Here is a 72,089-nt window from a genome sequence, read left to right on the forward strand (position 1 = left end):
GGCTGCGTTGAGGGCAGTCAGCACACGTGCAATCGTTTGGGGGAAAACAGGCATGGAGATGTAGGGAAAAGGAGTCGCTCGGAGGAGCGGACATCTGAGATTGACATTCAAAGGAATGGCCAACCCTTCGCGCAAGAGACACCACGAGAACAAACAAGCTTGGAAGAATGCGGAGCGCACAAAGGTTGGGATGGTTGAGTTTGAGCTACGGCTCAACGTTGACAACTATACTTAATGGTGCTCAAGGCAAGCGAGACGCTTGGTAAGAATGAGACTATGCAAGGTGGAATGAGTTGCTCAACGACCAAAAGAGTTATGCAAAGCTCAAAGAGGTGAGGGGAATTGCTAACTCGAAGAATTTGGTACTCATGCATGGGCTTGTATGCGGATGATGGAATGTTCGTGGCCATCCCAAGGCGATCGAAACTCGGCGCCATGGAGCATTGAAACTTTCTCTTCGGCATATGAAGGATACGTTCGTACGAGGCTGAAGTGTGCAACGAGTTCAGCATGTTGCTAGGCCTTGAGTGGTGCAGCAAGGGCTGTATTGACGTGGAGTCACAATTTAGCAAGTGCGTTTGCAGGAGGCAGAACAATGCACAGTTTGTTCAGCAAATCAGAGTAGTCCAAGGGGATGGTGGTCTCCGAAACGAAGAGAGATGTTGCTCCAACGGGACAGTTATCCAGGAGGGATAAGTCTCGACTCTCCAGAGGGAGAATCATGTGGGACGGATAGCATATGTTGAGGAGGAGTACCTCAACAAACAACAACTCCACGAAACTCAATGGACTGAGCAAGCGGCCAGGAGTCGTCGCATGATCTCGCTCAAGAGAATGCATTGGTGGATGCATTGCGAGATCAAGTGGGGGAGCGACCCAAAACAACTCAAATGAAGGCATACTTAGAGTTGATTTGGAGATCGGACTCAAGGGAAGGCTGACCCATGGAATGGTGGGCGCGAGGGCCACCATCGACTCAATGCAAAAATGAGGAGCGGAGCAACTTGGGTGTAACTTGGCGAAGTACCCAATCCGCATGAAGGGAGCCAGCATAGAAGTTGGAACATGGAGCAGAGGCTTTCCTTAAACAGAGGTCAAGGACATGAACTCTTGTAGAGGCAAGAGTAGGATCATGTTGTTCCATGGGTCCTTCATTCTAACGGAGCGGACTCATCTTGCATGGTGCCGAAGACGAAGGGAGCTTCTGGGCACATGTACCTTATCTTGGAGAAGCATTTGATGGAGGAACTAAGGCGACTCAATTTGCGGAGGCAAAATTGGGTTCAGAAGGCCTTAGCACGGGGCAAGAGGACTCAGAGGTGGGTACTATTGAAGAATATGCCACAGTGTTGCCATTCAAGTTGTCATGAAGGAAGCGGTGCACAGCGAAGATTGTGCTGGTAGGGGCAGAGGCCACACATGGAGGATTCACAATTCGAGTTCATTCCACAAGGATCAGAATGCAATAGAGATGTCACCAGGAGGCGACATGGTGTAGCGGATCGTGGTGGAACAGTTCGTGACAATGTGATACACACAATCTAGTCCCGTGAGGGACTAGATCATATGGAGGTATGATCGGGAGCTACTGGAAGCTCCACTTCGGTGAACAATATAACGATAAGAAGGGCTATGGATTCAAGGAGTGAAGGCCATGGTACTGCAGAGGCAGGTCTTCCATGCGTGCATCAAATTTTGCATCGGATGAAAACCTTGGTCATCAGCATATGGGGGTTGTGTTCCACCAAGGGAAAAGTTTGAATGCAAGTACCAGTGAGTTCCATGGGAGGGACTTGATCATGCAGAGGTATGATCAAAGCAGCTAGAGAGTTGGACTGCTCCAGAGCTCATATTCGCTTAAGGGAGCCCGGCAAGTCAGAGGACAAGGCTGAGTAAGCGAACGTTGCTACCAAGGAAGCTAAGGAGAACAGAATCGGTACAAATCCTATAACATGATGGCAGAGGCCATGCATGGGAGTTGCAGTCTGTCTTTCCATCGACCAAACAGACTTCTTGGAGAACATAGAGGTGTTGAAGCAGGGGGTCGAAAAGGGGCAAGGAAGCGACGACGAGTCCAGAGGGACTTAGCTACCCAAAATCAAGCATCAGTTAGAATGGAGGTGGACTCGGAGGAGTGCCACAGAGGCATATCTACTGATTGTGAAGAAAAGGGGTGCAGATGCGAGGCGACGGATAGTAGTACCATGGGCATGGCAGTGCCATGGTACCGTAGAGGCAAGACTTCCGTGAAAGTCATTGATCCCTTGCTCTCATGGAGGGAGAGCGCTTGGTCATGAAAGGGGCCGAGGAGGTGGAGCATGTAAAGGCAATCTCCAAGTACCGAGACAAGGCTGAAGGGCAGAGGCCAAGGAACTTCGTAAGACCGGTGTAAATGAGTTTCTCATCAAGATAGCCGAAAGTGAAGGACTTCGGGTCATGCAAGAGTGCATAACCAAGGAACGAAGCAGGCAGTACGCGGTGCTGTACCTTCACTACTCAGGGGAGTAGGCGGCAGGGTTGATGGAGAAGACGGTACAATCCTAGAAGCGACCAAACCTATGAGAGAACTACTCCAAGTTGGGGTGAAAACTTCCTACATTCCAGAAGTTCGATGGCATTGAGAAGGTGAATCACAGTAGCTAACTCAACGCAAGGAGTGCAAACACTTCAAGTGCTTCAGAAGTGTGAGCAAAGAGTAGGCGAAGGCCAGTAACTAGCTCGATGCATGGAGTACAACCTCGAGGAGGCGGGCGAAGTCAAGTAACCTTTGTCTTCTCAACTCTTAAGAGAATGGGCGAAATCGAGTACCCCAATTCTCTTATCTATCCTGCAGAGGAGCTCTGCATATGTTCAAAGACCCTTCGAAGATTATAGAAGATAATAGTTGTCAAATCCTCACCAACGGTGATCAGTGTTACTGAGAGTAGATTGTCCGCTTCATTTCCCAACGAAATGCCAATCGAAAGCGAAAGCGATGCGAACCTACTTGGATGTGACAACTAAGTGAAGAAGAGTCAATGAGCAAATTTTGTGGAGGAAGGACCCAAAACTTCAGAAGTTTGCGATACGATGCTCGTTAAAGCTCCAACAAGCATCCACCCAATTCAAGCAGCATGAGGAATTTGAGAGACTAGCACAGTAAGGATGGTCTTTTTCTTCATTTGGAGGATCCGTAGGAATCAACAAGGATCAACACAACTCAGCCAACCCCACACCAGAGTCAGAATCATTGGTGAGTTGAAGCAGCATGGCGGATCAAAAGTTCGACTACTCAAAAACAGCAGCGAAGAGCAGCTGGGAGCCAAGAGACGCATTGCAGCTGGAGCAGAAGATTGAAGACTCAGCAAAGGCAAGGAGTTGCAGTGTCGACAAAGGCTTCGACGAGGGCATCGAAGGAATAAGTGGGGGAGAATGTCACGGACAAACTTCTAAATAGGATGTTTGATGTAATGCTTATGTATGTCCATGTCTTTTGGTTATGTTCATGCCTTGTACAACATGTAGAGGGACGGCCGAAGACTTAATAGTTCCATTTTAGTTGGGTTGGTGGCCTCTTTAGGCTTGTAAATAAAGGTTGTGTCATGTGGACACGTGCGAGAGATTTTTGATCTATAATGGATCATTTTACCCTTTGTTGTGCAACTGTTCAGAGCTAGTAAAGTTTGTTTGTAATTTGCATTGTCTATGAAGTGTTTTTCGGAGATGTTTGCTTGTGGATCCCGAGTGAGGCGTTTTCTCTATCCCGTTCTCTCTTTTGTGGGTCCTAAGGGACAATGGGAGGCTTCGGGGAGGCTGACCTTTGCGGACAGACATGCAAGGGTGCCGCACAACTTAGGCAAAACCAGCTAAGTTCGTGACAATAAGGTGACTACACATAAGCAATTGTGCATGCGGTTACTATCGACCGTTGCAATCTATAGCGCTTTCATCGCATACGTAGTCACTGTCCATGACTGTGTTGGCGATCATTGTAGGCCACCACTCTCAACAATACTATCATCGACATCAAGCTGTCAACAATGGTGTATTAAATCAAACACGAGAAATATCACATCACATACAAGCAAACGATAGAACATACTAGATGGAAAAGTAAATCGATAACACAAACATATCGTTTAAGCATCGTAAAACAAAACTGGATAACACTTATTCATAAGCAAAAGGTTCTAATAATTAAATCTAGAAACAAAATAGATTTGAAATATTTTTACAATCTAAAATATTTGATTTCAAAACTTGACTCTAATATCAATTGTAAGTATAAAAACTATAATTATGCTAGAGAAAAATTTTAATATCAAAAATTAAAATTAAATAATAATATATCAAATTTATAATGCGTATCTTTGTTTAATGTTACGAAGAAAACTTTTATTTGATTTGCAAACGCATTATTATCAGATCCCAAAACTACAATGATATCAATATACAAGAACCAAACTCGCATTTTCCCCTCTATAAGATTGTTATTAGCGATGAATTAGGGATAAAAGAAAGATAAAAAAATCTATAATCTCTAAATAACTAATTTTTTTTATCCCTAGGAGATCTTTACTTGTATTTGATTTTATTTTTATCCCTAGGAGATCTATAATCTCTAAATCTCTCACATCAATATATTTTACCTAACTATATAAAATCCAATCATATTTATAATATATTTTACCTAATTAGATAAAATATAATCATATTTATAATGTATTTTACTTAATTAGATAAAATCAGATAATCTGACACCCACACCCTACTAATTTTATAACTTTATAACAGAGATATGCCTTGAGATAAAAAATAATAATAATAAAGAGTCCCACTTAATTAACTTACAGGAGGTGGCCAAAAAAAGCCATTACTGTTTAGCGTCATATTACTGTAGCCACGTACTCTACATATTTCCATCTTCACACTTCAGAAATATACAGAACAAAAATTGGACTGTGTTTTCTACTTCTGTTTTCTTTTCTTTTTTCCCCCTTCCTTTTCTGTTTTTTTTTTCTTTTTTTCTTTCCTGAGGTATAGCATAAAAGCCATCAACTTATAGCGACGCAGAGTAGGCCAGGCTGAGGCTGGGTGAAGTGAAGGCCTTCACCGAGCAGGTACTGTTCGACTGCGACAGTGAGCCTGGCGGGGATGCGGGAGCCCTTGGTGTGGTGTCCAGTTGCAACACATATCATAGCATGCAGTCGCTGCCCGGTAGCCGTAGCCGTAGCTGTGCTCCTCAGGGTGCTCAATTCACGATCTACAACTTGTATAGCTTCACGCACATGAAGACCATGCAGATCTATCAACGGATCTTGTACCCCGCTGCGTCCCTGTATCTTAGGAGACACTGGGTTCCTGTAAAATACATGGAAGATAAACAACTCATGTCATGTTGTGTATAAAACTACCTGCAATCCTGAACATTTAAATGGCCATAATTATAAAAATACAGAGAAGGAATTTTAGTTAAATCGACCAATACTGACTAGTTCTTCATTCTTTTCATCCAAGTCCAGCAGAAGGCCAAAAGGGAAACAAAACTAACAATCATGTTAGTCATGGTTGGAAGGTTTAACCACAAACAGCTTCCCAAATATGATATTGCAACTTCTACCACTTCATTTGGATGACTTATTAAGCACAGATTTACTCAGTGACATGGTAACTGAGGGTCAAAGCAACTAAGAAAATATAATTCGAACCAACTCCAACTGTTTCTTTGGTACAAGTTCTCCCATTGGTGCCTTTCGTTAGCTACACGAGGGCTGTAAACTATCAGCAAGATATCAAGATTCTCTAGTAGTGTCTGTTCAATATAAAAAGGAACAGGTTTGTGTGCCTGTGACAGTCTCGGCATGATTTTGATTATTCCAGATTTGACAGCATAAAGATCAAAAAGTTCAGGATGCCAACCTAGTGCTCAGGATTAAATAAAGTCAAATGATCAAAGAAGAAATTAGTTTGGCAGACAGTGTGAATGTACAAACTGGAATTAATTATCAAAGTAATCAAACAAACCAAGTAGTATTTCTCTACCCTAATGAATATACAGGCCAACCATTGTATGATTCTGATTTACATTGGCTATAATCGTATGCGTGCGTGCGTGCGTGCGTGTGTGTGTGTCTCGGAAGGGAAGGTGAAGTGGTAACAGTAGTGAATGGAACTACTGATTAAGATACAGAACAAAGTTAAATACTAAAATTACTATAGAATCTTTACAACACCTAACACGAACATCTGCCGGCTCAGTAAAGGCAACATGCTCAGATAATTCTAGGGAAACACTTTAAAAATTCAAAAAGTCAGTACAGAACTTGAAGGGGAAAGTAGGAATGAATACACAAGATGAAACATGAACTTCAAAAATGACGAGTGTCCAACCGTTTCTGGAAAATTGTTTCTCTGGCTTTTTGATGAGCTGCTTTCATATGCATGTTGTACAACTGACCCTTGAAACTCGATTCCTTTTCTAGAGCCTTGTTTCCAATTAGATAGGCTTGTCTTGCCTGTCAATATTCATAAAAATAGCTCATTACTACAAACTACATAGCTCAAATTCCCAGCTAAGCACATGTAAGAAAGCATACATCAGTTCATAGTATTTCAAACGTTGTAGCAACATTACATAAGCAAACCACCCAAAAATGCCAGTTGATCTTCCACATCTTCACTAACTCTGACAAATCATGTGACATGCCTCCACATTATGATAATCTTATTCCTGATATGGACATGTTTCAAGCATCTAGACTTATTTTTATACTGTTACTTGAATTTTGATGTGTATATGATTATCTCTTCAATATATTATCATATCTCCAAAATGAACATGTTTGATCTTGCACTTTGTAAAACTGAGACATATCAAGGTGACCCTCATGTACAGAAGTTCATATTTATTTTTCTGGCACAACATTTAATTTCATCTGCTTTGTTTTAACATATGTATTTCCTTGGACCTTGAGGTGTGTTAGCTAAGTCCAGTATGCTTTAGGTGTAAAGTTTTCTGGATTCAAGAGGTCAGTCACAAGATTGTATTCTATTGAAAATTGATATGCATTTCAAGCTAGAGATATAAGTGAAATACAATCCATTAACCAAAATAGCAACAAAATAAACATACAACAGGCTAATTCCAATAACTTATGGAACCCACATGTGACTGCAGAGGAAATTGGAGAATTTGACTACATGCGTACATATCTTGATCTGTTGGTGAAGAAAACTACTATAAGGCTAGACAATCCTCTCTCAACGGGTTAATTGACAATCACATATCATGAAGTTATTTCCTCTGATCTTTCAGAAACACAACATAATGTAATTTGCATCCATGGGATATTAAGTGTGATTATTCTTTTAAAACATTAAAAAGAATCAGTCCACCTACCCTAATTTAGATACAAATTTTGAATGGACAACAAAAAAGAAACATCCAGGTAACTTTAAAATGTAACCCAGATTTTCTTGCTGTCCTCAGGGCACTGATGATCTGCATTATCTGATTACTATAGATCGCTGTTTATATTACTTGTACTATTTTAACAGGTATCCAACATATAAGAACACTGAAATCTAAACCAGTCCGTTAAACATTCAGCCAACAACATAGAGTCAATCAACAGACATATCTCTGTCACTTGTGAATAAATACATTGTCCTCCTACACTAAATGCAAAAGAAACGAGCACGCCTACCTGTTCAAAGCATGCATTTCGAAGACGTGTAAAATCACGAGCTTCTTCCCCCCATTCTGTATAAATATTTGCTACCATAGACAAAAAATGGATAAACAATTAGAAGAAAACCACCTCAATAAGTGGGGATTGATGAAACAATTTTGTTAAATCACAGAGAAGCTACTGTAAGAGTATTTTTACCCATTGCTTCCCCAGTCTCAAGCCAAACAGGAGATGCCCGAGCTGCACTTGAACCACTCCATTCGTCTCCATAACGAACTCTGCCACTACCATTATACGAGCTACCTGACAATCTGGAACTTCTACTTGAACCAGTGCTACCATCAAAGGTACCATTTCCATTATACTTCCAATGACCAGGATCCTGCAATGCTAGTTTTCTAACAGTTGGAGCAAAATCAATGTCACCTCTTAATATACCAGGAGATCTATATGTAATGGAGCCATGTTGGAGATCTTCTCCATCAGGCTTTGGCAAACCATTCTGAGTGTTTCCTACTGGAAGGGTAGGAAAGTCCAGTGGGCTAAAGTTTGGGGTAGCCGAGGACTTTGAGTCAAGGTTTGGGCCAAAACCACTGTCAACTTGAAGCTGCAATATGGAAATTTTACTGTCAGACCTCCTTTTAACCCATTAAATTACACCTGGTGATTAACATACAACTTATGAACCATTGTGCTATCCTTTAACGCTATCAATAGAACTCTAGCATTTTGTGGCAAAACTTTACAAATGCTTCAGAAAAAACAGCACCAAAAGCTATAAACTAAAACTCACCTCCTTATCTAATTAATGATAAGAAAAACAAAAACTCATTACAAAGATGAAAGCTATTAGAAATGAGTCACCTAGAAATATTATTAGATAAACGTTCATGCATCATCAGTTTGTGATAAGCAGAGCATGTGTTACACCAGAAATAACAGATATATAAATGTGACAAAAGGCAACCAAAGAGTGAATGTACAAACTTCAAACATCACCTTTATAATACTAATTCTGTTTTGATATCTCAGATTTGTGCCAATAAGTGGCAGAGCAAAGTATGTCCTTGCAGTCAAGCTCTCTTTAACAACAGCAACACATTTATCAAATCCTGAATCATCAGAGACTTTCTTTTTTTGCTCTTCATCCTAAAATGATCTCAAATATGCTCAAAATTCTAATAAGATAAAGCCATTATGGTTTGCTAAATGGAAAAGAGAAAGAAACCAATATATCTCATTTGATCAGAAACAAAGAGACCCACTAGATGAATGAATGGTCGCAAGATATTCTCTGTGCTTCTAAAGATCTAACAAATTTCCTTTTCCATTCCATCACTGTTTTCTAAACCCTAGCAACATATATCATGATAATACATTTTCAAAAAGCTCATTCAGTAGTTTAAGATGATAAAATTAAGCATTTAAATATATTTCAAAAAAATAAATAAGAAAATTTTGGTTTCCAGTAATTCTTCCAGGACGTCAAACAGTCAAAATTCATATTTTTCCACACTTGTAAATCTAAATCCAGATGACATGTTGGTATTGTCAACCAGCAAATTGCACTTGCTGATTTAGGCAGATGTTAAAGCACACTCTTTTAAGCATGGAATAAACAGCAAATTATGGTCCATCCACAGTTCCAAAACCTTCATGAAGACATCAGACACCAATATTTTGCCAAATTTGCTTTTCTTACACATTTACGAGGGAACCAAATCTGTGGCTTCTTAAAGTCTCAACATTCAACACATGGTCAGACATGAAGTGTACTAATTTATACAAAAAATATATAAAATTGAACAGATGCAAACATACCTCAACCTGAGCTAGAATCCCAATGGTTAAGTTCAAATCACATCCATTCCCATAATAAACATCTGCAAGACTCTGAGAACCAAAACCAGGGAACTGTGATGACAAGAACTCTATGGGATCAGTGGCATAATTCGCCAAAAACACATTATCACCTATCAAATCACCCATTGAACTGGTATTATGATTCCCATTATAACGATGCTCCTCCTGCTGTTCACCATTTATGAGAGGATTACTCCATAAATTATCAGCTGAAGTCATTGAAGCAACTGATGGTTGTTCTTTAGCATAGATGGATCCAGGATATCTCATCTTTCCACTCAAGTTAATATTATCAAGAGTCGGAGAAGATAGATCCCACATATCCAATACACCACTAGTGGTCATTGACCCTGAAAATTTTGATTGTCCAACACTATCATGAATTGACAAACCTGCTAGTGTAAGGTGTCCAGGTTTATGCAGCTCATCTTCTCCCATGACTTCAAAGTCAGGTGTGATGTCATCTGGAAGCCGATGAGGCCAATACTGGTGTACCTGATCATCTGAATTATTTGAAATGTTGGACTCTGATCGATCTAAGACTGATTTTCTAGAAGATCCTGGTAGATCAAGCTTTGGAGTAATTAAGGCTTCAGTGGTTCCATAAGTATATTTAACACATGAAGGAACAAATTCTGCTGCATTGGGATTTAATGCAGTAGCCTTATTCAGTGAACTGAACTTTACGTCTTTGCTGTCTGAAACTATGTTGGATATGTTCATCTTTGTCTTACAAAAAAGAAGTTCCAGGAAGAAGTTATCCCAATCCTGCAGAAAATGTTTATACTAACCAAACTTTAGTGGTTCATAAATACACATAACAACTACAGCAAGCATACCAAACAATTCAATAATAAAAAGCACCATATCCGTCATGTCAAACAAAAAAAAAAGGCATTTTTTGTCATAGTTAAATATCCAACATTCTTCAAGGAGTATGAATGTTTCATTTCAGTAAAGGTTATGGAAATTTTTTATCGGGCTGTTGCAACTTGCAATTGTTTTTGTGTGTATCCATAAACACACTAAGACTGATGAAAAGATACCCAAGTTTTTTTGGGGGGATACTTCATAGACAGAATTCCATCTTTCCACATATGTCAACAACTTCAATTTCATTTTTCCTACTGTAGTTCCATCTTTTTCTCAAATTAACTGGAACCTTATGATCATAATTACAACAAGGAAATTCATTATCGGGCAGTTGCAACTTGCAATTGGTTTTGTGTATCCATAAACACACTAAGACTGATGAAAAGATAACTAGGTTTTTTTTTTGTTGGGGTGGGGGTGGGTGGGGGGGGGGGGGGGGGGGGGGTGCGCAAAATTCCATCTTTTCACATATACCAACAACTTCAACTTCATTTATCCTACTACAGTTCCATCTTTTTCTCAATTTAACTGGAACCTTACAATCGTAATTCTGACAACTACTTTGGACCTGTATGCTGGAAACAAAGCAAAATATGAAGCTAAATACTGTTAAGATGCGGAGATCTAGACATATATATCAGCAGTGGCATGTAGAATCCAAGGTTTCAGGTAGGATTGCTCTTCGTATATTTCAATTTACTTGCACCCTTGTCATATTCCAACAGATAACCTCCTTAGCTGTCTATGATTGTTGTGATCTTCCAACATACGAAAGGAACGACTCAAAGTGTGAACATCACCTGCGAACGAAAATTACAGCCCAAAATCACATCAGATCTCAGTAAAGAAACAGATATAAGCTTCCAAAAGCCAATCAGCACACCCAAACACAAGCAGCAGGTACAAGAAGGAGAACTCTAAGTAAAAGGGTTCCTGAAGTCCTCAATCAAAAACCGTTCATCCGGCAACTTCAATAAAGAGATGAAAATGATCTCCCACGAAACCCTCACCATGAAACACACCAGAGAAGGCCAGATTCGCGGATTTCATCGAAAGAACAGACCAGTGAAAGAAACTTCAAGAACAACAGCCAGAGAAGATTAAAGATAGAAGTTCCCACCTTTTCTGAGATCGATGAGGGGGAATACGGCTGGGAACGAATCCATGGAGTGAAAGGGAAAAGGAGGAAGTGACAACGAGCGAGCTCCTACTCCTCCCTTCTCTGGATTTCACCTCAAAGATTCTTCCCGAGCTTCGGATTAGAAGGTAAAAAAGTGAATCTCCCCCCTGGATTCACCTGCTCGAGCTGGCGCCGCTTAGAATCCCGCCGGCGGTTGTCAGTCCCTGGTCGATTTCGCGTCTACTGCGGCCGCTGCGAGAGGAAGGAGCTCCATTTCTCGAATCAACGAAGGACGAGGGAACAGAGAAATCCACACTCCCTCCCTCTCTCGCCCGCTCGCTTGTGTTGACGACTAGCCTTATATTATTGTGAGAAGAGATAGCACATGAACGCTTCCCTTGAATCCCAGCCATTGGTTTATCAGAACTCGAGCACATCTGAACCGTTCCAGCATGCGTGACGATTCGGGCCTCCTCGCGTCGTCGTGCATCATCGTAAATGGACGGTCAAGATTAAGGAACCGGTAGGATAAAACGTCTGTTTGCTTCCGGATATGCCCATTAGGCCTCCAACGCAGGCCTCTTAACCCAATCATATTGGCTAATCACAGCATCACGATCCGAATCCGTAATGAGGTAGGATTCGTATCCGAATTTGAGAACGGATCAAGTTCACACCCGACCCGAAATCTGATCAACCAAAACCCAAGATCCACACAAACTCGGACCATCAAGCCCGTCACAACCGTAGAAATGCATTTGAATGGTGGATGGTAGCGGAGTTCATTGCCGCCTGCCTGTCTTATTTATCATACAAATTTAAGGGTTTGACCATAATCATCACGATGTTGACTTTTAATACCAGCACATAACAGCACAAGGAGCAAAATGCTCCATTATTCCGAAGCATCAACAGCGCCCACCTTGACGACACGTGTCATCCCGCTAAGCAGCGACCGGGTTCACGTTTGTATTGCTGGGAACTACGACGGCCCCGCAGCCGCCGCAACTACCGGAACAGCCGCTGCCACAACCGCCGCCGCCCTTGTCACCTGCCAACTTACTGCCACAGCGACTGCCGTACTCACCGCTACAACCACCACCACAGGAGCCGGAATCGCTGCCTCCAATTATATTTCCACAACCTCCGCCGCACCCACCACCACATCCGCCGCCACAACCGCCGCCGCAACCACCAGACTTAACGCCGCTTAAAATGTTGCCACAGCCACCTCCACAATCGACAATCTTCGCTTCAGTAACTGCTGGGGAGGAGATCTCTTCTGCCTCCTCTTTGTCGGGAAAGAGGGCATTGCATCCTTCTTTCTTGATTATGAATGCCAGTAGGATACCAAGCAAAGCAAACGTCTCTTCTTTGACCTACTTGCCAAGGAGGATAAGTAGTCTGATTACCGATGTCGAAAGTTCAATCTAGTTTGCAGGTATGAAGCTTGTTACCTCGACAGTGTTTGATTTCATGCTGAACAATGCGACTGCTTTTCCATAGGGGCTTTCAGCTGATAACTCCACAAGTGTGATGAACTCATTGTCATTTCTCGCCTTGCAACATTTGGATTCATATTCCAGCTTTTTGCCGAAGAAGAGCTTCAGCTGTTTGAGCATGAGATGCTAATTTAACTCCTTGCCTCGATAAGCTTGGATGTATCAAAAGGTATTAAGAAGTATATTGAGAAACAGGAGAGAGTTAATCAGAGCAAATGATCGACCTTTATGCTGAAAGATGTAAAGGTACATTATATCATTGGAGGAGCAGTTAATACTGTCTGTGAACATCTACTGAAGCAATCAGCTGGTCAATAGATTTAGTGGCTACATGTACTTCTTGATGTCAATAACTCATATGAAAGCTGGTGACTGGTTATATAAAGTGGCTTTGTTAGTTCTCATCAGTTATCTCATACTAAGAAACTGACATGAAATGGCTGTGACATTCTCTTGTTTGAAATGCATTGACTGTTTTGAAACAATTTCTGGTCATTTAAGCTCTTACGTATCTACTTTTAGCTCTATGAAGGGTCTCATACCATGCTATCTTGGTATCTATTATATTTGCTTCAATCCCAATCTTGTTCAATCTTCCCATCAAAGTTGCCTTAGATAGCTCGGTTCTTCTTTGACTGATCATGTTTGTAACAGATATGTGACATTTAGATAAGGATATTATCTATGAAGCAGTTGACTAGTTTAACATGTAGCAGATTTTATGACAGATGTCACTCTCAATGTGAAGAGAAACCATACAAAGCTAAGATGAAGCCTCCAAAACAATCTAAATTGTGATGCAATTCAAGATCTGGCAGCAAGCATGTAATCTGTTTATCTTAGTAGTCAAAATGGACCTTAAGTTAAGTCTTGCAAGTATATTTTGTACATTTGTTTTGCTCTTGAAAATGGCATTCAAGGATAGCAGTTGGAACAAAGTGCACATCAATCAAGAATATTTATATCCCATTCTTCATTATGAGTCTTCCGAGTTCCTATAGATCAGCTTCACAAATGCCTTACAGGTTAGTAGCCAAAAAGGAAACCTAATAGTTGTTGTTGCATGATTAATCATTTTTAGCCATTAAAGAGCACCAGAAGGCATCATATAAGAAGTAAAAAATATCAATAGAAACATCAACTTTCATCATGATTTAGTAGATCATAGAACTTAGACTTGATGAACTTACCTGGGGATCACCTTTAATCTCAAATGTATGTGCATCTTGATTTTTTTTCTTCTCAACAACTAGTGAGATATTATAGTCATTCAGTGACCACTTATTGTCTGCATACTCTGCTAGCAAGCATGGTTTTCTCGAAAGTCTTGATATGCCAACAACTTCCTTCTTTGAAGCAGTGGTGTTTGTCTCTTCTGGTTTCTCCAAATTCCTGTGGAGTTTAAATTAACAATCAATTAATTTTAGTATCTCATATATTTTGGCAAATCACGGATATTGAGGTGACAGAATATTTTAGATAGGAAGCATAAAATACTATTAATTTCCCTACCATTCTGATAATATTCTTTCATTATATTCTAAATACATGCCACACGTTACCACAGTAGATAGAGACCAGGTGGTCCGTCAAGTGACAATCATATGTACAATACCATGTGACTGCATAAAATCTACAACATGTTAAACTAGTCAACTGTCTGTGTCATCATGACATATGAAAATTAAGGATAAGATGAATGAATTTGCACCTTCATAAAACAACAATATCTGGCTCAAAATAGTTCAACTACATCCATATAGGGATCACTTTATAGAGCTAGATGTGCTATGAATACCTGAGTTGTAGACAGATGACTTCATCACCTTTATGATCAAGGAAACGGGTCCAACTTTTGATCCTTTCCTTCTCTTGGAGTGGTAAGAAGGATGCGTTGGTGGAGACAGGATGTGACTTGAGCATGCGAAGTTCAAGGGGAGCAGGAACTGGAACAGTAAAAGACACAGCAACAAATAGACAAACTGGTTCAGAGTCCACAGTTCCTGATTGAGGCTTCAATTCAAACCACTTCTCGATGGACAATTTAGAATCTGGATTCATCAAGTCTTGAAGGGCAATCGACGTTGTCCCAATAGTTCTTGCTGGCACGGATGAGTCAATCTTGGAATCCGATTTGGACATGAGGGCCAAAACAAGCTCCCCTGTAGGTTCACATTTGAAACTAGCTGAATCTCTCTTGCCAGTTTCAGATTGAATGCCTAGTGTACCACCATAGAAGAGCATATCTGGTTTTTTCTTACTAAAAGATACAAACAAGTCACCGTGTTGACCGTCTGGCAAGTTTTTTATTCCCACAATCTCCAAAAGCACCTGCAGAAAAAAGAATGATTGCAACAAAAAATTTGTGAAGCATAGATAGGACACTTTAATTGCATGTATAGCCCCACTTCATTGTTATGGATTTCAGAAGAGATGTGCTTAATGCTTATCTTGATAAAGGATGGCTCAATGCATGAGGATCTTCAGAGAATTGATGTATGTAATCAAATCTTTTACCCTACAAGTAAATAAACTGTTTTCTTGACTCAAACATGATCGTTGCAAATGAGCATTATTACTGTTGTACCAAGATTCATTTGGTGCTTGTCTTGACAAATCTTTATGTTTATATAGATTCCATTACTGCTAGTATTTATTATTCTAAAATAGCACAATCATATTACCAAAAACAAAATTAGTATAGGATCTCAGAATCAAATTCACTAAAAGCTTCTGCAGCCTGAAGCTGCAAAGCTTGATTGACATTTTCGATTAAATCTATAAAGACAATTGCATAATATCTGATAACCATTTTCTAAGAAAATAACCATTGTTTAACGATCTATCTTTTTCAGATAAAACTTTAAAGAACAGTCATGATCAGACTCAGTTAGAAAATAAAGGAACAACTTAAACAATTTCTGAATCCTACCTCGACAACCATCCGTTGAGGAAGCACAAGGTGATTCTGAGATCTGTAAGGGATAGTTTCATTTACTTCCAGATGGCTAGAGAAATCCAATATCACGGGAGAAGGGCAATTGCCTCTGTACATTGTGCCTGCCTTCCTGTATCTCAAACCGTATGTATCTTCCCATTGCTTGGTTGTTTCATTAAAACCAACATCAAGTTTCTTTCCTTTGGACCTGTCAGAGTCTGTGTCATCATGCTCCAGTACCTTCCCAAGCAGCTTAATCATGTCGTTGCAGTAAGAAAGAGGATGCAGCTGGTGAGAATGCCATATGAGATCTATGTCATAGGCTGGCACACAGAAGAGTTTCTTTGACCTATTCCGCTTTGTCTTGATCAAATGCAGAAACCCCTTATATCTGGCCACTGCTGCTTCAAGAAAACGGTTGTCATGCATGTATGGTCTTGAGATCTATCAGTAATATGATTGAGGTCAGAAACAAATAGCAATCCCAGAATGTAAACAAAGATCATAAATATTCAGATGATGCAGATGAAAAGGCATTCCGTATTGTTCCGGCAAAATTATACTGCATAGTATGGCAATATAGAGATCTTATGGACTAGTATTAGATATTTAATCAATCAGTCAACATTAGTGTAATAGAAATGAAGAATGACATAGATCATTCAAGCATGAACTGAGTGAACTTGTTATACTTGGCAAAGGATAATGTTTGTATCTTTCTAAATGTAAAAGGGATCATACACTACACAGGGCATAGAAACATCTACAAACTCCAAGTGATAATCCTTGGTCAAGTTATATAGCATCAAAAAGGTGAGCTACAATTGAAAAATATCTAAATCATATCATTTGCTACCAAAAAAATCTCTTAAATAATGTGAAAACCAGCTTTGGAGGAAGCTCGATATTGATCTTTACATGGAAGTCAGCAAATCACAGTCAGTATTTTTCTTTTACCATTTCTTTATGTTATGTGCAATTGATAACCACCCAAAATCATCAGAAATCTTGCTCACTATGCATTTTAGCTCAACACATTGTGCTTTTCCTGGTTATCTCAAAAAATGCTGGTCAATGTTTGCAGTGTAAATATTAATATGTTCATTTGTTTGACCAAAAAGCATGGCACATATGAGTGGGTCCTTTACGTTAGCAGCCTCAGATGCTGCTATATCTTTTACTGGACTCACATCCTTAACGTATGAACGCTAGACAAAGTAAGACACAAATAAGAATATGTAAATGTTTGCAAAGTACACCATATGTTGCTATTGCTAAATTCATTCCTGTTTCTTGCATTTAGATAAATAAAGAATACCAATCACCATAAAACACTAGATTAGAACCTTGGATACCTGCGGCTGTATAGAGGAAAAAAGACACTAACGGAGCTACCTGGTAGCAGAAAGAAGACTGCCTTTTAACAGCAGAAACCAAGTCATATGTAAAAGCCAAAGCAGCTCCAGGGCACTTATTGAAAGTCTCCTCTGAGAAAGTACTGCTGCAGTCAAGCTCAAAAGGCTCCTCTGGGTACAGCTTAGACCATTTCTCTGACATTTCATGTTTGGATTTCGCTTGCAGAGAGGATATGACATTATGGTTATCCAGGATCCTCCCAAAAGTTTCTTCGCAATCCTTCTTGTATTGAACCTGAACATGAAACAGAATAAGAAACTGTCCAACAAGAACCAGAGAAAGAAACAGTTGTGCATAAGAATTCAATTATCAGAAGTCATAATAGATGCCCACCGGATTTAATCGATGACAATGCCATATCCATTCACAGTCCAGAGGAACATACAGAGAACCATCTGTTGTTCCACATTCAGAGTGTTTGGCTAGCAGAGGAAGCCAACAAGCCTTGTACCTAGATAGCAAAGTGGCCATACATCAAAAGAAAGGAAAAATGGACTAAAGGAGTACTTATTGCCATCTTATTCTCACATTATGGCATGTCAAAACATAGAACCTGGATCTTATTCTCCAAAGGTAAAATTCTTACAGTTCAATCTTTTCTAAGAAAGAAGGGAGAGACTAAAGAAGGAAAATCTCACTATCAGAATTTCCAGAAGTGCTTACATAATTTCATGATTTCCCTTGAGTCACAACAAGCTTCTAATGATTATTTGTTTAGCCACATTATGAAAGAAGGTTAGATCAAGAACTACTAGAACAGTCTATGCATTTTTCACATCAAACTCTATAAGTTCAATTAGCAACTCTATTCTGCCAGTGTGGTATGATAGTTGTCAGGATCAAAGTCTTTGGATGGATATGTAACAAAGAACAGATGAGTCGATGCAAATCTGATCTGAGTGATGTGCAATAACCATGTGGAGATCTGGGACCATATATGGTCTACATGTCCAGTCACCAGAGAAGGGTGGTGCGACTGGGATTAAAGAGGAAGCAATGCACCTCTCTTAGTGTCTTTCAGTCAGCTCGCCATTGATACCATCTCTCGCAAGTCAAGCAACTACATCAAATGAAAAGTTCAAAGCTTTCATTTGGGCTGGTCCTGTACATAGTAGAATGAAAGTACTAGGTTTATGCAGCCCTCTGTTCCATGGAACCAGGTGCCACGCATTGGATGCCATCTTAGCTGTGTAATATATTTATTTTTTTGTACTGGTTCAAAGTAGAACTTTGACATATATATATATATATAGTTGGATCACTTCTCCCAGAGAAAGATAAAACTAAATCATCTTAGCTATGTAATATGTTCTCCTTTGTACTGAGCAGAGGTAAGATCGTTTTACATAGATACTTGCTTTGGATCTACTACTCTTTGACTATGTCAACCCTTATGATGAAATGGGCCACCCAACTTGCTTTTAGAAAATGTTTGTGCCACGTTAGATCAATTGACTGTGCTGCAATAAGATAAGGTACGTCGACCACTCATTGGACCATTTGATTGTCCAATTAATGAAGATATCATTTAAACCATTGGTCTTATCCCTCAGTTTTTTACACATCATCTAATGGACTCCTTTATCCTGATTGTTCATTTGGCACAAGAACCAAATGCTCTCACTCTTTTCTATGCATATTCGCTAAGCAACCACGTTGACTATTTTTTTACCCCTTCACCTATCCAGCAGATTGAATAAGAAAGCCGTATATGGCCAGCAAAAGGCTTGCTTTGGTTGGGTGGCAAACTCCAAACAACAACATCAACTTAGATTATTACAATCTCATTGTTTGATCAAATAAAAATCCTTTTAGAAATTCCTGGCCACTCTCACCACAAAAATAGGTTCAAAGTTCGATTTTTATGTTCCCCTGATGCGATCTTCAGCATCGGAACTCGTCATTTACACCCTAACACAAAGAAATTGGCAAGCAAGTCCGTACCTGCGGATGGCGCGATCCAACAAGGGGCCGTCGACGTAGAGCCACCTCCGCCGGTCCACCGCCGCAAGGAACACCAGCTGCCGCTCGGCGGCCGCGACGAGGTCCTCGCTGATGGCGATCGTCTGCGCCTCGAGCCACGCCGACGCCTGGTCCTCCTCCATCTTATCGCTCCCGCGACAAGCTGTGACAAGACGAACAATCTGCGAGAAATTACTACTCCTTGCGACTCAAAAGCCAGCAAGAATTTGGAATCGTCGAAGATCCCCAACCAAAATTCAAGCCTAATCGACTGCCGGAGGAGATCGAACCAAGTGGAGGGATCGATCACCTTTCGGGAGTGGCGGGGAAGTAGTGCGAGGGATCGGTGTGTAGCGTTCCCTCCATATTTATGCCATGCCGTGGAGAGGTGAGGCAAACGGATCAATACGCAACCAACCTTTCGAAAATTATAAATATGCCCCTAAATATTATATTTATATTATATTATATTATATTATATTAAAATATGTGGATCAAAATATTAATATTATATGACTATCAATTATTTAATTTAAATAATATTTTTCTTTGTTTGGTAATAACTAGCCCTTCCGTAAAATACTTTTTATGTCAATAAATCAAAAAATAAAGAATTATTCATTAATTAAAATACTTTTTATGTCAATAAATCAACAAATAAAGAATTATTCATTAATTAATTTATTCATTAGATTGCTACATTTGTTCATGTATAAATTATGAGTGATTGGAGCTGAAAAAATAAGATCCGAGATTTTGTGAATATCTCATAAGAACTAGAATGATTTCTTGAGAAAAGAAGTTCTTCTTTTTGAGTTTTTACTGAAAAGTGCCTGTTATTTTTAATTTTTTTAATAAAAATATTATATTATAGTATTTTTATATTATGTTAAAAGTGTTTTCCTAGTGTTTACTGAAAATATAAAAATACTATAGAAATGGAGGGGAAAAAAATAAGTAATAGATGGAAAAAAAAATTGAGAGAGCGATCTATCGAAAAAATAAAAATAAAAATTGAAGGAAAAAAATCAATTCAAAGATATTTCATATATTAGATAAAAATAGAGGCATTCATTCTTAGATAATTCTAAAAACATATAACACTCATAGAAAAAAAATAATAATAAAAAGATAGATTTTTTCAAGAATTCGCTTAAACTAAATGAATATATATATATATATATAGTAGAATTATATAGTAAAGTAAAAAAAGAAATTACACACACACATATATGTATATATAATGCAAAATAATACACACATATATATATATATATATATATATATATATAATCATAATCTTGAAATTACAAAGTATAGGAAGGGCAAAAGAGGGTCGCATGTACTGCAATGACAAAGATGAGTGTACTACACACATGCAACTGAATTGAAGTGGGTGAAATGCAGGCGGAGAGGAAGACAAAATTAGTCGCACGTACAGCAATTAGTGATCATTGTACTGCATATGCATCTTTAGGTGAAGTGCAGGCGGTGACAAAGTAGTAGTTTTAGATAGTAAGTTTATCTACTTATTGATGTAGAATTTGGATATCTTTTAATCAAATACAAATTAATTTGGATAGAAAAATCAAGTATTTTGGTGCACTGTAATTTATATTTGGCTCTTGTATTTTGTATATCAAATACACCGAACAAAATTACCATACCATTTAATTATAATTGACTCGTATGGAAAATTGATAGCCAAATTGTATTAAATACCTAGATAGCACTTAATTTATTCATATCTATATCTTATAATTCCTAATGATAATGTAGTAAAATCATCCCTATCCCAGTGCTATCATGATAGTAACTAATAATAATAATTAAAGAAGTTGATTTGGTTTAATAAAAGTTAGATCTCGAAATTAATTTATGGTAAGTGTAATTTAGTTAATTTTTGATTAATTAATTTATAATAAGTCAATTGAAACTTTTATAGAATTATTATGATATGATTCTAAGATGATTAGTATTATTTTTAAAATAAATTATGATAATTAATTATCAAAATTTGAGAATATAATAAAGGAGAGGAGGATGGGGGAGGAAGAATAGAGAAAAAGAAGGGAGAGAAGATGAAGGAGTAAAGGAGTAAAGAAGATAAAAAGATATTGAAACAAAAAGAAATGGAAGAGGAGGATAAGAAACTTGTCCAACCAATTGGATAGAAAAATACCTCAAAAAAAAATATATATTGTGGGCATCATGCATAATCGATCGATCAATTCAGGAAGCCATTAGCTTACACGAAACCCCATCGAATGAATGGAGGAGTTCATCATTGATTGTGATTGATTGATAAGATACGGATATCTTTTATGTTGGTACTCCATTGATTGTGACCCACTGCCATCCACATTTCAAAGGAAGGATGATGACACATATAATGACTATCATGTGAGCTATACTTCTTCCACGAAAAGAGGGTACTTTTCTTACTGTTAATATATATATATATATATATATATATATATATATATAAGAAGAGTGTAAGGAGAAAGCAGTGAAGAGCAATACGAGTTATGATTATATGGAAGAAAGAGAAGAGTGTAAGAAGACTAACTAATTCAAGAAAGGTTTTGATGAATTCGAGGATTCCACAAAATGTGATAACCAATTAGCACATTTGCAGGGATAATTGGTAATAGATCTTTTTATTGTTTGATGAATTGGTGAGAGAAGTGGATGACAACAAACAGATGCACACAAACACTTGAAAAGTTGAACCAAATAGAGACACAGTAGATAGAATGATGAGATGTTACTTTGTGATATGTATCAGATATTAAAGTTTGATGGCTTAAAGATAAGACTGAGTACATTGATTTTTTTCAAATATTATATTAGTAAAAGTTTTATGTATTGAATATATATATTTAAGTCAAAACTAATATATTGTATTGGGATAATTTGATATTAAACTTAATATTATCTCCCCCTTGCTAATATAAAATTTGACATCCCAACACAAGAAAGGAGTGCAACTGTGTAAGAGAAGAGTACATGTAGAAACTTGCACCAGATGTAGACACAGTGGGGCCACATGTTGGGGCCCAGAATGTCAAGTTGCTATCCAAAATATGGTGACATGTACTGGAAAAGTATAGTACAGGAGAATAAAACTAGCTGCATGTACTGCGGCATTGATCAGTGTACTGCAGAGATGCATTTGGGAGTACAGTGTGACAGCAAGCAGAGTGGATGACTGCATGCAATTCATGCCACTGGATAGGTATTCCAATGGATCAAATCTTTTAGATGTGGTGTCATTTCCTCATTTAGATTGAATTTTGATATCCTTTGATCAGGTTGAAAATGGCTTAAGTCAGAAATTTAGGTCTTTAATAATATAGATAAATTATATATATATATATATATATACATCACTATCAGATCAATATTCCAAATATAAAATTTATTGAACTAGAAGTTTTGAATTCTCACTCTAAAATAAATCGAAATCGAGTACACCATCACCAAACTATGGTTTAGGTTTAGGTGGTGTATGTATATGGTGGTTTATATGGTTCAATTTCATGAAATTCATAACTACTTAATTAAGAAAATTTCTGTTATTTGCATCTATTTGACCTGTTCAAATCAAGCTTTAAAAAATCCTTAATAGAGATGGGTTTCAATAGAAAAGTAAGTCCTCTAATTTTAAATATCTAAATAATTAGTTGGGTTCATGTTCAGATAAAATTCATCCTGAGTAGGAATGTAATTGGTCATCCCTCTCATCAGGTCAGAGCATGTTCACATTGTTGGATCAACATTTCTCCTATTCCACACTCCACAGGATGCTTTTTCCATGTTGCTAAAGCTACAAAAGATCATATTCCATCAGTACTACCAGAACCAACATCAAGATGGGCAGATCATTGTCACTGAAGCCTTCTCTAAAGAATAGTTTTCCCAGCATAGCCTTAAAGATGCCTCAAAATTATGTCTCAACTGCAATTCTTGGAGTAGAAAGTGCATCATAAATTGGCAGCAACTAGTCTCTCAAGCATCCCACAATTTTTTATTCTGAAGAGGAAGAACTATATTAATTCAAAACTCTAATACAGGGTATGACATGCTCCTCGGAGCACAAAACTTGACCAAGTTCTGTAGGCCAAGAGTCTCACCAAACACTGGAAGATTTGGAGGTTGTAGCACTCGTGCTTCCCTCCTGTACACAATTCATCACTTCCCATGATGGTTGATTGGTTGTTCCTTCCACATTTTAAACATATCTTAAATGTGAATAGAAATATCAACGAAAAGTAAGGTTGCCAAGTAAACCTTACATGGTAAGACAACCATCAGCTTACATGATAGTATTGTCTTCAAGCAATATGATCCATCAGCTTGAAAGCATATCTATGCGCTTTAAACAAGAAAAGAGAAAATAATCTACAACAATTAATCTCCAAAGGCAGACTGAAAGATGAAGAATGCTGTAAGAAGGCCCACTGTTGCTGCAACAACCAATGCTAGAGTAGGCAATGGTGTCTTAAACCCAAAGTTCTGCAGACCAAAAATAATTATTATTTGTTAGCATTCATCATGATTTAGATCCTGCAACAAGGGATAAAAAGAATATCAATGCAATATAAACAAGATAAGAAAAAAGAATCTACAAACGATTAATCTCGAGAGGCAGACTGAAAGATGAAGAATGCTGTAAGAACTCCAACTAGTGCTGTAACAACCAATGCTAAAGTAGGCAATGGTGTCATAAACCCAAAGTTCTGCAAAACAAAAATAGTTCATTTATTAGAATTCATCAAGATTTAGATACTGCAACAAGGGATACTCTGGCATGCCAGGCGCATCAGTTGAAAGGAAGCAATAAATTCAAGTTTAGACAAAGTCACGAAGAGTATGCACACATTCTTGCCAAGACTAGACAAATTAACCATCTGTTGTTTTGTTGCTGACTCAACTAAATGTTTGGATTATTCAAGTATGAAAAGACTAAGAGAAACTTAATCTGATCACCTGTGATTTTATGTACTAAACTACGCTGACCAAGTTAAGGTTTACAGACTAAGCCCTTAACCGTAACGTCCTTAATCTCCAACAAATGCTATTAACTCTGTCATAGCCTCTGCATATTGTCCTGATGCTGCAGTAATATGTCCAAAGTGATTAAGACTCCTACTTATATGTTGGATATGTTACTTTGCAACAATTAACAGCACCAAACCACATGCATGAGAAATTACACGGTCTGCCAAGGAATATGCAGGCTTCAATTACTCCAGACCCTATTTCAGGACTCAGAACCTGAACCAACATCAAGCGGAACCTTATTTGTAATTAGCTTCATATATCATTATTAAAAAAGGACCGAAACTTAAACTGAAAAACCAACTTGTTTTTCTTCCTTAGTTCCTTCTTGACACTATCTGTCTTTTTCCACATGCTCTTTGCATGACGACAATCGTTAAAAAGATGTTGAAAAAAAATTACATGTGAAAAATGATGATGAATAGTATTCTAATGTCAAGGAATGATGAGAGTCATTAAATAATAATTATTTAAATGGTTATACTTAATTTTCCATTTTTTAAGACTAAATCAATTTTTAGGACTTTTGAAGTGAATGTTTCTAACCCCCTAAGTTCAAGTACGGTGAAGTTGGAGGATAAGTATCTACAAATCTTCTATAAGGTCTTGATCAGATTTATTGATACAAGATGACCAAGTATACACATTCAATCATCTTAGATAAACATAATTCTTTTCTGCATTCCAAATTTGTCTTGGACAAATAAGCAATAGAAAACATAAGAAAACACCTCAATAATGTATATTGAAATATTACAAGAACTGAAGCAACAATAAATTATTCAGGATAAAAAAGTCGTTGCACGATACATAAGCTGTTGCCCGATACATCAAATTACCAAATGTGAAATTTCAAGACTACCTCATCCAAAGAAATTTAAACTATCACAGGGAAGTATATATATAATGTGCAACAATTGATATAGAACATCACTTAGGGACCTAGTACAGTGCTACAATACTAGCACATGAATTACTACCACATAATAACTGTAGCAATTTACACATGATATCTTGCTAACTCAATATTTTAGACCATATTTATAGGAGTCCTTGTCTGAATACAAATCGATCCAGATTTACAGGGAAGGAAATAGGTGTGCCAATTGGTTGGCAAATTTTGATATGTCAATAATGTCCTCCTTTCTTTGGAAGGGTGTTTGACCTGAGCCATCGTATGCTTTTATGTCTGCTGATCCCCAGAGCACAGATTGTATTAGACTTTAAGTATTTTAGATCAGTCTTGAATCCATACCTCTAGAAGTCCTTTCCCTGTTGATATTTCGACTGTGATTGCTGTTGCAAACCCAACCATAGCAAGGCGACCCAACCACACATCCAATCCGCTACTCTCCTTTGTTCCCTGCTCACACCTTATGGAAACAGATGTTCTTTGATGATTAACTTTCTTTCTCTGAGATGTTACCCAAAAGACTGCATGTAAAATACTTTGCAACATTAGAAATAGCAAGAAGTTATCAGTGAGCCAATTCTTGGATGTTGAAAGGTTGAGAGCAGCAAATAAGATAAAAAAAAGACGGAATCATATTACTTTAGCCTCCCATGTCGAACCCTAATAAGAATCATACCATAAATTCAGAACCCAATTTGGCCTATCTAACGCCCGAAACCAGAGAAATCAAAGCAAAATCGATTATTTTTTTTTAACCAAGGGTTGATTACCACCGGGAGAGCCGCGCGTGAAGGAAGAAACGAGCCGGGAAGCGTCGGTGGAAGAGGGCGACCGATGCAGTGCACGAGGTCTGGAGGCAGCAGCGGCACCTGCAGAACGCAAACGGGTCGCGTTAAATCCCTTCAGTACCACATTGGAACAGTCGAGAAGGGCGGAGAACAAGAAGAGAGAGAGAGTAGGTGACATGGTGGCAAGAGGCAGGGCGGAGAGGAGGCCACGAGGAGAGATTGGACGGCGGCGGCGGCCATCAGAACGGGAGCCGCAGCTACTCAAACACCTCGAACGCTTAGCTATCTGCGGCGGAACGCGGTCTCTTTGTTCCGGCTTTATCTTGTCATCCTTGGTTCTCCACCACTCAAAGACCTCTGAGTTTGTTTCGTTCGGAATTATATCTGGTGTTATATTCATGTTTGTGTCCGATCCGCTACAAGTTCAACGGGCACCTAAGAAACCGTTTTGAGCTAAAATTAAATCTTATTCTTTTGATATCCATTTGAAAAATAGCACAAAAATCAATGCTCCGATTATAACAAATATATACGATATGAATAAAAATTAAATATAAAATTAGAAAATACCGGAGACACGTAAGCATTATCCTAACTGTATTCGTGGGCCCCACCTTATACATCCAACGTTTTACCCAACCATATACGATCGTGAAATGAATAAAGAACTTCCCGTTTCATCTCATTTCTTATTTTTCTATTTTTTCTATAATTTTTTCATATTTTTGCATAAAAAATTTATATAAATAAAAAAAAATAACAGAATTGGTTGGAGAGCTCATAAATAAACCTCTTTCATCTCATTTTCAAATTCTCATCACTATCAGACTCATTGAAGATTATTTAGATGGTTTCCCATTAGACGATTACATGAGCTGAGGAATGTTTTTATATATAATTTTTATTCATGTTACATATTTTCGATCTAATTGAAGTATGGATTTTACTATTATTATTTAAATAATATTTTCATCATTTTTTATAATATAAAAATTTTAATAGTATGCAGAAATCAGTTTTTTGGGCCTTTTTTATTTTGCTTCAAAATCAAAATTAGGAAAAAGAAAATATAACAGACTAGTCGACTGTAAATAACGGCCGTTATTTTTACTCATCGATATATCGGCAAGGAAAATAACGGCGTCATCAAAAGGCGGGAGGATGAGGCCTTCTCCATCCCGTCTGTTGGGTCCTCTGCGCCATGGCATCCACTGTGCTGACCGCTTCCTCTATCGTACCCCACGGGGCGGCGCACCTCTCATCCGCCCCCACCAGACGAAGGGGGCGGTGCGTCGCGTCTTCGTCATCGCCGCCGTCGGCCACGAGGCGGACCGCCTCCATCGCCCTTCTCTCTCTCCTCTGCGGCTCCTCCGCCCATCCCGACGGTGCGCCCACTTCCCCATCCTTCTCCTAACCCCGCCGCTTTAATCGAGCCCAAATACTGCTAATCTTCTCCTCCCTTTGTTTCATCGCAGGTGCTGATGCGGTCAACCTCTTTGATAAGTACGTGAAGCGGTAAGCTCATCCCTTCCAAGATAATTCGCGTATGGATTGGATGGCGAAGCATTTTTTTCATTAGGTCTTCATCATTCTTGAATCAGTATCAGATTTATTCCCCTCAGAATGGGAAATTGTTACAAAAAATTCGTTTCTTTGCTCTAATTATTAGTTTTTATTCTTTCGGAAACGATAATAGGAAGAAATTGGATCCATTAGAGGCGTATATACCCGCTGTTCTCCTGAGTCGAGCGCAATTTGAGGACTTGGGTAATGTCTGCAAATCCTCCGTTGCTAATTCTCTTAATGTTATTCTGTTCTGTGGATATAGTTGTGTTGGTTGGATCAAAATGCAAGATTCCTCTCCCTGTGACTATTTGACCTTCAGAGATAACAGTAATGTTTTCAGGCAATATTTTTTGTTCAAGCAGAATTTTGGTTATTTCTTTTGTGTAGTTGGAAAGTGAATTGCCAAATTATATCTTGTTTGTATATTTTCTTACTCTTCCATTATTTGAACAGAGAAATCTTTGGATACAAAGCAGCCAAATTATGATATGAGTAGATTTATGTTACGCTCTGGTCCAGCAGGATCTCTACGCTTGAATATTAGAGCAGTAAGTGGTTGTAATATTTTCACCTTAGTCACTGATAACTTTATTGTGTTGATAAATAGTGCTACAGTTTCAAGACCGGCGGTCATGTTAAGTAGTTTTTTTTTTTTTTTACTTATATTTGATACTTTTGTGAAATTAAATGTGATTCTTTTAATCAAGTGATCATGATTTATGCCATTTTTAATCCATATCTGTTTGGTACATATAAAGTGGAGATTGTTGAGTAAAAACTTGCATGATTGTAACATGAAAGATCTAACAATAAAAAAGGTGCTTTGTTTTCATCCGGAATTTCACTTGGAGAGTATCTTAGGGCAGTGATCACAGCATTTAAATATATATATATATATATATATATATATATATATATATATATATATTTGGAACAATAACAATTAAAAAATAAAAAATAAAGAGCAGATCATATATAAAGCCATCCATTGTTTATCATAAGAACATTCACTTTTTCATGATTATGAGATCTATCTTCTCCCCTACATCATTCCCCTACCTATCCTTCATTCTTTTTCTTCCTCATGTCAAGCTCACCACACTTTTTGTTTCTATTATTTGTTAAAAGAGAGACAATTGAGTTATGGCTGTGAAACATGTAAAACTAAAAAAAAGTTAAATTAATTGGTTTCTATTTTTACAAGTATCATGAAGTGAATGATGCTAAATATGTCCTAATACAATGTAATTATCTGCTATAAAGCTTCAAGGAGGATGAACAAGTCAAATGATTTGGTTTCTACACATTGGTCAAACAAGAAAAGAAAGAATTCATAAAAATGCAGTGTTAAAGTTTTTTTTTTTTACTATTGATAGTCCAAGATGAGAAGAATGTCCAAGAGGACAACTAGGTCTGATCCTTCTGATTGCAGATAGTATGTAGTTTCCCGCTAATTATATAGTCTATTTAACTGGACAATAAAAGAAATCCATCTGAAAGTGTTTTTGTGTTTCTTGTATGTGGCAGTTCTCACATGACCTGAATTCCTTCTAGCTTTGAATATTATCTTGGGAATTATAGGTGGCACAATATGCAGCTGAGGATGGCAATGGAAAAGCAGCTTCTGATGCTGTTGAGCAATGCCTAAGGTTAGTTAGATTGGCCTTCACAACATCTAATTGATCAAAATTCAGCTGTCCTTGGAACTTCTCGGCCATCGAGGTAGTTGTTCCTTTCACTGATTCTCTTCACTTTCAGGGGCTTGGAGGATCTTGACTCACTGTTGCTGCAAGCAATAAGAAATAATCCAACAGCTTCAGTAGAATCCATGAAGAGCAAACTCGATACCGTTTTGGGAGCCTTGGACAGGTACTGAAAATTTCCCTTTGATGAGCAACAGGATCCCAATCTTGTAGTAAGATTCTCCCATCATCCAAATTTTGTGGCTCATGACTTGATCCATGGAACAATTTGTCTACTTGTTAATAGCATGACCACCTCTTCTACTGATTATAGTCCAAAACCCAATCGTGAAGCATGGAAAAGTTAAGAAAATAATGAACAACTATTTACAGAAAATGGATTTATAGTCTGACAAAAAGGTTGATTTCTTCTTGCAGCCTATTGCAAACTGTTCCATCCAAGGTGCTGGATAAAGGAAAGGCCATTGCAGAGGCTTATAGGATTCCAGGTTACCAGAATGATGAAGGTCCACCTGAGGATCTGGACCCGGAGGTGAAAAACCTGGAAGCCCTTCTTTGAGTGACATAAGCCTCCTCTACTGTGTTCCATTTTCTTCAAAGGAAGCATTTGCTTTATAGAGTGACCAAATGATCAGGTTTCTATCCACATCACCGACAAAACATCTGTAAATGATCATTCCTCCAACATATCATTCTCATTGCTAATGCATGCTTAGTTATATACACTGATATGTTTGGGATTAGTGTACCCAATTATAAAGTGTGTGTGAATGTTGTGTTGGCATGGTAGACATTCTTTGTTTTGTAATTGACTAAGCTTTCCTTATATATATATATATATATATATATATGTATATATATGTATATATATATATATATATATATACATATGTATATATATATATATATATACATATATATATGTATATATATATATACATATATATATGTATATATATATATATATATATATATATACATATATATACATACATATATACATACATATATATACATACATATATGTATATATATATATACATATATGTATATGTATATATACATGTATATATACATATACATATATGTATATATATATATACATATATATATATATATATATATATATATATATATATATATATATGTGATTTAAGGATATATTGTACCTAACCAGATAATCAATGTATGAAATAATCATATTAAACTTAAACTTCTGTTGACTATGACTTAAAGATAATTAGTATAAAATATCATCAGATCCTTTACTTTTAGATTCGTGAATTATAAAATATATAATTTATAACACAGGCATACATATTTAATAGGGCGAATTCTAAAAAAAATTTAGTTTTAAGAAATTGCCACACAGAGCTCTAACTTTTCAAAATGACAAAATAACTCTCCAACAACTTTTATCTTTTTTCCTTAAAACTGGTTATCTTCTCTCCCATTAAAAGTTGAATATTCTATTTTCACCTTTTTATTAAACAAACTCATACAATTAAACAGATTCAACTGATCTAAAACTTGAACAAGTTCAAAATAAATTATATTAAATAATTTATTGATATATCAATTTATATTATTTAAAATAATATATAAATATATTAAATTATATAAAAAAAACTAAATTATATAACTATAAAGTAAAGAGTAATATAATAATATATATTAAAACAATATAAACTTTTAAAAACCGTTTAAGATATGTAAAAATAAATTTGAAAGTTCTATAACACCAATACCATTATTTTTTATTTTAAGTTTTTAAAATAGTTTATTTACTAATTTTGGACCTTAAAAAGTTAAATTTATAAAATAAAAACAAAAAAGTATAATAAATAAATTTAAAAATATAAATTAGATATTTGAATTGGGCCTAGATAGACATATATCATTTTTTTATTTTATAGAATTTTTAACATTTTTTTATTTATTCAGAATATGAATAATTTATGTTTTTTATTTTCTCTATTTTTATTTCCAACAAAACATGATGGATCTATAGAATATTATTTGATATTTGAAGTTCTAAATAGATGAACAACCCTATGATAAAAATTTGGTCCAAAACAATTAAGCCTTGATATTCGATATACTATTTTTGGGGTCAAATAAAAAATAGTACATCACAAACAACAACGAGTGATCCGAATGCTCTAAATTTTTTTAAAAATATTATATTGGACTCAGATGAACATCTATCATTTTTTTAATTTATAATTTTTTTGATATTGTTCTAATTTATTCAAAATTTGAACTCTTTATGATTTTTTTTCATTTCCACCGAAGTATATTGGATCCATGCAATATTTTTTAATATTTGAGCTCCTAAATATATGGACAATCTATGGTAAAAATTTAGTCCAAAAATATTAAGCCTTGAAATATAATATACTATTTTTATGGTCAAATTAACAATAATATATTACATACAAGGACTGGTCTAAATGCTCTAAAATTTTCATGAAATGTTTGAATTAGACCCATATGGATATCTATCACTGATTTTCTATTTTAGATATTTTTATCAATATTTTTTTATTTATTTAGAATCTACATAATATATAATTTTTTACTTTCTCTATTTTTTTATTTCCTCCAAAATATGATGGATCCATACAATATTTTTTTTATATTTGAGCTTTTAAATAGATGAACAACCTACGATAAGAATTTAGTCTAAAAAAATTAAGCCATGATATCCGATACACTATTTTTTGGGTCAAACCAAAAAATAGTGTGTCGCATATAAGGACGGATCTAAATACTTTGAAATTTTTAGAAAACCATTGTATTACAACCAGATGTACGTCTATCACTTTTTTTTTTCTAATTTAATTTTTTGTTATTCAAATTTAAATAATTTTTAATTTTTATTTTCTCTATGCTTTTTCATTTCCATCAAAATATGCTGGATCCATGCAATATTTTTTGACATTTAAGATTTTAAATATATGAACGAACAACCCATGTTAAAATTTTGGTCCAAAAATATTAAGCTCTGAAATATGATATATTGTTTTTATGGTTAAATAAAAAATAGTATATAGCATACAATGATGGATTCAAATGCTCTAGAATTTTTATAAAAAGTTTGAATTGAACTTATATGGACATATATCATTAATTTTTTATTTTAGAGAATTTTTTTTGTTTTTTATTTATGCAAAATCTAAACAGTTTGTAGTTTTCCTATTTTCTCCATTTTTTATTTCCTCCAATACATGTTGGATCCATGCAATATTTTTTAATATTTGAGCTTCTAAATAAATATATGACAAATTATGATAAAAATTTGGTCTAAAAAATTGAACTCTTGGTATAGGATACACTATTTTTAAGGTATATCACATATAAGAACTAGTCAAACTGTTCTAAAATTTTTATGAAAGCTTTGATTTGGACTCAGATGGACATTCATTATCTGTTTTCTAATTTAGATATTTTTTAATATTTTTATTTATTGAGCAGTCTATAGTTTTCCTATTTTACTTTTTTTTATTTTTACCAAAACATGATGGATCCATATAATATTTTTTAACATTTGAGATTTTAAATAGATAGACAACCTATGATAAAAATTTGGTCTAAAAAAATTAAGCTCTGATATCTGATATATTATTTTTGATTAAATCAAAATTAGTGTATCGCATATAATGACTGATTCGAATACTCTAAAATTTTTAGAGATGCTTTAAATTAGAGTCAGATGAACATCTATTATATTTTTTCTAATTTAGATTTTTTTAAAATTTTTTTAACTTAATAAAATTAAAAAAATAGTGTATTTGATACGAGAATCGTTCAAAATGCTATGAAATTTTTATAAAACCTTCATGTGACACCAGATTGACATTCATGACACATTTCCTATTTTATTATTATTATTTGATATTTTAAGCATATGAATAGTTTACAAATTTCCTTTTTTAAAATTTTAATTACCATAAAAATATGACATATCCAAGTAATGTTTTTTAACATTTGATCTTTTAAATAGGTGAAAAACCTATTTTAAAAATTTGGTTCACAAAATCTAAGCCATTTATTTTTTTTATTTTTAAAATATATAATTATTATTTTATTACTTTACTTTAAAGTTATATTTTAAATTTATTGATTATAGTTTTTATTACTTTTTATGATTTGCTATATTTTAATATATTTATTTAATATAATAGTAATAATAATAATAATAATTCACTAATAGGGTAAGACTCTATATTCTTTTGATATTTTCTGTATAAATTTAAGCTTTTAAGGTTCAAAATTAGTGAACTATTTAAAAAAAACTTTAAAATAAAAAAATAATAGTCATATAGTCCTTTTGAATTTATTTTCATGTTTTAATTTTTAAAATTTAATTTTAAACTATATTATTATTATTATTATTATTATTATGATATTACTTTTGACTTTATAGTTAGATAAATTAGTTTTAATTTTATCATTTTTAAATATTTATTTATTATTTTTAGCATAATTTTTTTTAACCGATTGAAGTTTTTAGATGATTGAATTGAGTTCGTTTATTGAAAAGGCGGAGAGAGAAAATAATAGTTTTTAAGGAGAGAAAAGATAAATGTTATTGGAGGGTTACTTTTATCATTTAAAAAATTTATGGCTCTCTGTACAAATTTTTGGAATTGGAACACTTTGCGAGAATTTTTTAAAACTAAAGATGCTCTACGATAATTCACCCTATTTAATAAATAAATAAATAATTTTTAAAAATATATAGTAAAGAATAAAGAAAAAAATTAAAAAATAAAAAAAAAATTCTTGAAAGATTAATGGGTGAATTCTTGAAAAAAAAATTGCTATCTTTGATTTTCTCTAATAGAGCAATTGAAAAATTCTCAATTAGTATCCTTGTCTTTTTAAATGATATGAATACCCTTTAAGAATAGGGCAAAAACATTGTATAAAATTATAACAAATTTTTTTAATTTAGATATTTTTTGATATTTTTAATTTTTCAAAAACTAAGTAGTTTTTTATTTTATTTTCTCTATCTTTTTTCTAGTTCCACCAAAACATGACGGATTCATGGAATAAATTTTTTTTGTATTTTAACTTTTAAATATGTCCCTAAATTTGATCCAAAAAAATCAACTCATGATATAAAATATGATACCATGGGTTTGGTTGAACATAAAAAAATCGACCTCAAGGACTGTTTCAAATACTATGAAATTTTTAGAAAAGCTTTAGAAATTTTTTAATTTTTTTCATAAATGTTCTAATTTAGAGAATTTTTAATTTTTTTATTAATTCAAAATCTAAACAGCTTAGTGTTTTCCTATTTTCTCAATCTTTTTTATATTTTCACCAAAACATGATGTATCTATATAATATTTTTTAACATATGAGCTTTTAAATATATCCCAAAGTTATGTTATAAATTTGGTCTAGAAAAATCAACTCATGATATTGGATATCTTGATTTTGGTTGGATATAAAAAAAATTGGTAATATTTTAAATTTTTAGAAATTTTAAATTCTATGAAAGTTTTAGAAAAACTTTAAGTTGAAACCAAATGGACCACTATCATAATTTTCTAATTTAGAGATTTTTTTTATATTTTTATAATTAATTTAAACTTTAAATAATTTAATGTTTTTATATTTTATCTTTTTTTATTTCCATCAAAACAGGATGGATCCATGAAATATTTTTTGATATTTTTTATTCTAAATATATCTCCAACCTATAGTGAAAATTTGGTAAAACAAAATAACTCTTGATATGCAATGCTTTTATTTTGGTTGAACCTCAAAAATCAGAGTATCAACCTCAAAAAATAGTCTAAATGCTATGAAATTTTTGTAAAAGCTTTTAGTTGAAACCTGATGGACCTTTATCATAATTTTTTTAATTTAAAATTTTATATGTTATATTTTTTTTGTTTAGCCAGAATCTGTTAGTTTGATGTTATTTCTATTTTGTCCATCTTTTTCTTATTTTTACCAAAATGAATCCATACCATGTTTTCATATTTCCTATTTCCACCAAACAATTACAATAGTCTATCGACATATTTAATTTTCAGAATTTGATTTTGATTTGATCCCAAAACCTTTGTATTCATATATTACAATTCTAACTAACCAAACTTCCATTATATTTATCATTGCGTATAACTATTGTGATACAAGTGGGAATTCACATAATTGATTATTATGTCCAAATTATTGGTACCTTGAACATTTATTTTTTTAATTATTATTTATTAATTTAATTCTTGCTTTATTTCTTCTATCAGTCTATACCATGCTTCTCGGATGTAATACAATATGATCATATTCTCATCATATCCAATACTATTTACTTCTTATAGGAAAAATTTTATCATTGTAGGTCTTTTTATAGGTGTCAATGTTATACAATTCTTCACAATATAAATATGGATTAACACTCATATCCAATAGCAGCTATTACACGAGAATAATCAATTCCCAAAAACATCGAAACACCGACATGAACAATTTCATTTTTCTAGATCTACTACAATCGTTTTAAAGGATGTCTACACTTGTAATTTAGTATGAATACGTGGAAAGACACTATAGTATCGATGTTTGTCATTTGCCTTGGCAAGTTAATCCTCTATAATACTTGTCATAATTGATTTTAAATTAATAATCATTTCACGATAAATATAAAATCATTTAGTAACTTTTGTTATTATCATTTCAACTATAAATGTAATAGGTAAGCCACAACTATCCTTGAGTAATGAATTTATATTTTTTAATATTTTTGTTGTCAATATTATATAATGATGGCTAGGGAAAAATACAGAAACTCATTTCTCCTTATTAATTTCAAATATTTATAAGAAACTATTTATGTGATTTTTTTTCAACTTTTGCATACATTTGTGAAACTTGTACATAGTATGGGCTTTAATAACAACTGAAAATAACTTTATAATCTCTCTATCTTGAACATTGGTGATAAGATTTTTTGATAAATAAACCATGTAATAACCATGAAATGCGATGATCTCCTTCACAACTAATTTTTTTTTAGATTGTTTTAGATTTTGATCACCAATAATGGTCAAATTTTTATATCCTATAATATATATTCTCAATTGATGCAAAAACCACTCTCATGAATCTCTACATTCAATATCTATCACAAAAAATATAATTGGAAATAAGTTATTATAATTATCAGTAGTTATAGCAAACATCAAAGTACTAGGATATATTTTTTGATAGATATGTAGTATTAATACCAAACACAGGTTGCATCTATAATCTAAAACTTTGAAGGCAAGCTCTAAAAGTTCAAAATATTTTTTAAAAAATAATTTTATGATAAAATTATCATTTAAACATAAGTTTCATAGTCACCATGAAACCTTATTAAATGCAATCTCCCATGCAAAATAATCCTTTTTGTATGATACAATAACTTCAAACTTTTTTTAAATATTGTTAATAATCATCTTTGGAGTATAATTAATATTTATGATCTTTGATTTGATTTACAATAAAAGAACTACTATATTTCTTGTAATCCTTATTTAATATTAATACACTATATTTATGATCTTTTTGAAACTTAATAATTTATAATCAAAAACTTTATATTGTACTTTTATATTATAACTTCTAGTTGCAATATGTTTGATTTCAAAGTTTCTTTGAATTACATAGTCTTTCAAGAGTTTTTAAAATTCATCCATATCTTAAAATATCTATACAAAGATATTATTGTTAGGATCGAGTCGGCACTAAGAGGGGGGGGGGGGGGGGGGTGTGAATTAGTGCAATTGATAAAAACGACGTCGGTTCAAAAATCTCGTTCGATACGACAAAATGAGTTTAATTTGAAAGCGTACGAAAGAGTGTAACGAGAAAGTAAAGCAAGTAAGATAATTTGCAGTAAAGGTAAATTGAACAAATAGAAATGTAAATCGAGTTTTATAGTGGTTCGGTCGTCATGACCTACATGCACTGTCGATTCCTCTTCTGTCGAGACCACCGACATCCACTAGCAGTCTTCCTTCAATAGGCAAAGACTAACCACCTTCTTATAACTCTATTCTCCTTTTGACAAGCTCAAGAGAGAACCTTTACACCCCCACTACCTCATCTCTTAAACATTATTAATACTTAGAGTTTAAGAGGAGTTCTCACAAGATTATAATAGCATTTTCTTCTTTTTTTGCTCTCAATTCTTATGTATGTTAACCAAAGATGAGAGGGGCATTTATAGGCCTCAAGTGGATTCAAACTTGGAGCCTAAAAGTATCTCATCCCCGGTTTTCAGTGTACTGGCTGTACCACCACTAGTGCTAGGTCGTACCACCGCCTGCAACACTAACACTAGGCGGTACCACCACCCAGTCTGGCAATATGACTGCCTGACATAGTCTCAGAGATTGTGCCATCAACGATTCCACTAGTTTGGGTCACTGTTTGTGCCTTTCACTTGGCCTAACACAGCCTAAACTTGGGCCTAACTGGCCCCTAATTGAGTTGGCCCAATTCCAACTCACTTATACCTAAAACATACTTTGATCTAAATAATTATTATAAAGCTTGAATCAAATATTGGTTGACGTTTCGTCCGATTCTTCGGCGCATCATCCTCTCTTGCAGCCTATTGCCCAATCGACCAGTTGACATCTGCAACTCCAATTTCCTTAGCATAATTTCTGCTCTTCTTGGCCCGATGCCCGAACCCATAGCCCGAAGCCTTCTACTGACACGTCGACCGATCCACCGGCTCGACGTCCAATCTTCTGACATATTCCACTCCGACCCAATATGATTCTTCTTGTTTTAATTATCTCTCCCTGATCGAAGCTTCCTACGTCACTCAAAATGTAGATCAGATCATAAACACATTAATTGATGATGAAGTTTAAACTAAACTCTCCCCCTTTTTTATGATGACAATTAATTGATGATGAAGTTTAAACTAAACTCTCCCTATCAATATGTCATATTGATCGAACTCTTAAATTCAAAAATCCAAGCAATATATCATCATAAAATCATGCATAATCCAAATTTCAATATATCATTCTATACATGATTATCATCATACCTTCTCCCCCTTTGTCATAAACAAAAAGGAGAAGTGCAACTATCAAGTTTTAGATATATCTAAATTTTACAACATCTAGCAATAATTTTGAGTTATGCAAGTTTACAAATTTTACTTCTTGAGATAGGCAAGATATCAGATTTGCTTCTCTTGAGATTGCAAGCTAGCAATTCTTGGTGTTGTTTAAGATAGTAAGTTCTTTCTTCTCTTTTGAGAAGTGCAAGCTAGCAATTTTGCTTCCTAGCAAGTTTTTCTCCTTGTAATTTGTAAGCTAGCAAATTTAGCAAGTATTACATCATATTAGAACATGCAAGCTAGTAATTTTATATCATTTAGAGCATGCAAGCTAGCAAAGTTTACACATATGAAAGTTAGAAAAATTTTACATCTTTTGAGATATGTAAGATAACCTATTTTTGCATCTTCTTGAAATATGTAACTTAGCAAACATTTCTTCTCTTGAGATTTGCAAGATAGCACTTCTTGCTTCTCTTTTGAGATGAGCAAGTTAGTAAGTTTTGCTCCCCTTTGTCATTATCAAATAGAAGGGAAGAATACAATGTTGTAATTCTTTTCCCTTTACGTCAATTTTTACATCACGACAAAGATAAATAACAAGGATAAATTTACATCAATATTTCAATAAAAAATCAAGTCATGAATGTCAAAAGGCCATATATCATTTTTGATAAATTTCTTCTTTTGTAAATAGAAAGAATGATAGGAAACAATCTTAATTTAAAAAGAACACTCAACTCATAAAAATAAAAAAAATCAAGATTATGATCCGAAAAATGCATAAGAAGAGTTTATGCATTTGAGAGATTTAAGTTTATCATTCAAGCACTTTTTTTTTGTTCTCTTTTGCAATGTGTAAGCTAACAATTTTTTTTTTCTTTTACAACAATGATTCGATCATATCATATCATGAGATATACAAATCATAAATATTTCAAATCATGATGGCATCAAAATGTCAAATTACATTACATCCTACCATGCATGATCATGAATTCTTATTTGTATGCATCAACATAATATCATGGGTATTTCATACTTAGTTTCATATCATCACATGAAGAATATCAAGAAAAATTAATTGGGTGATGAGATATACACTTTATGAATACAAAGGAGTCATGAACCAAATTTTTGTTAGGATCAGGAGCACTAAGAGAGGGGGGGGGGGTGAATTAGTGCAACATAAAACTTTCGACGATTAAAACTGCGTTAGTACGATAAAACTGATTTACATCTAAACACCGATTCAAAAAATATTGAACTTTGAAACACGATCGTAAATGCGCAAAAGGCAGTAAGCTATTGAGGAGGTTTGCAGTAAAGATAATATGCTCAAAGTAAATGCAAACCGAGATTTAGAGTGGTTCGGTCAATCTTGACCTACATCCACTTTTGGCTTCCTCTACCGACGAGGTCACCGACATCCACTATAGGCCTTCTTTCAATAGGCGAAGACCAATCACCTTTATACAGTTTCACTCCTTTTGATGGGCTTAGGAGACAACCCTTACAGAATTTTCTTTCCTCTCTTGACAGATCAAAACTTGAAAGAAAAGAGGAACGAGAACTTTTAACTCATACAATATTTTTGAGCTCTAAAAATCACAGAGTAAGGTCAGAATTTCGGTGGATTTTAGTTGTTGAAAGGGTGGGGTATTTATAGGCCCCAACCCAGTTTGAATTCCGAGCTTAAAACTGTCAATTCCTGAAATTCCGGGGTCTGGCGGTTGCACCGCCTGACAGAGCTCGGAGACTGAGCCTCTGGGCGGTGCCACCGCTTGTCAGGGGCGGTTGCACCTCCTACCAAAGCTCAGAGACTGAGCTCAGGCGGTGCCATCGCCTGACTGGGGCGGTTGCACCACCCAGCCCAAGCTCGGAGACCGAGCTCAAGCGGTTGCACCTCTATCAGAGGCGGTGCCAGCCAAAGCTCGGAGACTGAGCCCTGGGCGGTGCCACTGTCGACCCAAGCGGTGCCACCTCTAGCCAAGTAATATGGGTCCGAATGGGCTGATCCATTCGGCCCAATTTGGGTCTGTCAAGGGCCCAATTGCCCCAAGATTAAGTTAATGGGATCACTTCCCATTTTTAACTTAATCATCGTGCTAACTACGAATTTCTTAAGACATTTACTGCAACTTGCTCCGGTGCGTCAATCGCTTCTTCCGGCAAGCTTCCATCGATCATCCGATGAACCCTCGGTGATGCTCCTATGGACTTCCGGCAAACTCTTGGACTTGCGACGATCCACTTAGCGAGTTCCGACGAGCTTCTTTTGGCAAGCTCCTGGACTTCTCGGATTTGTTCCCGCAGAACCTCCGACGACCGTCCGGACTTTCGTCGAGCTCTCGTACTCCCAACGTGATCATAGTCTTGACTCCGGCTCAACTCCTGCTGCATGTCTTCCTTTTATCGTAGTTAATCCTACACATGTAAAACAAAACTTCGATCGAGATAATTAATCCTAAGAAATTAACCAAGTTGTCCAGCATGTCATTGGTCCCTTGACTCTTCGTCCGATTCTTCGGCACATCGTCCTCTCCTGCGGCCTATTGCCCAATCGGCCAGTTGACTCCACAACTCCAATATCCTTGGCACAATACCCGCTCTTCTTAGCCCAATGCCCGAGTCCACGGCCCGAAGCCTTCTGTCGATACGTCGACCGATCCATCGGCCCGACGTCCAATCTTTTGACATGTTCCTCTAGCACAACATGATTTTTCCTGCTTTAATTGTCTCATCCTGATCGAAGCATCCTGCGTCACTCAAAACGCAGATTAAAACATAAACACATATCAAGTGGTTTCATCATCAAAATACGAGATTCAATAATTTTAAATTAGAAATATCAAAAAATCAAGAGAAAAATTATGATTCTTTTTTTTGATGACTCAAATAGCGAAAAGAAGAATCATAGTAAATAGCAAAAAAAAAAAAGAACCATGATAGTTCAAAAATAAAATCTTGTCTCATAAAAAGATTTCAAGTATTAATATCAAGAATTTAAGATTATAATATAGATAAAGACATTCTTATAGCAAAAAGAGTCACGAGAGAACACATAAAGGATCTTGATTCATGTATAATATCTCTTAATTCATTATAAATCATAAAAAATTATAATTTCAAAAAATCATGATTAATTTAGAAAAATTTTTCTCTTTAGTAAACGATAAAAAGAAACATAGCAATGATACCAATCATGATTCATTTGGATAATAGATAGCAAAAAGAAACATCGAGGATAAAAGATCTCGATTCATATAGAATAATTCTTAAATTATAAATATCAAGAAATCAAGATAAAAATCATGATTAGATAAAACTCTTCCACATTAAAAATCGATAAGATAGAGAAATTTTCAAAATACATTCCTTTTTTAGTTGTTTCAATTCATGTGATTGATTTCATACGAGCATGTCCTTGTCCTTTTTTTGCCAAATCAAAACATAATTCATTGATTAAAATGAAAGTGTAATATTTATCACAAAAATCATCAAAATCAATAAATCACAAAAATCATTATGTATAACTTTAAAATCTCATACATAGAATAAAATCATCTTGCATGGTATCAAATCTTTTAATATTTTCATTACATCATTATATCATTATACATCATTAAATCATCAAAATTGATTTCATCATTCATAAAGCATTTTCAATCAAAATTATTTTGTTTATTATAGTTATGCATTTTTCTTTTCAAGTGAATCTAACTTTTCATGCTTAGTGCTAGTAGTTAACATGCAATTTTCATACTCAAATTTTTAATTATATATATAATTTTTCTAAACTAATTTAAAAATAACTCATGAAATGCACTAAGTAATTTCAAAATAAACTGAGGGTGTTTTGGTTACCTCGTCGTCGAAAGTCATTAAGGCATAGTTCGCCACCTTGTCTTCGTTGGTTTACTTCTCGTCATCGGATGAGCTCAATTTGTCCCAAGCCACCTTGAATACTTCTTTCTTCTTTGACAGCTTCTTCTTTTTAAGTTCATTTTTACTTTTTGATTCATGTTTTAAGAACATTTTAAGTTTTATTGTGAAAAGTTCAAGGTCATCATTATCATCACTTAAGTTATCACTCAAGTGGTATTCTATTGTTCGAAGTGTCAAATCCTTCTTATTTTTGGAAGATAGTTCTCATGTTTATCATGTTTAATACAAGTCATTTCATAGGTCATCAAAGATCCAATAAGTTCATTAAGTGAAAAATAGTTCAAATCCTACGCTTCTTGTATTACGGTTACTTTCGGATCCCAATTTTAGAAAGAGATCTTAGAATCTTGTTTACAAGTTCAAGATTAGAAAAAGATTTACCAAGTACCTTTAAACTATTGACGATATCCATAAAACGAGTGTACATATCAACAATAGTTTCACTTGGTTCCATTCGAAATAATTCAAAATCATGTATAAAAGATTTATTCTAGACTCTTTTACTCTATTCGCTCCTTCATGAGTTACTTCTAGTGTATGCCAAATATCAAAAGTTGTTTCACAAATAAACATTCGATTGAACTCATTTTTATCTAAAGCGCAAAATAAGGTATTAATAGCCTTAACATTTAAAAAGAAAGTCTTCTTCTCCAAATCATTCCAAACGTTCATTGCAAGAAAAATCTTTTGAAATTCGTTTTTAATGATATTCCATAAATTTAAATATAAAGAAATCAAGAAAACTTTCATTCGAGTCTTCTAATATGTGTAGTCTGTCCCATTAAACATAGGAGGACAAATAAAAGAGTAACCCTCTTGAAATCTAAAAAGAGTAATTTCTCTTGAGTGTTAAATCAAAGGAGAAAGAACGTAGCTCTGATACCAATTATTAGGATTGAGTCGGCACTAGGGGGTGCATTAGTGCAGTGGATAAAAACAACGTCGATTCGAAAATCTCGTTCGATAAAATTATTTCGACAAAGTGAGTTTAACTTGAAAGCGTATGGAAGAGTGTAATGAGAAAGTAAAGCAAGTAAGACAATTTGCAGTAAAGGTAAATTGCATAAATAGAAATACAAACCGACTTTTATAGTGGTTCGGTCGTCGTGACCTACATCCACTCCCAATTTCTCTTCCATCGAGGCCATCGGCATCCACTAGCGGTCTTCCTTCAATAGGCGAAGACCAACCGCAATTTTACAATTCTATTCTCCTTTTGACAAGATTAGGAGAGAACTTTTACACTCCTACTACCTCCTCTCTTAAACTTTATTAACACTTAGAGTTTGAGAGCAGTTCTCACAAGATTACAACAGCATTTTCTTTTTTTTTTGCTCTCAATTCTTATGTATATTAACTAGAGATGAGAGGGGCATTTATAGATCTCAAGTGAATTCAAACTTGAAGCATATAAGTGTATCGTCCCTGGTTTTTCGGCTACTGGCAGTACCATCGCTAGTGTTGGGTGGTACCACCGCTTGGAGCACTGACATTAGGTGGTATCACCACCTAGTCTGGTGGTATCACTGCTTGATATAGTCTCGGAGATTGTGCCATCAATGGTTCTATCAGTTTTGGTCACTATTTGAGCTTTTCACTTGGTCCAACAGAACCCAAACTTGGGCCAAATTGGTCCCTAATTGAGTTAGCCCAATTCTAGCTCATTTATACCTAAAACATACTTCAATATAGACAATTATTACAAAGCTTGAATCAAATATTATCCGGCATATCATTGGTTCATCGACGCTTTGTCTGATTCTTCGACGCATCGTCCTCTCTTGTGGCCTATTGCCCAATCGGCTAGTTGACCTCTGTAACTCCAATTTCCTTGGAGCAATTTTTGCTCTTCTTGGCTCGATACCCGAACCCATAGCTCGAAGTCTTCTGCCAATACGTTGACCAATCCTCTGGCTCGACATCCAATCTTTTGGCATGTTCCACTCTAGCCCAACATGATTCTTCCTACTTTAATTTTTTCTTCTTGATCGAAGCTTCCTACATCACTCAAAATGCAGATCAAATCATAAACACATCAATTGATTTCATCATCAAAATTCGAGATTCAATAATTATTCAGATTACAAAATAGTATATATAAAAAATACATAATAAAGTAATTTTAAGGGCTTTATAATAGCATACATGATCAACAAATAACATAAGAAGTGATATGTTTAACATAATCATCTTGGATACACTCGTATTCAACAAACACTTAGTTCAATAGTATTGTATATATCCTCACTTAAAATAATTTGCTCACAAACAATATCTAATGCATCATAATTATTAGGATTAGTGTCACCTTCAATCTTTTCTTATATTATTTCTTTAGCCAATTCATTTTGAATGATATCATCACTATCATCATTTTGATCATAACAAAATAAGTCATTCGAGTCTATGGTACGAGTGCTAAACCAGAACTATTTAATATGTAATACCTTACTTTGAGTTTCATCCATACCCTACATGTCTAACTAAGGTATGATATCATATTTCTTTATTTTACATTAAAATCTTAAAAGGCAAAATATGAAATGATAGGGTTTTTCTATATAAAATTATAATATTTAACTAAAAAGAAAAATTCAAACATTGCATCTCCAACTAGTTCTATCTAACATAACATAAATTTTATACATGAAATGCCCATAGGTCATTGTTCATATATACACTAGCATCAACTTGCACGTATTCGCTTCTCTACCCAATCACTTGAGTGAGATGGTAGTATCCATACATACAAAATAGGGTTTATAGTGAGTGATCACTAAATAAATATAAGCTCTTTTAGCTTTAATCAAGTGAGCAACATTATGTCATATATATAATATTTCAAAATAATTAGGGTTAAGATTCATATTAGTCCATGTGGTTTTGGCCATGAACCACTTAAGCCCTTATGGTTTACTTAAGTCTAAAATAATCCATATATTTTTAAAAACGTAGCATATAATCCCCTTCCGTTAAGTCTGAATTAATAGACGTTAGAGTTTACTTACATGACATGTTGACTCATAATAAACTATGATATAATGATACATGTAATTTATGTTTTAAAAAGAAGATTTATTTTAGCTATTATGGTTTTGGTCATAGACTACTTAAGCCCTTATGGTTTTGTTTATATCTAAAATAACTCCTATATTTTTAAAAATATATAATATAAGTCTCTCCCGTCAAGTTTGAATTGACATATATTAGAGTATGCTTACATGACATACTAACTCACACTAAATTGTTTATATAATGACATGTGTAATTTAAGTTAAAGAAAGTCTAACTTATTGATGAAGAGGAAGCCATAGAGGTCGTAGCGACGGAGAAGACGAAGAGACAAAGATAGGAGAGGCTGGAGGTGGAGTTGAGGGAGAGCTAGACCATTACGTCGTAGGCGCAATGGGTGGGGGCACATGAGAGGATAAGTGGGAGGCAATGGAGACAAAGATGCCCAGGAGGAAGAGGAGGGACCAGGAGACCATTGCATATCTAGCGCTAGACTAGTCGACGCACATCTACTTGAGGTAGGACCGAAAGTTCCTAAGTTTGTCGTTAGCATGGGAGAGGCTACGTGCATATGATGCCTTGCTAGGTAGAAGCGGCTCAGTGCTATTAGTAGTGGTCGATTTCATGATAATATTTCCTCTTACTATTGATGGTAGTCTTAATTTTTTAATTTAAATTATATATATTATTATATTAATTATTTATTATGAGTCAATATGCCACATAAGTAAACTCTAATGTTTATATGCTATGTTTTTGAAAATATAAGGATTATTTTAGATACGGGCAAAACCATAAGGGCTTAAGTGGTTCATGATCAAAACCATAAGCGCTAAAATGGATTTTTTTAAAAACTTAAATTAACATATTATTATATTAATAGTTTCTTAAGAGTCAATATGTCATATAAGCAGACTTTAACGTCTATTAACTCAGACATGATGGGAGGGGCTTATATATTATGTTTTTAAAAATATATGGATTATTTTAGGTACGAGCAAACCATAAGGGCTTAAGTGGTCCACGACCAAAACCATAAGAGTTAAAATATACCTTAATCCAAATAATTAGCATAAGATATTTAACCCTATATAGAGCATGCACAAAATAAGGATATAAAATTCTACATCGAAATAATTCGAAATGATTCGAAATGCTTATATGCACATGAAGGAAACATGACAATTCATGAACTTCTACACCCTATATTATAATATATATGTACACTCTCACACCGCATATCATCGTAATATATATATATACACTCCTACACCATATGTCATAATATTTACGTGCACTCCCACATTGCATGTTATAATATATACATATACTTCCACACCACATATTATAATATATATATACACTCATACACCATACATCATAGTATATACGTGCACTCCCAATACCGCATGTTATAATATATATATACACTTCTACATTACATGTAATCCTATATATGCATGCAAAACATCTTTATCATAATTCATATATTTTTATACTTACAAAGTATATACATTTTCATTTAGCTCATAACGATCATATCATTTGAATTATACTACCAAATAAATTTTACATATGATAATGTAAATGACCACTATTTTGTAGTGATTAAACCTATATTTACCTGATTGAATTAAAAAATATGATGCTAATGAAAGACCATATTTCTTAATGATCAAGTGTGCTAGGGAGCGATACACCTATCAACTATGAGCATATGGTTGTGAGATATGTTAATTAATAACCATACCTCTTGAATTGTAATAATAATTCATTGTAATAATCTATAGAAAAAGTTTGATAAAATTTCTCATAAATAAACTATACTTAAGCTAAAGATTCATCTAGATTTTACCATCAATTTTCTAACAATTCATTTTAAAATCAAACAAACTAGCTAGCATCAATCAAACTATCACAAGATTCTATGAAGAAATCTTACTTCTCTATTCTAACCAACCAAACAATATTAAATTATTATAAAATTTTATAAAAAACTAAGAGATATATCATCATATTTTGGCTTAAAATAGAATCATTTGGAGGCTAAATTACCCTCATAATTCAACCACCAACACTTATTATGTTATGCTGAAATTGGGTTAGGACTTTCTGAACTTGTAATCCTCATATCTTAGTGCACAAAGGTGGTATTCTCTCAATCCTAAATCTCACGTAACCCTAAGAGAACCTTTTAAAACATATCCTTAAGAGGGTTAATTCAGCTCAAACAAAACCTCTTCTTAGAAAATAGGATATTCTAAGTACCTCAAATTGTAACAATAATAACTAAATGCATTAATCTCATATTAAGGTAATACTAGAGGTATTAGAACCATAAGAGAATCATCCAAAACATAACTAAAAATTTAAAGTACAAGTTACTCAAAAGTAGCCAAGAAAGAGTTGAGTTTTTTTTACTTAAATCTTTCTTAGAGTTGGGGTTTTATGGCCTCCTAAAGAGAAGATGAGAGAATAGCTGAAGAAGAAAAGTCGTCATCGGTTCTTAGGTTACTAAAGAGAATGAGACTAAAATAAGATTGAGGTACTTAGAAGGTGGCCTTGAGGTCTTCGGTTCAATCCAATTAGGCCTCATTTCAAGTTTTTCTTTTTTTTCTTTTCTTTTGTTACTAATATAATTCTGATTAGGCTTAATTTGGTTTGTCAAAGATGATATTTTTTAATCTAAACTCATCTTTCAATAATCTCACTATGTATCTCTACATTTAGTGCAACACTCCTTTTTAATTTGCATCATCATTTATTCATCACTCCATCCATGACTAACTTATGATCCTCTATATACATGAGGTTTAAAACTTAAAATTTTTTTATTTTAATTATGTTCAAATTCATTCAAGCCTTAAGATTTATTTAAGGTCAATTACAACTCAATCGTCACTTCTAATCATTATCTATATGCTTATTACCATAACTTAACCTCATATTCGAGTCCATCAATATATTTTGACTTCTTATTTTATACTTAATGTATGTATTAATACTTATGCATTCTCAACCAACATTATATAGAATAGTGAGAATGATATTTTTAGAAAACATGTAGTTCAATTTGAGTAAAAAGAATGAGCATATCATTTATCATATTCATGAAGTATAAACATCATAAATTATATAATAAAATAATTATATATATATATATATATATATATATATATATATATATATATATATATAAAATTTATATTTCATTGGCATGTAAGTTGTAATTCAATGTGTGTGAGACTCGGCCAATACATAATAATTAGCTTTCACCCAAAGATGATATCACACATAATATTTGAATATCAATCTTTTCGAGAATATAAAATAGATAGTCTTTAAAATGAGATCATTAGATAAACAAGCATATAATATTTCTATACATGAATCAATATTATATAATATATTAGGTTATGAAAGTTTTTAGTTTCTAGATTCCATAAAGAATGGCACAAACTATAGTAAATTTTTAGATTTATATTGTTAGGATCGAGAGCACTAAGAGGGGGGGGGGGGGGGGGGTGAATTAGTGCAGCGGAAAACTTTCTGCGATTAAAATCGAAAGTTGCGTTCGAACGATAAAAACAATTTCTGTATGAAAGTTGATACTAATCAAGGTTAAAGTCAAACTAAGCAGGCAGTTTGCAGCTATGATGAAAACCAGAATATCCGTGCAAACTGAAATTCGACGTTCGTACGAAGAAACTGATTTACATTTAAATGCTGATTCGTAAATCACTTGATTAGATAAGACGTAGTTTAAGCAGGAGTATAAAGGCAGTGTGCAGTATTGGTAAAGCTCAAAACGTAAATGCAATCTGCAATATGATGATCATACGAAAAAGCAGATTTACGTCTAAACGCAGATTTACGTCTAAACGCAGATTTACGCCTAAACGCAGATTTACGTTTAAACGTTGAAACTTATTCGTAAAATCGCAGAGGGCAGTAGCTATTGAGAAGTTTGCAGTGAAGGTAAAATGCTCAAAGGAAATGCAAACCGGGATTTAGAGTGGTTCGGTCAATCTTGACCTACTCCACTTTTGGCTTCCTCCACCGATGAGGTTACCGACGTCAACTAGAGGCCTTCCTTCAATAGGCGAAGGCCAACCATCTTCTTACATATTCACTCCTTTTGACGGGCTTAGGAGACAACCCTTACAGAAGTTTTCTCTCCTCTCTTTACAACTCAAACTTTGAAAAACATAAAGAGGAGAACTAGCAGTTTTGAGCTCTAAGAATCACAGAAAGACAGCAAGATTTCGAGTGTATGTTCTGTGCTTTCAGTGCTGAATGGGTGGGGTATTTATAGGCCCCAACCCAGTTCAAATTTGGAGCTCAAATCTGTCAATTCCTGTAATTCCGGGATCAGGTGGTTGCACCTCCTGACTGGGGCGGTTGCACCGCCTGGCAGAGCTCGAAGGCTGAGCCTCTGGGCGGTGCCACCTCTGTCAGGGGCGGTTGCACCTCTCTGCCAAAGCTCGAAGATCGAGCTCAGGCGGTTGCACCGCCTAGTCTCGCTCGGAGACTGAGCCCGGGGCGGTGCCACCTCTTGGCTGGGGCGGTTGCACCGCCCAGTCTCGCTGGGAGACATAGCCTGGGTGGTGCTACCTCCTGGCTTGGGCGGTTGCACCTCCCACAGTAATTAGGGTCCGAATGGGTTAATCCATTCGGCCCAATTTGATTCTTTCAGGGGCCCAATTGCCCCAAGATTAAGCTAATGGGATCACCTCCCATTTCTAACTTAATCAATGTGCTAACTACGATTATTTCCTAAGACATATTCTGCAGCTTGCTCCGGTGCGTCAATCGCTTCTTCCGGCGAGTTTCCGGCGAACTTCCGTCGATCATCCGACGAACCCTCGGTGATCCTCCTACGGACTTCCGGCAAACTCCTGGACTTGCGACGATCCACTTGGCAAGTTCCGATGAGCTCCTTTGGCAAGCTTCTGGACTTCTCGGATTTGTTCCCGCAGAACCTCTGACGACTGTCCGAACTTCCGTCGAGCTCTTGAACTCCCAACGTGATCATTGTCATGACTCCGACGCAACTCCTGCTGCATGTCTTACTTTCATCGTAGTTAATCATGCACACTTATCTCAACACACAGATTAGACAAACAATTGACAATTGACTTCATCATCAAAATCCGAGATTCAACAATCTCCCCCTTTTTGATGATGACAATCAATTGATAATGGAGTTAACCTTAACTCTCCCTGTCTATATGCCATACTTCTTGAATTTGAAAACTTTATAAATTCAAGAGACATATTCCCATCATGATTCCTATCATGATGTATCTCTTTGAAGATGATGTCAAGGCTTGACATTCATTTTTAAATATAACAAGTTTGAATGATGGTAATTGTAGCAATTCATCATATTGTAAGATATCGACATGTAAAGCTGTGAAGCAAGATTTTGATATCATTACATGATATACACATTTCGAATATTTTAGCAAGTGTAGCATTGCATCACATGGTAAGATATTAGTTCGTACTATGCAAATTTTTGTTTGATATCTTGATACAGGGCATATAGCAATCATATATTTCTTGGTGATGCAAGTATAGCCTGATCATAGCAATGATAGCAATCATATATTTCTTGGTGATGCAAGTATGGCCTAATCATAACATCAGTGATAGCAACCATATCAACATCAGTGATAGCAAACATATCAGCATCAGTGATAGCAAACATATCAGCATCAGTGATAGCAACCATATCAACATCAGTGATAGCAAACATATCAGCATCAGTGATAGCAACCATATCAACATCAGTGATAGCAAACATATCAGCATCAGTGATAGCAACCATATCAACATTAGCAAACATATCAATTCATATATTTCTCCCCCTTTGTCATCAACAAAAAGCATGGTAGATGTGATTCCAGGAGAACAATATAAATAGGTTATCAAGCACATAAAGGAAAGCATGACTCGTATAATGCTTTGAATACCTCTTCTCCTTGTATGTTATAATTCTTTGTGCATAAAAGAGGAAACTCATTTTTCCAAAAAATTTACATAAGAGTGTATACGAAAATCTGATTTTTAGCATTCAAATTGTTAAGCAAATCCGAAAATGAAATGTACTTTTCCATGCATTCGGACATAATTTCCAACATGTTATTTGATCAAGTGATACCAAAGCATGTAATACTAATCAAGTGATTTGATCATTCAATAAAGTCCGAAAAATAATTTTAACTAGTTTAAGTGTTCGGACACATCAGCATTCCTAATTCTCTTCTTATAAAATCAAATTGTTCTTCACTTAGAGGTTTTGTAAAAAATTGAAGTTTCGTATCAATGTCATATTACTGACTTATCAACTACATTGGTATGTCACTTTATATTTATCAAGGCACAAGGTTTTCAAAACATTTAGTTTCAATGTAAAATCTGAGATAAACAACAAGAGATGTTTGTAACTTTGCATATGCTCACAAATCAAGGTAAATATGGAGTTTACAACATATCATATTAAAGACAAAGTCCATCATGAGGAGTTTATAACAACAGCGGATGATTGTGTTCATACAAGCTCATTCATGAGGTGGAAAGTTAAAGTGCCTAAATAAAGAGTCAAATTGTCGATGAATTTGTTGCAGCTCAGCTAGGATTTGATCTTGTCGATGTTCAAGCCGTTCTTGTCTTTGTTCGAATCGGTCCATTCGAATCCCAATATCTTCGGCAGATGACGTGTGAGTTTGCTCAAATGGATGTGTTTCCTCAAAGGGACAGATCGGAGGAGATTGGTGTTAGGACTCTAGCTTGGAGAGTCCTAATTGAGAGGGACATTCATGTAAAAATGTTAGGACTCTAGCTAGGAGAGTCCTAATTGAGAGGGACATTCTATTAGGACTCTAGCTAGGAGAGTCCTAATTGTGAGGGGCATTCATGTAGGAGGTTTTTTCTTAGAGAAGAATTAGGAGTTGTAAGGGAATAGGAGTCTTGAGTAGGAGTCATATTAGGAGTTGGTTAGAAGTAAGAGTCTTAAGTAGGAGTCCTATTAGGAGTTAGGGTTTAGAAGCCCTATAAATAGCCATGTATTCCTTCTCTTTTCTTAAGCAATAGATGAATCTTTTCTGCAGCCATTGAGCAGTAACTTGGAGGGAGGAACCCCTATAGAGTTCTAAGGAGGCCGATCCCCTAAAGAGATCAACCCCAAGTTTAGAATCTGCAAGGGTTCTAACACCTGGTATTAGAGCAGCGTTCTTGGCGTCTCGCTGCCCTTCCACAGCCATCCATCAACCCTCTACAACCATCCAAAGCAATTCCCACAATTGTTTAAAAGATCGTCACCGAATTCCGTCATCATCTCCACCACCACGGATCATCCTTTGATCTCCCCGTGAATTGCAACAGGTTCTGGTTTCCTACCTTACTGCTGCTGCAATTTAGTTATCCTTATTCGAAAATCCAAAAAAAAAAAAAAAATCGTTCCTATATTGCTGCATAAACTTTTCGTCACAAAGTTTTCATCTCTACGATGAAAGATACATTGCAGAATTCCAGCCGCATAGCACCATCTGTTTGATCTTGCTATTGTGCTTTTTCTATCCAAATTTCTATGAAATTTTTATGACATCTTTGAAACTTCTTAACAGTGGATTTCCCTTTAGTTTCATCAAAAAATTCTCAATATAAACTACTGATCTTTTATGTCCAATCTGCTGCACTTGAATTGCAAAATTCAAGCCGCATAGCACCATCTGTTTGATCTTGCTACTCTGCTTTTTCTATCCAAATTTCTACGAAATTTTTATGACATCTTTGACACTTCCTAACAGTGGATTTCCCTTTGGTTTTATTGAAAAATTCTCAATATAAACTACTGATCTTTTATGTCCAATCTGCTGCACTTGAAAATCTATGCTGTAGAAAATTTCAGCTGCATATCGTTGCCTTAACCCATCTATTTGCAATCTTTTTTGAATGAAATTTCTTATACACTTCATAGATCATCTTGGTTTCCATCTAAGATTGATCTATTAAGAAATTCATCTCTAAAAACGATTTTATGTTGCTGCAAATTTTCATCGTAACCTGCTGAAAGTTTTCGACGACAATTCTGCAATTGCAACTTGCACCAATTTCCTTGCTATTATACTGCCGAAATTTTCTTGATTAAATTAGATATCCTTGCTGTCATATAAACTGTGATTTTGCTATCAATTTCCTCCTCAATTCTCTTAAGTTTTTGGCGGAAATTACGTCGAGAAACCGTTGTTTCTTCGACGATAATTCTACTCTTACAAGACAGCACATACTTGCTGCAAATTCTATGGATTTCTGTCAAACCTTTGCTACCATCTACCACAGATCCAAAACTTTCATCCACAACCCTAAAACTCTGCCAAACCACACCCTCAAACTGTACCCAAAACAGCCACAAAATAAGCCTAAATCGTAGCCTACATCCACCGATCCACCAACCCTTTCGACCATCACTTCTCTCAACCTATACATGCCTTTAACCTGACAATAAAAGAGAGATCTTAACATCATAGATTTGGAGGCATATACTATGGCATCTAAGGAGGCAATCGATGCTAAATTCGAAGCCTTGGAGGTGCGAATGGAGGATAAGATTCGAACGCTCTTTACCGAACTCAAATTGGGCCGACTACTAAGCCCGAAAAAATCATATCACGGAGAGAGCTTTGCCCAATCGCACCAGGCCCGAAGAGATGAGTTCCAAGGGAGGGGAGGCTCTATGATCGATCCCAATTATCCATGCATAAGGGTGGACTTCCCTAGATGGGAAGAAGGAGACCCGATTGGTTGGATCTTGCACGCGGAGCGATATTTTCGGTACCATAAAACCGCGGATGCATCTATGGTGAAATTTGCAGCTATACATCTTGAAGGGGATGCTATACAGTGGTTTGACTGGTTTGAACATACTTATGGAGTCCTTTCATGGCGACAATTCAAAGAAGGACTACTGATTCGCTTCAGACCAACCGATTACGAGAATATTGACGAACAACTAGCAAAGATCCAACAAACCTCCACCATTCAGGAGTACCAAACCAGGTTTGAAAGGTTATCTAATCAAACTCATGATTGGTCTCAAAAACAACTATTGTGGACCTTCATTGAGGGCTTGAAGCCGGAGATCCGAGGAGAAGTTAAAGCGCGACAACCGTATACGCTTATGGCAGCCATCTCTTTCGCACGACATCAAGAGGAGTAATTGAACCATGAAGCTCGGAGGACTAGGGTCTCTCCTCAACCAGTAATATTGAAGCCCTTAGCGCCCCTTACTGTCGACCAAGTCCCTACACTAAAGAGGTTAATAAGAGAAGAGCTTCGGGAGCGATATGCGAAGGGGTTATGTTGGCATTGTGACGAGCCGTGGAACCGTGAGCATCGCTGTAGTAAAGGGGGACTTCTTATGATTGAACCGATAGAAGAAGAGGTCATTGAACATCCAAGAGAGAGCCTTGAACATGAAGAAGAAGATGCAGAAGAAGAGCCACAACCGACCGAAGTTACGGTACATACACTAGCTAGCTACTCAAACCCGCAAACGATGAAAATTGGAGGCCTTCTCAAACAACAACCAATCACTGTTCTTATCGACACGGGCAGTACTACTAACTTCCTAAATAGTAAGCTTGCTGTTCGGATATCATTACCTATCGAGAATCGCTGCAGGTTTGATGTTAAGGTCACCGACGGACGGATTTTAAATTGTGATCATAGGCGCTTGCAGGGGAAACTATTGCTGCAGGACCAAGAGATAATTTCAGATTTCTTCCTTCTCCCTCTTAACAATCATGAGGCCGTGTTCAGAATTAAATGGTTGACGACATTAGGTGATATTTCTTGGAATTTTATGAAACTAATTATGAAATTTTACAGTAAGGAGAAACAGGTGACATTGCACGGGAAACGTGGGGGCGACATAACAATGATTTGCACACAACAAATGGAGAATATTTTGCATAAAGCATGCAGCGGCTTTTTGGTACAACTTGAGCAGCAAACTAAGGGAGAGCCAACAGAATTTGAAGATCCAAATCTACTTCCTTTGCTGATTGAATTTTCAAATATATTTGATGAACCACGCAACCTACCTCTTACCTGTCGGCATGATCATTGTATAATGATTCTTCCAGGAAAATCTTCAGCAAATGCTCAACCATATCAGTATCCACATCTCCAAAAGGATGAAATAGAAAGGATTATAAAAGAGATGCTCGAAACAGGAGTTATTCGGCCAAGTTGCAACCTCTACTCTTCGCTGGTGCTACTTGTACGCAAGAAGGACGGAACAAGGCGAATATGTGTTGATTACCGAGCTCTCAATGGCATAATCATCAAGGACAAATACTTTATTCCAATAGTAGATGAATTGCTAGATGAAAGGGAGCACAAATCTTTACAAAGCTGGACCTTTGATCCGGGTATCATCAAATACGAGCATGCGAAGAAGACATACGGAAAACCACCTTTTGAACACACAACAACCACGAATTTTTGCTTTCTTCAACAAAAGGTGGAATATCTTGGGCATATCATATCAGAGGAAGGTGTGGCAGTGGACCCCTTCAAAATTGGAGCAATGCAAAACTGGCCGACCTCGAGAAACATAAAATTGCTACATGACTTTCTGGGTTTAACAGGCTACTACCGCAAGTTCGTGAAAAACTATGGAAAGATCAGTGCACCACTTACTTCCTTAATAGAAAAAGATGTCTTCCAATGGTTGGACAGAGCCTCCGTTGCCTTCGACAAACTTAAGGTAGCCATGACGACGACGCCGGTGCTAACACTACCAGATTTCAACCGACCCTTCATTATTGAGGCCGACACATCTGGAGTCAGAATTGGAGCCATTCTCATGCAAGATGGTCGACAACTCGCATACACTAGCAAGACATTATCTCCCTCCGATCAAAATATGTCAACATATGATAAGGAGATGCTCGCCATTGTGCGCGCAACAATGAGGTGGAGATTGTACTTGATCAGGCGATACTTTCAAATCAAGACCGACCATAAAAGCCTAAAATATCTCTTGGAGCAGAAGATATCTTCCCCCGAGCAGCAAAAATGGGCAACAAAACTTCTAGGATTTGATTTTGAAATAACTTACAAAAAGGGGAAAGAGAATGTTCTTGCAGATGCGCTTTCGCAGCTACCCGAGCAAGTTGAAGTTTCGATCGTTTCACTTCCGACCAGCGACTTCCTTGAGGATATTAAGATGGAATGACAGGAAGATTCAGATACTAGTAAGATTATAAAAAAATTGGAGGAAGCACCAAGCCCCATGGCTCATTACAATTGGGACTCAAAAGAATTACACTATAAGGGACGCATTGTGCTTGTGACAAATTCTACTTGCATCTCCAATAGCAGATTTTGGACAAAGTTATTCTATATGCAGGGTACTAAATTGAAAAGGAGTACGACATATCACCCACAAACCAACAGCCAACCGAAAGTTTTAAACAGGTGCTTGGAGACAGCCCAAAGCCACCCACCAAATATGACTACCCAAAGAGAACTCCAGACCCAGCCAAGTGCCATTATTGATCGACGGATCGTGACTCGACGACGATGACCCACTAATGAAGTGCTAATACAGTGGGCGAACCTACCAAAAGAAGATGCCACTTGGGAGAACTATGACGACTTGAAGATCAAATTCCCAGAATTCATGAATCATCAGCCTCGAGGACAAGGCTGATTTGAAGAGGGTGAGTCTGTTAGGACTCTAGCTTGGAGAGTCCTAATTGAGAGGGACATTCATGTAAAAATGTTAGGACTCTAGCTAGGAGAGTCTTAATTGAGAGGGACATTCTATTAGGACTCTAGCTAGGAGAGTCCTAATTGTGAGGGGCATTCATGTAGGAGGTTTTTTCTTAGAGAAGAATTAGGAGTTGTAAGGGAATAGGAGTCTTGAGTAGGAGTCCTATTAGGAGTTGGTTAGAAGTAAGAGTCTTAAGTAGGAGTCCTATTAGGAGTTAGGGTTTAGAAGCCCTATAAATAGCCATGTATTCCTTCTCTTTTCTTAAGCAATAGATGAATTTTTTCTGCAGCCTTTGAGCAGCAACTTGGAGGGAGGAACCCCTATAGAGTTCTAAGGAGGCCGATCCCCTAAAGAGATCAACCCCAAGTTTAGAATCTGCAAGGGTTCTAACAATTGGGTACCCCTAAAGACTGGTGTTTTCGGTTCAGGTTCAGGTTGAGGGGGATCAGTTCTTCTTGGCATTCTAACCCAGTTATCGTTTCTATAAAAACATCTTAATCGGTGAAGTAGATTTTTATTAATTATGCTGAATCTATCTACTTTTATTACTTCTTCTTCCGGTGGTATTAGAATGTCGTAGGCTTTCATTATTCTAGTTATTATTCCACCATATGGGAGCATCATGTCTTTTTTAGATAGTTCTAACATGTTTTGTTGGATAAGATAACCAAGACAGATGTCATGTCCTTTCATGATCATATACATAGTTCCTAATTCTAATTGGCTTACTTCATCATGATGATATTGTTTAGGAAGAATGATGCTAGTTAGGATGTGATGAAGTACCTTAGTGTTTAGAGGTAGTAAATGTTCACAGCTTTTAGGAACAAATGCTAAGTTCGGATTGGCAAAAATTGTTTGTAGGGCTTCAACGTATGTTGTTCCAACATTTTCATCATCCCATGATCTTCTAAAGTAAAGTCCTCTTCTTTTCATGGGAATGCCTATCATGTCGCAAATGAATCTATCCGTAATTGAAATGTGTTGTCCTAAGAGATAGGTGGACATCCTTTCTTCTTCATCTACTAGTATGTTGTTGTAAAACAATCTTACTAGTCTTGGATAGATGGGTTCATTAATTTGTAATATAAGGAGTAGATCTAAGTTTGCAAACCACTGGATTGTTTCTAAGTCTCTTAGCTCACTTAAATCTACGTATTTTCCCTTGTTGACACTCCTAAGTTCAAAAGAGGAAAATTTTTCAGCATGGTATTTTGAATCGAAAAGGGTGGAATCAAAGTCTTCTACTAATCTCCTCTTTCCTTTGTCCCTTGAGGATCTTCTAGATCCCATAACTACTGCTGTTTAGAATAATAGTGATGAGCAAAAGTAAATGAATCAAGAAACAAAGTTTAAGGGCTTCTTAGAGAGTACCTTAATGAGATCTTCAAGAGAGGGAAGGAATGTTGATGCTTTGCTTCGAAATGAAGGGTATTTGGGATGCTAAGATGGGGGAAATGGGGATAGAGGAGGCTTGGGAGAGTAGAAGAGGGAAGGAAATGAGTTGGGGTCGGTTTCATCGCCGGCCCTAGCTTGAGTTATAAAGGGGCAGAGTTACGGGCGGTTGCACCTCTGGCTGGAGCGGTGCAACCGCTCGCAACACGTGACAACTAGAGGTGCCACCGCCTGGTGAGCATTTGTTCTGATCTGAGAATTTTTCTTTCTTGAGGAGAATTTTCATTCACAGTAATCAACTTTTACTTACGTAATTACGTAAGAATTTTCATTTTAAGATAGGGACTTTTGCACGATCAAGGTAGATTTTTGACGTACACATTCTTAATGTCGTACACATGTTTGTGATAGTTTCTTCAAGTTGATAAGTCTTGCAAGTTCATGACAGAGTTAGTTATTTCATGATACAGAGTTAAATTCGAAGGTTATGAACGGATGAAATTGATGGGTTCAAAAATCCAGGGATATGTGAATTTGGGAATCATACGTTTCTAATTCTGAACAGGATTGTATCTAGGTCGCATTTGTGATTTTACCCTTGTTGTTGTCTCCGAAGGTGACATAGCCTTCGTCTATGCTAGTGAGCTTAGAGAATTAAGATGGATCTCCGGTCATATGCCTTGAGCATCCACTATCAAGGTACCATCTCTTGCTCCTAGCTTGCAATGGTGTGTGTTTCTACAAGAAAGGATGATTTTTAGGTACCCATTTGCTTTTGGGTGCCTCAAAGATAGATCTACATTGTTTATCATGTTGCATAGAGTTTATCATGGTTCCTTTAGGAACCCAAGTCAGTTTGTTTGGACTTATTTTCTTGAATGGACAATAATGCGTCTTGTGTCCAAATTTACAACAAAAGTAGCATTTGGTTTGGTGTTGAACATATAAGATGGGGCCTTTTATGAAGGTGGTTGGATTTAGGTGAGGACTTCTCACAAATCCAATTACACTCCTTTTTGGAACGTGACCCTTGTTTGCAAGGATCATGTTCAATGACTTGCTACCAACCTCGAATTTCTTCAAGGTGTCCTTAAGTAGCAGGTTTTCTTTTTGGAGAGTTTCTAGATCATGGCATTTAATACATGAATTTAAACTATCATGATATTCAGTTTTTAACTTATCAAAATCATAAGTAAGATTATCATGCTCCTTTTTTAGCAATTTATATTTTCTATTGATAATCTTACATTCATCAAATAAATCATGGAAGGCATTTAATAATTCATCGAAAGATAAATCGGCATCTAATAAATTCGTTACCTCATCTCCGATGACCATTAAGGCGTAATGAGCAACTTGCTCGGTGTTGGACTCCTCTTCTTCGGATGCGCTCGAATCATCCCATGTTGCTTTGAGCGCCTTCTTCTTTGTTGTTCTCTTTTTGGCTTGGGGACAATCACTCTTGTAGTTTCCCGGCTTTTTGCACTCATAGCAAATAACTTGGTCCTTCTTGGGTTCAAGTTTATTTTTAGTGTCATTTTTAAACTTGTTTCTTTTAATGAATTTTTAAAATTTTCTTGTTAGAAGTGCCAAGTCATCGTCACAGTCCTCATCACTTGAGTTTTCTTTCAAGTGGTCTTCCAAGGTTCTAAGTGTCATATCCTTCCTGTTCTTTGGAAGGATGTCTTCTTGCTCTTCATGAGCTTTGCAAGTCATCTCGTAGGTCATTAATGACCCAATTAGTTCTTCAAGAGGGAAGTTGTTTAGATCTTTTGCCTCTTGAATAGCAGTGACTTTAGGATCCCAACTCTTAGGAAGGGATCTTAGAATCTTATTTACGAGCTCAAAATCCGAAAAACTTTTTCCGAGTCCTTTTAGACCGTTGACGACATCCGTGAAACGGGTAAACATGTCGCCAATAGTCTCAGTCGGTTTCATTCGAAAAAGTTCGAAGGAGTATAACAAAAGATTGATTTTTGACTCTTTCACTCTACTTGTGCCTTCATGAGTCACTTCGAATGTGTGCCAAATATCAAATGCAGTTTCACAAATCGAAACACGATTAAACTCGTTTTTATCAAGTGCGCAAAATAAGACATTCGTAGCCTTTGCATTGAAAGCGAAAGCCTTCTTCTCAAAATCATTCCAATCGATCATTGGAAGAGAAGACTTCAAGAAACCATTTTCGACAAGATTCCAAAGTTCAACATCTATAGAGATAAGAAAGATCCTCATTCGGATCTTCCAATAGGTGTAGTCCGTCCCATTAAACATGGGTGGACGTGTAATCGAATGGCCCTCTTGGTTTCCGGCGTAAGCCATCTCTCTTGGGTTTTGATCCGTTTGAGAGTTAACCGGGCTCTGATACCAATTGTTAGGATCGAGAGCACTAAGAGGGGGGGGGGGGGGGGGGGGGGGGTGAATTAGTGCAGCGGAAAACTTTTTGCGATTAAAATCGAAAGCTGCGTTCGAATGATAAAAACAATTTCTGTATGAAAGTTGATACTAATCAAGGTTAAAGTCAAACTAAGCAGGCAGTTTGCAGCTATGATGAAAACCAGAATATCGGCGCAAACTGAAATTCGACATTCGTACGAAGAAACTGATTTACGTCTAAATGCTGATTCGTAAATCACTTGATTAGATAAGACGCAGTTTAAGCAGGAGTATAAAGGCAGTGTGCAGTATTGGTAAAGCTCAAAACGTAAATGCAATCTGCAATATGATGATCATACGAAAAAGTAGATTTACATCTAAACGCAGATTTACGTCAAAATGCAGATTTACGTCTAAACGCATATTTACGTCTAAACGTTGAAACTTATTCGTAAAATCGCAGAGGGCAGTAGCAATTGAGAAGTTTGCAGTGAAGGTAAAATGCTCAAAGGAAATGCAAACCGGGATTTAGAGTGGTTCGGTCAATCTTGACCTACTCCACTTTTGGCTTCCTCCACCGATGAGGTTACCGATGTCAACTAGAGGCCTTCCTTCAATAGGCGAAGGCCAACCACCTTCTTACAGATTCACTCCTTTTGACGGGCTTAGGAGACAACCCTTACAGAAGTTTTCTCTCCTCTCTTTACAACTCAAACTTTGATGAACAGAAACAGGAGAACTAGTAGTTTTGAGCTCTAAGAATCACAGAAAGACAGCAAGATTTCGAGTGTATGTTCTATGCTTTCAGTGTTGAATGGGTGGGGTATTTATAGGCCCTAACCCAGTTCAAATTTGGAGCTTAAATCTGTCAATTCCCGAAATTCCGGGATCAGGCGGTTGCACCTCCTGACTGGGGCGATTGCACCGACTGGCAGAGCTCGAAGATTGAGCCTCTGGGCGGTGCCACCTCTGTCAGGGGCGGTTGCACCTCTCTGCCAGAGCTCGAAGACCGAGCTCAGGCGGTTGCACCGCCTGACTGGGGAGGTTGCACCGCCTGGCAGAGCTCGAAACTTGAGCTCTAGCGGTGCTACCTCTTGACAGAAGAGGTTGCACCGCCCAGTCTCGCTCGGAGACTGAGCCCGGGGCGGTGCCACCTCTTGGCTGGGGCGGTTGCACCACCCAGTCTCCCTGGGAGACATAGCTTGGGCGGTGCTACCTCCTGGCTTGGGTGGTTGCACCTCCCATAACAATCAGGATCCGAATGGGTTAATCCATTCGGCCCTGTTGAATCTCATATTTTGATGATGAAACTACTTGATATATGTTTATGATTTAATCTGCGTTTTGAGTGACGCAGGATGCTTCAATCAGGATGAGACAATTAAAGCAGGAAAATCATGTTATGCCGAAGGAACATGTCAGAAGATTGGACGTCGGGCCGGTGGATCAGTCGACGTATCGACAGAAGGCTTCGGGCCGTGGACTCGGGCATCGGGCCAAGAAGAGCGGGTATTGTGCCAAGGATATCGGAGTTGCGGAGTCAACTGGCCGATTGGGCAATAGGCTGCAGAAGAGGATGATGCGCCGAAGAATCGGACGAAGCATTGAGGGACCAATGACATGTCGGACAACTTGGTTAATTGCTTAGGATTAATTGTCTCGATCGAAGTTTTGTTTTGTTGTGCAGGATTAACTATGATAACAATGAAGACATAAAGCGAAACAAAGTGTCGGAGTCAAGCGCGAAGGATTTGTTGCGAGTTCGAGAGTTCGACGGAAGTCCGAAGGTTCGTCGGGAATGCTACCGGAACTAGCCGAGAATGAGTTGGGAGCTTGCCGAAGGGTTTTTCGGAAGCTCGCCGGAAGGTTCGTTGGAAGTTCGCGTAGCTCGCCGAGAAAGATCAGAGCTTGCCGACGAAGCTCGTTGAAACTCGCTAAGATCAAATCGTGAAGTCTAGGAGCTTGCCGGGAGTCCGCAAAATGGTTTCCGAGAGTTCATCGGAAGACCGCCGGAAGTTTGCCGGAAGCTCGCCAAAAGAAGTCTTGACTTGCAGACTTTGTAATAGCTTAGAAAATGTCTTTAAATTCATAGTTAGCATGTTAATTAGGGTTAGGATTAGGTGTTAATCCTATAACCCAAGTAGGGGCCAATTAGGCCCAAGTTCGGACTGGTTTGGACCAAGTTTGGAGCAAAACCAAGTGAGCTGGAATAGTGAAAGAGGTGGCACCGCCAGGGTTGGAGGTAGCACCGCCCAGGCTATGTCTTCCAGCGAGACTGGGCGGTGCAACCGCCCCAGCCAAGAGGTGCAACCGCCCAGAGCTCAATCTTCGAGCTAGACTGGGCGGTGCAACCTCCCTGACAGAGAGGTGGCACCGCCTGAGCTCAGTCTTCGAGCAAGACTGGGCGGTGCAACCTCCCTGATAGAGAGGTGGCACCGCCTGAGCTCGGTCTTCGAGCTCTGCCAGGCGGTGCAACCTCTCCAGTCAAGAGGTGCAACCGCCTGATCCCGAAATTCCGAGATTTGATCGTTTTGAGCTCCAAATTTGAATTGGGTTGGGGCCTATAAATACCCCACCCATTAAGCACTGAAGGGATACAGATCCACACCGAATTCTTGATCTTTTCAGTGATTCTAAGAGCTCAAATTTATGTAAAGTCCAAAAGTTCTCCTCCTTTCTGTTCTTCAAGTCTTGAGTTGTAAAGAGAGGAGAGAAAGGATCTGTAAGGGTTGTCTCCTGAGCCCGTCAAAAGGAGAGAAACTGTAAAAGGGCAGTTGGCCTTCGCCTATTGAAGGAAGGCCCCTAGTTGACGTCGGTGACCTCGCCGGTGGAGGAAGCCAAAAGTGGAGTAGGTCAAGACTGACCGAACCACTCTAAATCTCTGGTTTGCGTTTATTTTGAGCACTTTATCATTACTGCAAACCTCCTACATAGCTACTGCTCTCTGTGCTTTTATGAACAAGTTTCTAAGTTCTAATCTTTCCAAATCTGGATTCAGACGTCAATAGGTGTTTTCGTACGATCTTTACATTGCAGCTTACATTTACGTCTTGAATCTGTTTATAACTGCGAACTGTCTTCTGCGCTTTTACGAACGAGTTTCCTTGCAGTTTACATTTACATTTTGATTCTATTTATAACTGCAAACTGTCTTCTGCAATTTTACGAACGAGTTTCAACATTTAGACGTAAAACTGCATTTAGACGTAAATCGGCTTTCCTCGCACAATCATCAGATTTCAGTTTACGTTTACGTCTTGATTTCAACTGCATACTGCCTTTTGCGAGTATACAAACGAGTTTCAAAGTTCAGACGTAAATCTACGTTTAAGACGTAAATCTGCGTTTAGACGTAAATCTGCGTTTAGACGTAAATCTGCTTTTTGCAGATTACTTTTTGAGCTATACAATAGCAGCACATTGTCTTTATACTTCTACTTAAATTGAGCTTAGACGCAAACTGTGTTTAGACGCAAACTGCGCTTAGACGTAATCTGCGCTTAGACACAAACTGTGCTTAGACGCAATCTGCGCTTAGACGCAAACTGCGCTTAGACGCAATCTGAGTTTAGACGCAATCTGCATTTAGACGCAAACTGCGTTTAGACGCTAACTGTGTTTAAACGTAAACTGCACTTAATCATAAGTAATCTTAGAATCGGCTTTTGCATCAAAATAGTTTTTATCGAACGAACGCATCTTTCGTTTTTAATCGCTGAAAGATTTCCGTTGCACTAATTCACCCCCCCCTCTTAGTGCTCTCGATCCTAACAATTGGTATCAGAGCGGGGTATTTCTCATTTCGGATTTACACCTGAGAGAAATGGCTCTTCAAGAGGGCTTTTCGGTCTTTCGTCCACCGTTGTTTAACTGATTGGACTACACTTATTGGAAAACTCGAATGAGAGTTTTCTTGATTTCTACGAATTTAGACTTATGGAGTATCATTGAAAACGGTTTTCAACTTCCCTCCAAACCGATGAACGAATGGTCGGATTTGGAGAAGAAGTATTTTTCTTTAAACGCAAAGGCTATGAATGCCTTATTTTGCGCATTGGACAAAAATGAGTTCAATCGGATTTCTACGTGTGAAATGGCTTTTGACATTTGGCGAATTCTTGAAATCACGCACGAGGGAACTAGTAGAGTCAAAAACTCGAAAGTTAACTTTTTATTGCATGATTTTGAGTTTTTTCAAATGCAACCAAGCGAGACTATAGGCGACATGTACACCAGTTTCACGGATGTCATCAATAGTTTAAGAGCTCTTTGAAAATGTTTTTCGGATTTTGAACTCGTAAACAAGATTTTGCGTTCTCTTTCTAAAAAGTGGGATTCAAAAGTAACTGCAATACAAGAAGCTAAAAATCTAAACAACTTACCACTTGAAGAACTAATTGGTTCATTGATGACATATGAAATGGTGCACAATGCACATGATGAACATGTTGAACACAATCACCTTCCAAAGAACAGGAAGGATTTGGAACTCTGGACAAATGAATGCCACTTGAGCGATGACTCAAGTGATGAGGACAATGATGAACAAACCAACCTTCCAAAGAACAGGAAGGATTTGGGACATAGAACATTTGAAGACCACTCGAGCGTAAGCTCAAGTGATGGTGAACTTAAACTACAAATGAAACGAAAATTAAAAAGCAAAAAGAATGGAACTACTTGCTTTAAACGCAAGAAGAAGAACAAAAATTGGGATGAATCGAGCTCCTCTGAAGACGAGAAAGTCAACAAAAGCAAGGCGGCAAACTACGCCTTACTAGCCTACGACATTGAGGTAATTAAAATGCCTTTGGTTTATTTTAAAATTACTTGATGCTTTCATGATATATTTTCTTTTAGAATTAATTTTCTTGAAAATTACATGTTTAAAAATAAAAATACAAAAAATTATGATCATGCTGATAATTTTGAAAATGATAATATTGCATGATAAACAAATAAAATGATTTTGATCATGGTTAAGAAGTAATAATGTGTATCATGTTTGATTAACATTGTTGAATGAAATCACGTTTGATTTAAAGTAATGCATAAAGATGTAATATTAAATGGTTATTAACAATTTTATGCATGAGATTTTAAGTTATCCATGATCATGAGCTTGTTTGATCTTCTTGATTTAATTTCAAGATCTATAGCAAAAATCATGTCTGAATATATGAAAGTGTTAATTTCATTTTCGGATTCACTTAACAATTGGTATCCTAACAATCAGATTCTCTCATACACTTATGAAAAATATTTTTCTAAAATGGATTTGATGAAATGATTCCTGCTTATAAATTCCATCTTGAAATATGAATGATAGTGTTTTTGCTTGCAAAGATTTGTTTCACATTCATATCTCCTATGATTCATGTGTAGAAAAAGAATTTATAAATCATAATACAATGAGATTTCTTATGCAAAAATAAAGTACTTTTGTGATTCTTTGCTAAAGAGAATAATCATAATCATGATCTTGATAATTATAACATGAAGCTCTTTATAAATCAAGATCGTTCATTATGCTCCCTACATTTATCAAAAAGGAGTTCTTCAAATGAAATGCAATTGAATGAAGTGTCATATTGATATCTTGAAACTTGGAATATTTTAAAATGTGATCTTGATAAGAATGTTTCAAGTTGCTCTTTATACTATATCTTTTCGAATGAATCATGAGCCTTGATATCATATATTTCATAATACAAGATTTCTTTGCCTTATGTCTTGAACTTTCATGCTTATCTTAATTTGGCATATAAAGACTAAGGCATGCTTAGATGAAAAAGAATCTCTTAAAAAAAAAAAATGCTTCTCCCATCTGATCGAGATTAATGATTTCATGATATTTTATGAATCTCGAAATTAATTTTAATGACTTGATTATGAATTTCAAGTTAATGATTTGATTTGAATAAGTTTTATCTAAATCATAATCTTGATCTTGCAAAATTGAAGTCACAAATAATATCTTGTGGTATTCATGAATTGATACTCATAATATGAAAGCATTGATATTCATGACTTGAATTGGATTGAAACATTGTATGCTTAAATTAATCAGTCTCCTATGTTTCAAAAATTCCTTAAATGCCTTATGTGATGATTGAAAACTAACTTGCTTTATGATGAATCACGAATCATGACTTGATCTATGATGTAAATGCCTTGAAATGATTGAAATGTTTAACACTTTTATGCTCTTCCCCCTACTTTCTTCTTGTTTTCAATGATAAAATGGGGAGAAGTTTTGATCATGTATGGTAGGATATAATTTGACAAAATTGATACCATCATGATATGAAACATTTATGATGTGCAATTATACATGCAATACTTGTGCTTTCTAATTATGATGTGATGTATTGCATATAATGTAAATCATGATTTAAAATGCTATGAGTGCCGAGTTACACATTTTGAGAAGAAATTGTTATATTGAAACATTAATGTAATTATGAATGGTGATATGATATCATGCATGTAATACTTCAATTTATGATAATGATGCATGCAATGATAAAATATTCATGATGAAAAATTGTCTTGACATTCATAACTTGATTATTCATCATTTGTCATGATTTTGAAATCGTTGTAAAAGGAAAAGAGAACTACAAAACTGTATTCTCTCTTTCTTTTTTACAATGACAAAGGGGGAGATAGCTAGCTTGTACAAGTCAAGAAGATGCAAAAACTTGATTGCTAGCTTGCCTATTTTAAGTAGTAAAGATTGCTAACTTGCTTATTTCAAGAAGAAAAATTGTCTTCTTTAACATCACTATCTTGAATATCTCAAGAAGCAAAACTTGAAATTTGCACATTGCAATAGGAAGCAAGAATCATGAGCTTACACAAGAAAGCTATCTTGCATTTGCTTTCAAAATTTTTGCTAGCTTATATATTGTGAAACTTGTATATCGTAAAAATTGCTAGCTTGTTGGTCTAAAGAGAAGCAAAAAGTTGCTATCTCAAAAGAAGCAAATGTGCTATCTTGCCTATCTCAAGAGGCAAAAATGCTAACTTGCGCATCTAGCAAAGTGAGCAAAATTTTCAAGAAGCAAGAGTTGCCTTCTTGAACATCTCTAATTTGCTAGCTTGCATGATGTAGAACTTGCTATCTTGAACATTACCAAAAAGTGCTATCTTATATGCTATAAAACTTGCATATCTAAAACTTGATAGCATGAATGTTCTAAGCATGATGTAACACTTGCTAAATCTTCTAGCTCCAAGATTGCATGATAATAAAACTTGATATTATGATTTTCATGCAATGAGTTGAACCAATATCACACACAAACGATTAACTGTGATACTTCTCCTTTTTGTTGATGACAAAGGGGGAGAAGTATGTTGATGACATGACATGTGATGGATAAGTTTATGCATATGTTCATGTTGACGTGTTGCAAGCATTCATGATGAATATTGCAATGACTTGAATTCAGTTTGAATTCAAGGTTCTATCAATATGGCATATTGATAGGGGGAGTTTGTTTAAACTCCGGGAGTTAAGTTTAACTCCGTCATCAAGTGGTTGTCATCATCAAAAAGGGGGAGATTGTTGAATCTCGTATTTTGATGATGAAGCTACTTGATATATGTTTATGATTTAATCTGCATTTTAAGTGACGTAGGATGCTTCAATCAGGATGAGACAATTAAAGCAGGAAAATCATGTTGTGCCGAAGGAACATGTCAGAAGATTGGACGTCGGGCCGGTGGATCGGTCGACGTATTGACAGAAGGCTTCGGGCCGTGGACTCGGGCATCGGGCCAAGAAGAGCGGGTATTGTGCCAAGGATATCGGAGTTGCGGAGTCAACTGGCCGATTAGGCAATAGGCTGCAGAAGAGGACGATGCGCCGAAGAATCGGACGAAGCGTCGAGGGACCAATGACATGTCGGACAACTTGGTTAATTGCTTAGGATTAATTGTCTCGATCGAAGTTTTGTTTTGTTGTGCAGGATTAACTATGATAACAATGAAGACATAAAGCGAAACAAAGTGTCGGAGTCAAGCGCGAAGGATTTGTTGCGAGTTCGAGAGTTCGACGGAAGTCCGAAGGTTCGTCAGGAATGCTACCGGAACTAGCCGAGAATGAGTTGGGAGCTTGCCGAAGGGTTTTTCGGAAGCTCGCCGGAAGGTTCGTTGGAAGTTCGCGGAGCTCGCCGAGAAAGATCGGAGCTTGCCGACGAAGCTCGTTGAAACTCGCTAAGATCAAATCGTGAAGTCTAGGAGCTTGCTGGGAGTCCGCAAAATGGTTTCCGAGAGTTCATCGGAAGACCGCCGGAAGTTTGCCGGAAGCTCGCCAGAAGAAGTCTTGACTTGCGAACTTTGTAATAGCTTAGAAAATGTCTTTAAATTCATAGTTAGCATGTTAATTAGGGTTAGGATTAGGTGTTAATCCTATAACCCAAGTAGGGGCCAATTAGGCCCAAGTTCGGACTGGTTTGGACCAAGTTTGGAGCAAAACCAAGTGAGCTGGAATAGTGAAAGAGGTGGCACCGCCAGGGTTGGAGGTAGCACCGCCCAGGCTATGTCTTCCAGCGAGACTGGGCGGTGCAACCGCCCCAGCCAAGAGGTGCAACCGCCCAGAGCTCAGTCTTCGAGCTAGACTGGGCGATGCAACCTCCCTGACAGAGAGGTGGCACCGCTTGAGCTCAGTCTTCGAGCAAGACTGGGCGGTGCAACCTCCCTGACAAAGAGGTGGCACCGCCTGAGCTCGGTCTTCGAGCTCTGCCAGGCGGTGCAACCTCTCCAGTCAAGAGGTGCAACCGCCTGATCCCGAAATTCCGAGATTTGATCGTTTTGAGCTCCAAATTTGAATTGGGTTGGGGCCTATAAATACCCCACCCATTCAGCACTGAAGGGATACAGATCCACACCGAATTCTTGATCTTTTCAGTGATTCTAAGATCTCAAATTTATGTAAAGTCCAAAAGTTCTCCTCCTTTCTGTTCTTCAAGTCTTGAGTTGTAAAGAGAGGAGAGAAAGGATCTGTAAGGGTTGTCTCCTGAGCCCGTCAAAAGGAGAGAAATTGTAAAAGGGCAGTTGGCCTTCGCCTATTGAAGGAAGGCCCCTAGTTGACGTCGGTGACCTCGCCGGTGGAGGAAGCCAAAAGTGGAGTAGGTCAAGACTGACCGAACCACTCTAAATCTCTGGTTTGCGTTTATCGAACGAACGCAGTTTTCGTTTTTAATCGCTGAAAGATTTCCGCTGCACTAATTCACCCCCCCCCCCCCCCCCCCCCTCTTAGTGCTCTCGATCCTAACAGGCCTAATTTGATTCTTTCAGGGGCCCAATTGCCCCAAGATTAAGCTAATGGGATCACCTCCCATTTCTAACTTAATCAATGTGCTAACTACGATTATTTCCTAAGACATATTCTGCAGCTTGCTCCAGTGCGTCAATCGCTTCTTCCGGCGAGTTTCCGGCAAACTTCCGTCGATCATCCGACGAACCCTCGGTGATCCTCCTGTGGACTTCCAGCAAACTCTTGGACTTGCGACGATCCACTTGGCAAGTTCCGACGAGCTCCTTTGGTAAGCTTCTGGACTTCTCGGATTTGTTCTCGCAGAACCTCCGACGACTGTCCGAACTTCCGTCGAGCTCTCGAACTCCCAACGTGATCATTGTCATGACTCCGGCGCAACTCCTGCTGCATGTCTTACTTTCATCGTAGTTAATCCTGCACACTTATCTCAACACACAGATTAGACAAACAATTGACAATTGACTTCATCATCAAAATCCGAGATTCAACATATATAATATTATTTAATTTTTAACATTTTAAATGGGTCCATAAATTATTGTAAAAGTATGGTTTACAAAAATCAACTCATGATATACAATACCTTGATTTTAGTTAAACCTCAAAATCAAAGTATCGACCCTAAGGGATGGTCTAAATACCATAAAATTTTAGAAAAAATTACAGTTACAACCATATGGACCTCTATAACAAATTTTTTTAATTTAAATAATTTTTATTTTATTTTTTTTCAAAATATGAATAGTTTGGATTTTTTTCTATTTTCTCCATTTTTTTTTTATTGATGGATCCAAGCAATATTTTTTTTACATTTGGGTTTCTAAATATATCTCAAAGATATAATAAAATTTTGATCCCAAAAAATAAACTCTTAATATATGATACTATGATTTTGGTTAGACCTTAATATCAAAATATTGACATCAAGGAATGGTTCAAATATTTTAAAATTTTTAAAGAAGTTTTCAATTACAATCAGATATAATTCAATAATAAAATTTCTAGTTTAAAATTTTATTTTAATTTTTTGAATAGTTTATGATATTTCTATTTTCTTCATCTTTTTTATATTTTCACCAAAATATAATAGATTTATGCATTATTATTAGATAGTTAACCTTTTAAATAGGTTCATAAACTATGATAAAATTTTGTTAGACATTTGGTTTTGGCTGGATCCTAAAATCAGAGTATCAATCTCAATGAATGGTATAAATGCTATAAAATTTTCAAAAAAAAGCTTTTAATTGCAACCAGATAAACATCCATAATAATTTTTTTATTTAGAATTTTTTTGATGCTGTTTCTTATTTTTTCAGAACTTGAACAGTTTGATGTTTTCTAATTTTCTTCATCATTTTCTCATTTTCACCAAAATATGATGGATCTATGTAATATTTTTTGATATTTCAGCTTCTAAATAGGTTGACAAATTATGATAAAAGTATAGTCCACAAAAGTAAACTATTGATATATGATACTTGATTTTGATTGGACCTCAGTATAGACCTCAACGAATGGTACAAATCCTTTAAATTTTTTAGAAAAGTTTTTAATTATAGCTAGATGGATCTCTATAACAAAATTTCTACTTTAGATTTTTTTTAGATATTTTCTTAATTTATTTAGTATCTAAACAGTTTGGTGGTTTCCTTTTTTCCCATCTGTTTTTATTTTCACCAAAACATAATAGATCTATACAATATTTTTTAATATTTTAGCTTCTAAATATATCCTAAATCTATGATAAAACTTTGGTTCAAAAAGTTAACTTTTGGTATATGTATTCTAATTTTAATTGGACGTCAAAATCAG

The 72,089-nt window shown here is 36.2% G+C and overlaps 4 protein-coding genes across 14 annotated transcripts; 1 reads left to right on the forward strand and 3 right to left on the reverse strand.

Moving 5' to 3' along the window:
* Positions 1–4,782: 4,782 nt before the first annotated feature.
* On the reverse strand, positions 4,783–12,115 carry LOC135586188 (polyadenylate-binding protein-interacting protein 7-like). 4 transcript variants are annotated; one of them, XM_065121485.1, is made up of 8 exons: positions 11,527–12,115; positions 11,107–11,206; positions 9,492–10,301; positions 8,670–8,819; positions 7,869–8,277; positions 7,686–7,756; positions 6,370–6,494; positions 4,783–5,340 (listed from the first exon to the last, which is right to left on the reverse strand). In XM_065121485.1, the coding sequence occupies exons 2-8, from the start codon at positions 11,119–11,121 to the stop codon at positions 5,034–5,036; spliced, it is 1,887 nt and encodes a 628-aa protein (XP_064977557.1). In that variant the 5' UTR covers positions 11,122–11,206; positions 11,527–12,115; the 3' UTR covers positions 4,783–5,033. The 4 variants fall into 4 exon arrangements, with proteins under 4 accessions (XP_064977557.1, XP_064977559.1, XP_064977558.1 ...); XM_065121487.1 differs by having other exon boundaries at positions 11,014–11,206; XM_065121486.1 differs by lacking the exon at positions 11,107–11,206.
* A 149-nt stretch (positions 12,116–12,264) lies between these two features.
* Positions 12,265–19,755, reverse strand: LOC135619461 (glycine-rich domain-containing protein 1-like). Of its 4 annotated transcripts, none has more exons than XM_065121483.1 (9): positions 19,655–19,755; positions 19,327–19,507; positions 17,716–17,833; positions 17,362–17,616; positions 15,961–16,410; positions 14,827–15,359; positions 14,219–14,420; positions 12,984–13,136; positions 12,265–12,905 (listed from the first exon to the last, which is right to left on the reverse strand). In XM_065121483.1, exons 2-9 carry the CDS (start codon positions 19,485–19,487, stop codon positions 12,471–12,473), a joined length of 2,307 nt encoding a protein of 768 aa, XP_064977555.1. In that variant the 5' UTR covers positions 19,488–19,507; positions 19,655–19,755; the 3' UTR covers positions 12,265–12,470. The 4 variants fall into 4 exon arrangements, with proteins under 4 accessions (XP_064977555.1, XP_064977552.1, XP_064977554.1 ...); XM_065121480.1 differs by having other exon boundaries at positions 19,596–19,751; XM_065121482.1 differs by having other exon boundaries at positions 19,327–19,526; positions 19,596–19,742.
* Positions 19,756–23,608: 3,853 nt separating this feature from the next.
* Positions 23,609–26,447, reverse strand: LOC103994774 (stress enhanced protein 1, chloroplastic). 5 transcript variants are annotated; one of them, XM_009415209.3, is made up of 5 exons: positions 26,286–26,444; positions 26,095–26,190; positions 25,664–25,842; positions 23,980–24,086; positions 23,609–23,862 (listed from the first exon to the last, which is right to left on the reverse strand). In XM_009415209.3, the coding sequence occupies exons 1-4, from the start codon at positions 26,347–26,349 to the stop codon at positions 23,982–23,984; spliced, it is 444 nt and encodes a 147-aa protein (XP_009413484.2). In that variant the 5' UTR covers positions 26,350–26,444; the 3' UTR covers positions 23,609–23,862; positions 23,980–23,981. The 5 variants fall into 5 exon arrangements, with proteins under 5 accessions (XP_009413484.2, XP_009413483.2, XP_018685322.2 ...); XM_009415208.3 differs by having other exon boundaries at positions 23,976–24,086; XM_018829777.2 differs by having other exon boundaries at positions 26,092–26,190.
* An 831-nt stretch (positions 26,448–27,278) lies between these two features.
* Positions 27,279–30,167, forward strand: LOC135618209 (uncharacterized). Its single transcript, XM_065119074.1, has 7 exons — positions 27,279–27,494; positions 27,585–27,624; positions 27,806–27,876; positions 28,129–28,223; positions 29,257–29,324; positions 29,434–29,544; positions 29,796–30,167. The coding sequence occupies exons 1-7, from the start codon at positions 27,311–27,313 to the stop codon at positions 29,935–29,937; spliced, it is 711 nt and encodes a 236-aa protein (XP_064975146.1). The 5' UTR covers positions 27,279–27,310; the 3' UTR covers positions 29,938–30,167.
* Positions 30,168–72,089: the final 41,922 nt, after the last annotated feature.

Source organism: Musa acuminata, chromosome BXJ2-8 (genome assembly GCF_036884655.1).
Source record: "Musa acuminata AAA Group cultivar baxijiao chromosome BXJ2-8, Cavendish_Baxijiao_AAA, whole genome shotgun sequence".
NCBI classification, from domain to species: Eukaryota; Viridiplantae; Streptophyta; class Magnoliopsida; order Zingiberales; family Musaceae; genus Musa; species Musa acuminata.

What these genes read in the sequence shown, in the direction of transcription:
- LOC135619461 (XM_065121483.1), bottom strand. Translation starts at nt 19,487, where the DNA reads ATGGAGGAGGACCAGGCGTCGGCGTGGCTCGAGGCGCAGACGATCGCC. An exon ending in CTCAACGGATGGTTGTCGAG is followed by an intron (nt 15,360 to 15,960) that starts GTAGGATTCAGA and finishes TTTTTTCTGCAG; the next exon opens with GTGCTTTTGGAGATTGTGGG. An exon ending in GTCATCTGTCTACAACTCAG is followed by an intron (nt 14,421 to 14,826) that starts GTATTCATAGCA and finishes TAAACTCCACAG; the next exon opens with GAATTTGGAGAAACCAGAAG.
- LOC103994774 (XM_009415207.3), bottom strand. Translation starts at nt 26,349, where the DNA reads ATGGCCGCCGCCGCCGTCCAATCTCTCCTCGTGGCCTCCTCTCCGCCC. An exon ending in CACGCGCGGCTCTCCCGGTG is followed by an intron (nt 25,843 to 26,091) that starts GTAATCAACCCT and finishes TTTTACATGCAG; the next exon opens with TCTTTTGGGTAACATCTCAG. An exon ending in CAGGGAAAGGACTTCTAGAG is followed by an intron (nt 23,863 to 25,663) that starts GTATGGATTCAA and finishes TTTGGTCTGCAG; the next exon opens with AACTTTGGGTTTAAGACACC.
- LOC135618209 (XM_065119074.1), top strand. Translation starts at nt 27,311, where the DNA reads ATGGCATCCACTGTGCTGACCGCTTCCTCTATCGTACCCCACGGGGCG. An exon ending in TTTGATAAGTACGTGAAGCG is followed by an intron (nt 27,625 to 27,805) that starts GTAAGCTCATCC and finishes AAACGATAATAG; the next exon opens with GAAGAAATTGGATCCATTAG. An exon ending in GTTTTGGGAGCCTTGGACAG is followed by an intron (nt 29,545 to 29,795) that starts GTACTGAAAATT and finishes TTCTTCTTGCAG; the next exon opens with CCTATTGCAAACTGTTCCAT.
- LOC135586188 (XM_065121485.1), bottom strand. An exon ending in GAAATGCATGCTTTGAACAG is followed by an intron (nt 6,495 to 7,685) that starts GTAGGCGTGCTC and finishes GAATATTGACAG; the next exon opens with GCAAGACAAGCCTATCTAAT. An exon ending in GAAACAATTTTCCAGAAACG is followed by an intron (nt 5,341 to 6,369) that starts GTTGGACACTCG and finishes TGTATTTTACAG; the next exon opens with GAACCCAGTGTCTCCTAAGA.